Source organism: Bombina bombina, chromosome 2 (genome assembly GCF_027579735.1).
Source record: "Bombina bombina isolate aBomBom1 chromosome 2, aBomBom1.pri, whole genome shotgun sequence".
Taxonomy (NCBI): domain Eukaryota; kingdom Metazoa; phylum Chordata; class Amphibia; order Anura; family Bombinatoridae; genus Bombina; species Bombina bombina.
The window spans coordinates 834,008,083-834,080,171 of NC_069500.1; positions in this window are offsets into that span (position 1 = coordinate 834,008,083).

The window sequence follows — 72,089 nt, forward strand, 5'->3', positions numbered from 1 at the left end:
TGTTTGTTAAAAGTCCAAAAAGGCTTTTTGTGTGTGAAGTATTTGTTCTTAAAATAGAAACTGGAGGGTCACCTAAAACTAAGATACAATAGCCCTGTTTAGATAGAAAATTTGAATTTACTCAAAAGTGTCAATTCTTTTGATGCTGTGTTGTTGTGAAGATTAATATCAAAATCATGTCTTTGGCAGTCCTTGCCAGGAGAGAAAGCCTCATGGATTCAATCCTGGTCTGCTGATATGGTGTAAAAATCCAGATTATGTTCTCTTTCCTTTTAGGGAAAGAAGTTGATTGGTTCTGATATAGATTTTATAATGTCTACTCTTACTGGAGATAAAGGGGCTTTTTCTTTTTTAGAACAAGGAACAAAAGGTTGACTCCTCTGCTCATAAGCAAGGCACCTCTTGTTCAGTCTGTAGACCTTCTGCTGACTGGAACAAGTCAAAGCAGGTTAAGAAATCTATCCCTACTATAAAAACTGCATGGAGGTGCAGCCCCGATCCAGAGGTTCTGGTAGGGGGAAGGTTAAGCCTCTTTCAGGAGGCTTGGTTTCAGTCTGTTCCAAATCCCTGGGTTCTGAAAATAGTATCTCAGGGATATCAAATAGGATTCAGAACAATATCTCCCAGAAGAAAGTTTTTTTTATGTCAAGTATTCCAAGGAATCATGTAAAAGCTCAAGCTTTTTTCCACTTTGTCTCAGATCTAGAAGTGATGGGGTGATTGTTCCAGTCCATTTGCAAGCACAGGGAATGGGATTCTATTCAAATATCTTCATTGTTCCAAAGAAGGAAGGTACATTTAGACAAGTTCTGGATCTAAAAGGTATGAACAAGTTTTTAAGGAATCCATCGTACAAAACAGAAACTATTCATACTATTATATCTTTTGTTCAGCAAAGTCAGTTTATGTCCACAATAGATTTAAAGGATGCTTACCTTCATGTTCCAATTCACAGAGAACATTTCCAGTTTATGTGCTTTGCCTTTCTGGAAAAGCATTTTTAGTTTGTTGCTCTACCATTAAGTTTGGCTACACAAAGGTTCACAATATTTAGAAAGGTTTTGGGTGCTCTTTTGTCTGTGATTAAAACTCAGGGTATTGCAGTGTTTCCATACCTGGATGACATTTTGGTTCAAGCTCCATCTTTTCCTTTAGTAGAATCTCACACCAACCGAATCTTAATGTTTCTTCAACAACATGGCTGGGGGAACAATTTTCAAAAAAGTTCTTTGATTCCTCAAACAACATTTTTGGGATTTCAAGTAGATTCAGTTTCCATGAGTTTTTCTCTAACAGAGCAAAGAAGGTTAAGATTGGTGTCAGCCTGTCTGAATCTTCAGTCTCTCTTTTTTCCCCTTGGTTGCTCTTTGTATGGAAGTTCTAGGTCATTATGATTGCAGCTTCAGATGCAATGCTCGTTTTCACATGAGACCTCTACAGCTTGTATGCTTCGTCAATGGTGCAGAGATTATACTCAGCTTTCTCAAAATATATTTTTGGATCCTAATACAAGTCAGTCTCTGACTTGTTGGCTGCATCATCAGTTTATTATTTAGCGGGCTTCTTTTGCTCATCTAAACTGGACTGTGATTACTACAGATAAAAGTCTCTCAGGTTAGGGAGCTGTTTGGGGGTCTTTAAGAGCACAGGGAGTTTGAGATCCTAGGGAGGCGAGGATACCTATAAATGTTCTATAACTCACAATTTTCAGGGCTCTTCAAGCTTGGCCACTGTTGAAAAGAGAGTCTCATTTCCATTTTCAGTCATACAATGTCACAGCAGTGGCTTATGTCAACCATCAGGGGGACTCAGTTATTTAGCTATGGGGGAGATGTCTCAAATTCTTTCTTGGACAGAAATAAATTCCTGTCTAGTGCCTGTGATTTATATTCCAGGGGTAAACAACTGGGAAGCAAACTTTATCAGTCGTCAATCTCTACATCCAGGGTAGCGGTCTCTTCACCAGGATGTGTTCAATCAGATTATGGATCTTTGTCGTCTCCCAGAGTTAGATCTGATGGCCTCTCAGGTACTTTGTGAGGTCCAGGGATCCTCAAGAAGAGTTATTGAATGCTCAAGTAGCTCTTTGGTCATTTCAGCTACCTGGCTCACTCCTTTTTACACTAGTTTTGGCCTTTTCAGGGTTTATTGGATCTCCCAAACTCTTCCTGTTTTCTGTTTGCTGTTTGTGACTCCTCACAGAAGAGCTGATCACTGACCGCCTACCCCCTTTCCGGCTGGCCGGGCTCCTGGAACTACCGGCCGGCTGGACCATCCCAGACCCCTGCTGATCTTTACCCCAGGTCGCTCCAGTAGCCCTTTGTTCCAGAGCTCCAGTCTTTTAGGGATTTGTACCCCCTATGGAGGGCAAGAGGTGGGGTGATTGCCAGAGGGGAGCTCCATCAGGAACCGGGGGTTTCACACACCCCCTACAACCAATACCACCCGGCTTACCCAGTGTACCTTTGACCCACTGCGGCCCCAGGCGACGGATCATGCTTTTTGGACTGAAACACCTTGGGGCCCGGAGCTTTTCATTGATACCCTGGAATAGCAAATTTGATAATAGAAGTAAATTTGGAAAGTATTAAAATCATGAAAGAAAAACATTCACCTAGATTACGAGTTTTGCGTTAGAGGCTATGCGGTGCTAACGAGCAGTTTTCACTCACCGCTCACTTACCTGCAGCGCTGATATTACGAGTTTTCAGAAACCCGTCGTTAAAAGACAAGAAGTGACCGTTGAGCAACATTTTGCTCATTACCGCACTCCAATACCAGTGCTGCTTAAGTCAGTGGTTAGCTGGTGTAACGTGCTCGTGCACAATTTCCCCATAAGAATCAATGGGGAGAGCCGGCTGAAAAAAAACACTAAAGCAGCGTAAAACTCCTTACCGCAGCCCCATTGATTCCTATGGGGAAATAAAATTTATGTCTACACCTAACACCCTAACATAAACCCAGAGTCTAAACACCCCTAATCTTACACTTATTAACCCCTAATCTGCCGCCCCGACATCGCCGATACCTACATTATGTTATTAACCCCTAATCAGTTGCTCTGGACACCGCCGCCACCTACATTATACTTATGTTATACTTATGAACCCCTAATCTGCTGCCCCCAACATCGCCGACACCTACATTATATTTATTAACCCCTAATCTGCCGCCCCCAATGTCACCGCCACCTACCTACACTTATTAACCCCTACTCTGCCGCCCCCAATGTCGCTGCCACTATAATAAACATATTAATCCCTAAACCGCCGCACTCCCGCCTTGCAAACATTAGTTAAATATTATTAACCCCTAATCTGCCGGCCCTAACATCGCCGCCACCTACCTACATTTATTAACCCCTAATCTGCCGCCCCCAATGTCGCCGCCACTATATTAAAGTTAATAACCCCTAAACCTAAGTCTAACCCTAAACCTAACACCCCCTAACTTAAATATAATTTAAATAAATCTAAATAAAATAACTATCATTAACTAAATTATTCCTATTTAAAACTAAATACTTACCTATAAAATAAACCCTAAGATAGCTACAATATAACTAATAGTTACATTGTAGCTATCTTAGGGTTTATTTTTATTTTACAGGCAAGTTTGTATTTATTTTAACTAGGTAGAATAGTTATTAAATAGTTATTAACTATTTAATAACTACCTAGTTAAAATAAAGACAAATTTACCTGTAAAATAAAACCTAACCTAAGTTACACTAACTAGTGTTGCATTGAAGATATCACTAAAACACTTATAAGATGCGCCAAGGATAAGTATTGCAAAAAGATATAAAAAGATATATGTAAAATATGAGCAGTAAGAATCAGAATAATAAATATAAAATAAATAATTATATATATGTATATAGTAGCAATGGCAGTGTTAAATATTGGTATTGGTATCAGAACATTACTTGTAATGACACTCAAAATAATAATAATAGAAAATAATAATAAAAATAAAAATAAAAATGAAAATAACAATAAAACCTGTAAAGTTCAATGTATGTATTCTGATACAAAGTCCAAGAATGTATAGTGGCAATTCCAGAAGCTGATAGACAGGTGAAGGTATTCCAAGATGGTATAGGCTGCTCCTCCAGGGTGTTGTGCCGCAACACAGAAGATATATCTAGGAAGGAAAGGATAGAGGGCGCCACATGGTGCAGATCATAAAATAAATAAAAACAACAGCAAATGGATCAAAAGAATCCTACTCACACAGTATAGAGCACTAATGTGCAGTATCCGCAGTCCGGAACCACACGTCGTCCGGTAGACCTCTTTCGAGGGATGTCGTCAAGTGGGATTCCTCGTCTCACCAGGGAGAGTCCAGGGAAATCAAAATTGGTCTTTATTCTTTTTGCAGGGTCCCAGGGCACAAACAATGTACAAACAATGTTTCAAGCAGTCGTTGCAGCAGTCAGTCTCAGCAACAGCAGTATATATCACTGTACCGTGATAGCAAACAGCTTGTTCAAGACGCACACACCCGGCTCCGTGTAAGTTACACTAACACCTAACCTTACACTATAATTAAATAAATTAACTAAATTAAATACAATTACCTACATTAAATTAACTAAAGTACAAAAAAACCCCCCCACAAAATTACAGAAAATAATAAACAAATTACAGAAATTTAATCTAATTACACCTAATCTAATCGCCCTATTAAAATAAAAAAGCCCCCCCAAAATAAAAAAAAACCTTAGCCTAAACTAAACTACCAATAGCCTTTAAAAGGGCCTTTTGCGGGGCATTGCCCCAAAGTAATCAGCTCTTTTACCTGAAAAAAAAATATACAAACAACCCCCCCAACAGTAAAACCCACCACCCACACAACCAACCCCCCAAATAAAATACTATCTAAAAAACCCTAAAATTTTTATTATAGTGTTTGCGATGCGGGAGGGCCTCGGTTTAGGGGTTAATAGGTAGTTTATGGGTGTTAGTGTACTTTTTAGCACTTTAGTTATGAGTTTTATGCTACGGCATAGTACTACTGACTTTTAAATGCGTTAGGACTCTTGACGGGGTAGGGTGTACCGCTCACTTTTTGGCCTCCCAGGACAGACTCGTAATATCAGCGCTATGGAAGTCCCATAAAAAAAGACTTTGCGAAGTTTACGTAAGTCATTTTGCGGTAAGGCCAAAGATGTGTGCGGTGCCCCTAAACCTTCAAGGTTCGTAATAGCAGCGGGCGTAAAAAAGCAGAGTTAGGACCTCTTAACGCTGCTTTTTTACCCTAACGCACAACTCGTAATCTAGCTGATTGTCTTGAGGTGTTGAAAAGTCCCTTGAAAATGGATTGTGATTGCTGAGAACTTTTTGGCCCCATAGTAAAAATATGGCTTTTATTGGGGATCCAAAAACGTGATTGAGGGTGCAGGAAAGAGCCAAAAACGTGTTGTGATCTTGTTGAATCGAAAAGTCCTTAGATTATAGATTGTAATCGACACCAAAGTTATATACAATAAATAGTGCAATAGTAAAATGCTCTGGCATATTAGAATATTTTATTGTTATGTCACTATAACATTTCCTGCATTAGGTGGGGGGTTTATCTTTGTCTTCTATTTGTTTTCATTAGAAAAAAAGCTAATTCTTGTTAATCTGTTTACTTAGTGCTTCCCCTTGAAAAATATGTTTGACCACTTCCTATAAATTAGATAAACAATGAGTTGTTTTCTTGGAAATAATTTTCTAGAACTTTTATTAGTGTATATGGTGACTTCCAGATCACATAAAAATTACTATCTATTTTTACTTTGTTCCATTTAAACACCATCGGCTAGATTTAGAGTTTGGCGGTAGCCGTCAAAACCAGCGTTAGGAGGTCCTAACGCTGGTTTTTACCGCCCGCTGGTATTTGTAGTCAGTCATTAAAGGGTCTAACGCTCACTTTGCAGCCGCGACTTTTCCATACCGCAGATCCCCCTACGCCAATTGCGTATCCTATCTTTTCAATGGGATCTTTCTAACGCTGGTATTTAGAGTCGTGGCTGAAGTGAGCGTTAGAAATCTAACGACAAAACTCCAGCCGCAGAAAAAAAACAGGAGTTAAGAGCTTTTTGGGCTAACGCCGGTTCATAAAGCTCTTAACTACTGTGCTCTAAAGTACACTAACACCCATAAACTACCTATGTACCCCTAAACCGAGGTCCCCCCACATCGACGCCACTATAAATTTTTTAACCCCTAATCTGCCGACCGCACACCGCCGCCACCTACGTTATACTTATGTACCCCTAATCTGCTGCCCCTAACACCGCCGACCCCTATATTATATTTATTAACCCCTAATCTGCCCCCTCAACGTCGCCGACACCTACCTACACTTATTAACCCCTAATCTGCCAACCGGACCTCACCGCTACTATAATAAATGTATTAACCCCTAAAGCTAAGTCTAACCCTAACCCTAACACCCCCCTAAGTTAAATATAATTTAAATCTAACAAAATAAATTAACTCTTATTAAATAAATTATTCCTATTTAAAGCTAAATACTTACCTGTAAAATAAACCCTAATATAGCTACAATAGAACTAATAGTTACATTGTAGCTATTTTAGGTTTTATTTTTATTTTACAGGCAACTTTGTATTTATTTTAACCAGGTACAATAGCTATTAAATAGTTAATAACTATTTAATACCTACCTAGTTAAAATAATTACAAAATTACCTGTAAAATAAATCCTAACCTAAGTTACAATTAAACCTAACACTACACTATCAATAAATTAATTAAATACAATACCTACAATTATCTACAATTAAACCTAACACTACACTATCAATAAATTATTTAAATAAAATACCTACAAATAAATACAAATAAATAAACTAACTAAAGTACAAAAAATAAAAAAGAACTAAGTTACAAAAAATAAAAAAATATTTACAAACATTAGAAAAATATTACAACAATTTTAAACTAATTACACCTACTCTAAGCCCCCTAATAAAATAACAAAGCCCCCCAAAATAAAAAAATGCCCTACCCTATTCTAAAATGAAAATAGAAAAGCTCTTTTACCTTACCAGCCCTGAAAAGGGCCCTTTGCGGGGCATGCCCCAAAGAATTCAGCTCTTTTGCCTGTAAAAAAAAAACATACAATACCCCCCCAACATTACAACCCACCACCCACATACCCCTAATCTAACCCAAACCCCCCTTAAATAAACCTAACACTAAGCCCCTGAAGATCTCCCTACCTTGTCTTCACCACGCCGGGTTCACAGATCGATCCAGAAGAGCCTCCGATGTCTTGATTCAAGTCCAAGCGAGGGGCTGAAGATGTCCATGATCCGGCTGAAGTCTTCATTCAAGCGGGAGCTGAAGAGGTCCATGATCCGGCTGAAGTCTTCTATCAAGCGGCATCTTCAATCTTCTTTCTTCCGGATCCATGTAGTTCATCCCGCCAACGCGGAACATCCATCTTCACCGACGACTTCCCGACGAATGACGGTTCCTTTAAGGGACGTCATCCAAGATGGCGTCCCTCGAATTCCGATTGGCTGATAGGATTCTATCAGCCAATCGGAATTAAGGTAGGAAAAATCTGATTGGCTGATGGAATCAGCCAATCAGATTCAAGTTCAATCCGATTGGCTGATCCAATCAGCCAATCAGATTGAGCTCGCATTCTATTGGCTGTTCCGATCAGCCAATAGAATTAGAGGTTAATAAGTGTAAGGTTAGGGGTGTTTAGACTTGGGGTACATGTGGTACACAGTGTTAGGTGCAGACTTAGGAAGTGTTTCCCCATAGGAAACAATGGGGCTGCGTTAGGAGCTGAACGCTGCTTTTTTGCAGGTGTTAGATTTTTTTTCAGCTCAAACGGCCCCATTGTTTCCTATGGGGGTATCGTGCACGAGCACGTTTTTGAAGCTGGCCGCGTCCGTAAGCACCGCTGGCATAGAGAGTTGCAGTGGCGGTTAATATGCTCTACGCTCCCTTTTTTGGAGCCTAACGCAGCCATTCTGTGAACTCTAAATACCAGCGGTATTTAAAAGGTGCGGGGGGAAAAAAGCATGCGTAGCTAACGCACCCCTTTGGCCGCAGAACTCTAAATCTAGCCGGGGGTGTTAAAATTGTATTATATAATATTTTATTATAATTATTTTATCAATGAATATTACTGTACTTACTGCCCAATTATACTGTAGCGAGAGATCAATGGGACATACACATTTCCAGATAATTTAAATTTATGCTTGAACAGCTTTTATCTAATAATATTTGTATATGAAAACATTTAGGTCCAGATTATAAGTGGAGCTAAAGCGATATTTTGCACTCCACTTTGTTATAGCAGCCCACGCAAATGTGCGCTGGTATTGCGAGTTAGGTGCAATGCGAACATGAACTTGCGTTCGCATTGCACGGAGGCATGCTTCCATAGACTCCAATGGGAGCCTCGTTCTGATGCCGTCATTACACGGCACAGAACCTAAGCACAGAGAAGTGAGTAAGTAGCACAGCGATGAGCAGCAATTTTAAATATACAGTATACTGTATGTATATGACTATATACATATATAGATATGTGTTATTATGTGTATATACAGATATTAACACATAAATATATATGTATATAAGCATATACATTTACAAGGAACACACAGTTCCCATAGATTGCAATGTAAAGGCACTTTACGCCCCCACACTCGCCAACTTTTAACCCCTTAAAGCTGCCTAATGCAGTATTTTTTTATGGAAAAAAATATGCTACATTTTTTGTTTCTTAAAAAAATAAAAGACCCTCTATGTTGGGGCACTTTTAGAAAACTAAACAGAGATCGGATTGCTAATTGCTAGCGCAAGCTTTCAGCAGCAATAACCAGCTGGTTATTTATCACGCATCCGCAAACGAGCAAATTTACTCCACTTGTAATCTAGCCCTTAATATGTTTAATTACCGCACTCTTGTATGCCCTCATATGTATATTTTGACCTATAATGCTTCTTTCCATAGCTGTCAGTGGAAGTCTCACCTGTGCAGAGATTTTATGTGATTTCCAGGTTCCCATTAACATAAAGGATCAGGTGAGTTTCAATGTGTAGTCTGGGACACCTGTCTATATGCTTGTATTTTGCTCTCACACTGTATTTCTCTTCCCTGTACCTGCAGGATGGCTCTTGTGCACTGTCAATGGCTGCCCAGATGTGTCATCCTGAAATGTGCCAGTTACTTTTGCAGCGAGGAGCTAATGTCAATTGCAGGGACATGCAAGGACGGTGAGTTAAGAGAGTGGAATGATGGGTAGGGGTCAATGACCCAAATTGAAGGGCCATTATAGTCAAAACATTATATGCTTTAATCCGTTAGAGCATGTCAATTTAAGACTATCAACCCTAGACTACTTTGTGTTCAATCCCCACAAAGGGGTTAAAAGGGTATGAAACCCATTCATTTTCTTTTGCGATTCAGACAGAACATACCATTTTAAACACGTTTCCAATTTACTTCTATTATCAAATGGGCTTTGTTCAAATGATATTCTTTTGTTTAAGAGATGCCCAGGTAGATGTCTAGAGCACTACATGGCAGGATAAAGTGCTGCCATCTAGTGCTCTTGTAAATGGATAACATTCTAGCAAAACTGCTGCCATAAAGTGCCCCAGACACGTACACGTTCCAAAGCTTACGTCCCTGCTATTCAACAAAAGATAGCAAGAGAATAAAACAAACTTGATAATTGTAATAATGTCTAATTGTAAAAGTAAATTAGAAAGAAAATTTTGGGTTTTATGTCCATTTAAACATACAGTAGAACTACCGCTTTGGACTTGCAGAGCACTACTGGTCCAGAGCGGAAAATGCCAATGATCCATTCAGCAAACTTTTTGCACTCGGAACCAGTAGTGCTCTGCGAGTCCTAAATGGTATTTCTACTGTGTGGTTAACCCTTTTGCAGGGGGGTAAACACACAGAGGTCTGGGTTCGATAGTTTTAAAAGTATATGCTCTAACGGATAAAAGCTTGTCTTTTTTTTTTTTTTACTATAATAGCCCTTTAAACATGCATAGGGTTCCACAGGGAACAAAATGACTGAGTTCCAGAATGAGAAACACCTTTGTGTATAGTGTTTTACTTCCCCTGATACAGCACTCCACTGATGTTATGCTGTGAGGGAGACAGCACACCTACTGCCCATCTTCTCCTCATGGCTGGGGCGCAGGTCAGCCTTGTGGACTCCATGGGGCATAATGCCCTACACTACAGCCGAGCTACAGGAAACAGCAATGTACAGAGTGTCCTGCAGAGTGTTGCAATGATGGGGGAAGAAGGACGTCGAAGTGTTCTACAGATGGAGGAACAAGCAGGACAAATAGGTGCACAGGGGCAGACAGCAGTTCAGATGGAGGAAAACTGTAGCCAGTCACAGTGTAAAGATAAAAGCTCCACTCCAAGGAAAAGGAAGGCTCCAGCACCCCCTGCACCTCAAAAACAAGTGAGATAACAATCATTTATCTCTTACGTTCTCCTTAAAACGCTTCATAATCCCCATAAACCGCTCTTAGTTCATACTTCTAGTACCTCATTACAACTGTTTATACCGATAATACACTCAGTGGCAACTTTATTGTTTCACCTGATATCTCATCAGCTAATCATGTGGCAGCAACTTAATGCAACAAGCATACCAACATGGTCAATAGGTTTAGTTGTTGTTTAAACCAAACATCAGAAACTGTAAGAAATGTGATATAAGTGACTTGAAACTGCTGATCGTTTTCACACCTAACATTCTATGGACTTTGGAGAAAATGGTGTGAACCAAAAGACATCCAGTTCTTTTTGTTAATGAGACAGATCAGAGGAGAGTGGCCAGACTGTTTCAAGCTAAATAGGGGTAAATGAATAGCCATGCGTTACAGTGATATGCAGAAGAGCATCTCTTACGTTTAGATGGCTACAGCAGCAGAAGACCACACCAGGTTACACTCCTGTTAGTCAAGTGAGGCTAGAATGGACACAAGCTCACAGTTGCCAGTTGAAGAATAGAAAAATGTTGCCTGGTCTGACAAATCTCAATTTCTGCTGCGATAGATGGTAGGGTTAGAATTCAGTGTAAACAGCATGAATCCATGGGTCCATCTGGCTTTGTGTGAACAGTGAAGACTCATGATGGTGGTGTAATGGTGTGGGGAATAATTTTGGCACTGATTAGGCCCCTTAATATGAAATGAGCATTGCTTAAATGCCACAGCGTATTGTTGCTGACTATATGCCTCTTTTTATGGCCACAGTCTACTACTAATGGTTACTTCTAGCAGAATAACACACCATGTCACAAATCAAATATCGGGGTCAATTTATTAAAACCTGGGCGGACATGATTCGTTAAATGCTTGTGCAATGCCGCCCCCTGCAGATTTGCGACCCGATAGCAGGGAGTGTCAATCATCCCGATCGTATGCTTTAATTTTAACTTATGTTTCCGGCGAGTTGGAAACATCGGACGGAGAAAGCAGCATTCGCTGCTTAATAAATCTCCTCCATCATCTCAAGCATTACAAGATACTCCACAAATCTTAATCTTAAATCCAGAGCCTTTGGTAGGTGGTGGAAGAGGAGAATCGTGGCGTGCATATGCTATTATGTCAGCATCTACCAGAACCTCTAATGAAGGCCTCCAGCATCTTTTTGAACCCATGCCATGAAAATTGAGGCAGTTCTAGAGGTAAAGGCAAGTCCTACCCAATATTAAACAGGTATACCAAATAAAGTGGCCATTGAGTGCATATTCCTTCATATATAACATTCTCTACATTTCCTACTAATACTGGATCTCATTGTAACTCTAATTCTCTATATATACGCTCTCACTACATTGTTCCTAATGCTCTATATTACTCCATAACTCCTCTTATTGTTTTGTACATTCTCTATATAACCACTCCTATGACTCCATGTGACTCCTTCCTATATCTCCACTATTGACCCTTCCCTATAATTGCTCCTAATGCTACAAACAACTTCATATTCATTTTCTGACCTACAACACAGTATAGTTTCCAATCCATACACATTTGTGCTTCATATAGTGTTTCCCATCATTCCTTATTTTTTTAAAAATTGCTATAGTTTTTTTGTTCCATTTTTCTTCTCTTCGTCAGTCTGAACCAAAGCCTGTGACTTCAGTTACCAAGGAGAAGAAGAGTGACAGGGGACGTGAACGGAGTAAAACCAAACCAGAAAGAAAGGTCAGTTACTACAATTATATTTAGCTATGCGCATTTTTGACTTAGCTTCTATTTTGTCTACTTCTAGTCTTTCTGTTGCAGTACACATCATTAAAGGGGCATAAAACTCAAAATGTTTCTTTCATGATTCAGATTCTAGTATCGTTCACTTTGTTTTCTTGCTGTCCTTTGGTGAAGCGCATACCTAGGTAGGCTCAAGAGCATGCACATAACTGTAGCACTATATGGAAGCAGATTTGCAACAATGTTATAAACTTTCAAGTAGTAGATGACAGCAGTGTTTGCACAATTTATAAAAAACATTAATTATTATTCTTAAAAAAACGTTGCAACATTTCACTCCTTTGAGTGATAATAGAATTAAATTGGAAAGTTTCTTTAAATTATATGCTCCACCTGATTCAAGAAAGAACGTTTTTGACTTCAAGTACCTTTAACTTGTTGGCTTTCACAGTTCCCAAAACAACAAAAAGTATTGGTGCACATCCAACCACTAAAGTCCACTCTTTCATGGCATATTTGTATATGCTTCTGTCTGTCAAATATACTTACATAGCTTCTAATAAGATTGGGATAAACATCTCACAATAATATTGGCTTATATTTGAGCTGCAAAAACAAATATACTTCTATCTGTTAAATATACTTACATAGTTCAAATAAAATTGGGATTAACATCTTGCAATAATATTGACTTATATTTATGCTGCAAAAACTTGCCTGTTAAATAGGCTTTTAAATTTAAATAAAAACTCTTGTCTGCTAAATATACTTACATAGTTCAAATAAGATTGGGATAAACATCTCACAATAATATTGACTTATATTTATGCTGCAAAAAATTGCCTGTTTAAATTTAAATTGAAATAGGGATCTTAGTCACACAATATGATCATATTCTGCTAAGCCAGTCACCACTTACAAGGTGTCCCAAAGTAGACTGGTCCTAACACTAACCAGTTTCCACACTGCAGCAAGTCATGTCTACACAGTGTGAAGCTTTCTAGCTTATTAAGTATATCACAATTACATTATATGGAACACACCTGGGCTGGGTGGCGTGCATTAACCAAAGGGGAGGTATTTGGTCAGCTCCCTATTTAAAGATACAACAAAGGGTTTTTTTGGTTAAAGACACCACAAAAGGACTGTTTAATCTAAGCACACATATTGTGGGAGTGCTACCAAAGTGACCAAAATAATTACAAAACAACAAAAAGTATTGGTGCACATCCAACCACTAAAGTCCACTCTTTCATGGCATATTTGTATATGCTTCTGTCTGTCAAATATACTTACATAGCTTCTAATAAGATTGGGATAAACATCTCACAATAATATTGGCTTATATTTGAGCTGCAAAAACAAATATACTTCTATCTGTTAAATATACTTACATAGTTCAAATAAAGTTGGGATTAACATCTTGCAATAATATTGACTTATATTTATGCTGCAAAAACTTGCCTGTTAAATAGGCTTTTAAATTTAAATAAAAACTCTTGTCTGCTAAATATACTTACATAGTTCAAATAAGATTGGGATAAACATCTCACAATAATATTGACTTTCACAGTTCCCAACCATGGGTAAAGGTAGCCAGCAAGAATGGTTAGACTGAGTGCTCTTCTGGGGAATGTCCCTAAATTACTTTGTTCTGTAGCTCAGAATGTTCAAGGCTGCTTCTGTCAGAAGTTAAATTACAGACATATTTTATAGTTTAGTCATGTGATCAGGGGGCTGTCAGAAGATGCTTAGATACAAGGTAATCACAGAGGTAAAACATATATTAATATAACTGTGTTGGTTGTGCAAAACGGGGGAATGGGTAATAAAGGGATTATCTATCTTTTAAAACAATAAAAATTCTATTGTAGACTGTCCCTTTAAAGGGGTATAAAACAGTCTGTTTCACTGGTGAAATAAAACAGCAGTACTTAATATAAATCATTGCAATATGTATTATTAATCATTTTAAAAGGATTTTACATTTTTATGTTTTTGTAACTTAATTTGTGCTGGGTCCATTGCTTCCTGTCACAGCCCCATAGGGGGCTGTAGTCTCTACAGGAAGGCAAAGGAGCAGCTTTCCCTTTAAAGTGGTTACGAGGAGACACATGCTCTAGCTTGAGCCAGTTTCTTACCCATGCTTAGTACCAGTGAGAGGAGCAGCAAGTGAAGGGGAGGACCAGTGGCTTTTAAGGCCCATTATACCTCAAACACCTTCAAATGGTTTTGCCTCAGGGAAACATATGTAAAGTGAACATATTGAAATTGTATTGACTTACTTATTCAAGTGTTGTTGCCATCTATTAGCTGTTCAGGAATGACTTGCAGGGAATACTTTAGGTTATACCAGGCTGTACCTAGGTAAGTAAGGATGTGCAAATTTCTCGTCTCTGTCAGTTATCAATCATCCAAGGCACATGTCAGCAGGCTCAGCCCACTTTTCTATTATAAAGAGATCTTTCATGACAGCTTTAAAGGTACACTGCTAGAGGTGCATTTCATCTATCTCTACCCCACAGTGTGAAGATTGTTTTTTTATGCAGGGGAAGAAATCTTCAACCATAGATTGCACTCACAAATGCTTCCACTCAATCATTGTGTAAAATGGTTTATAACTTACTATTCCATGAATAAAGGTTTAAGCAGCAAGTCTGGAAGCACTCATGACTCATATACTGTACATGAGTCTTCTCTGTTAGAAAGGTTTGAGGAGGACAAATTCCCTCAAGAATGTTTGATGGCTAAGTGTCATGCTTCTCCCTTTCTTCCAATTGCATCATTTTGTTTTGTGTGTGTGACTTATTTTTTTACTACACACCATTTTTTAGCTGCAAATTAGGTTTGTGGCAATGACATATTTGTTTGCCCTTTCGTTGTTTCACTCCTGGGTATGTAGAATTCAGCTTGGTCCTTTGGCTTGATTTCTGATTTGGATCCTGATTTGGCTTTGCTTAAACTTGTTGCTGACCCGGTTTTGCCTAAGTCCTCATTAAACTTGGCTTTTCCTGACTACTCTCTTGGATTATCCCTGTTATCTTTATGCCCAACTAGTTCTGCACTTGGCTTCTCCTGGTTACTCTCTTGGACTCCCTGGGCCTTTTTGAGCTGTATCATTCTTCAGGTTCCTCAGCTCCTTCCATGGGTACTCCAGATATTACCATTGTTATTAACTTTTTATATAGACTTCTTACTCACCCTAATGAGTTGCTCTAAACTACTGTATATAAATTGTGATAGTAAGTGCTTGAGTCACTCATGTCCTACTTTGTGTGAGTGTGTGAATGTGCCCTTGGTGGCTAAGCAAAGTATTGCATAAGTTAGGCTGTTATTACCATACATGGCTAAATCCAATTTGTACACTATGATACAATTTGTATATTAACACAGCATCAGTATTGTCATGTGCTTAGCAGACATTGGCTTTTAAACAGCACCAAATATATGTGAACAGAAAATAGAATCCATATTATTTTTTGATAAATAATGGCTAGTTTTAACAGCATGGCCTACTTAGGTTCTCATCTAAACACTGATGTCATGCTATTTATTCTTACTTAAAAGTTGTAGTATTTTAAAGTTGTAAATTATATCTTCAATTAAAACAAAGGCAGATTTACAAACACAAGCGATCTGTGGCCTTTAGAACAGCCTTTCAAAATCCTAAGCACTGGCTTACAGGTTTTGTACCATTGCAAGTAGAAATTATTGCTTGTGTTAACCTGTGGCTAAAATAAACCAGACATAACTATTTGGCCCAGTGCAATCAGTGGCACCTTAGTTGTCTGCCCTTAATCACTTGGACTAAATGGTTTCCTAAAAAGTATATTTCTTTCCTAAGATATGGTGAGTCCACGGCTTGAGTAATTACTGTTGGGAATATCATTCCTGGCCAGCAGGAAGAGGCAAACTGTTAAACTGTTAAGTATCACTCCCTTACCCACAACCTCCAGTCATTCTCTTTGCCTTCGGTGCATGGAGGAGGTGAAGTTTAGGTGTCTGAAGAAATATTTTGATTTAATCTCCAAGCAAGTTTTGGGGTATAGCCGTATTCCACGTCATTCCTTGCAGTTGGGTAGAGGTGGCTTTAAAGCAGTTAGGAACTTGTAAAGAGGTACTTACTTCGTTTCCCTAACAATTGCTGCCCTAGTTTAGAAAGCCAGAGTTGGCTACGCTGTTCTTTCTTTTTCAAAGGTCTCTGTGAAGAACTGTGTCTTCTCATACCTTGTAACTGTCTACATGCCGGACAGCAGAGCAGGTAAGTGCTTTTTCTTCCAGTTGGGGAGATCATGCACTTAAATTAAAAGACACTGCTTTTTTATTGGGACATAGATAATCCTGTTGTATGGGTTACACTGGGGCATGAAGCAGGCACTGTAGCATGTGTGAGACTAACATTTAAACTCTTTTAAAAAGAAAGGGTAAAATGTTTTTATTAGGCTTTATTTTCTGACACATTTACTTGATAAAACAAAACAAGTTTAAACTGAAAGTAAGGCTGAATTTTCTATTGCAGCAGTTTATTCATTTCCCCTTTGCTTTAAAATAAAACGATGCAACATGTTAAACTGTCAGGTTTGAAAAAAATGGGTACTCAGTGTACCAGGAAGCTATTTTTAGTGCCTCTCTGTGTCGCAGCAGTAATTTGAGCTTGGCAGTTGCGGTCACATGATCGGCTTTACTTCATAACGTTTCTGAGAAAAAAGCTGATTTTCTCCATTTCTGGGTGATCCGGTCTTGGTAGCAGTAAGGCACCTCAGTAATTGAGGTGTGGGGTTGCCTGAGGTTTTTTTCCGAAGTTTATTTGATATTTATTAAATGTTTTTTCTTAACTTTTCTCACATAATTTTAGCTGGGGATCGAACCTAATTTGGGCTAAAATTTAAAGTGTATTACTTTCCTTGGCTTATGTTAATTGAATATTAAAATCTTTTAAACTTATCTGTACAAGTTTATTTACTGTTTCACAACATGTCTGATATGGAGCAAGAGCCTGTTCTCATAAATTAATGCTTATTATGTTTAGATGCAAAAATATGCAATTTTGTTCTTAATGTGTCAAGAAAACCTTGCAAAATAAAGGTAAAATTGTTTTAGCATAATGTCTCTCTGGAGACAAGCCTCAATGGCATCACATGCAGTGCCCTGCAGTTCCTCTCTAACACTTAGTGGAGTTTATTTAAAAGTAGAAATTGCTGCCCAGGTATCTTCAGCGGTATCCATGGCATTAGCTGCCATTCCCAGAAAACAGGGAAAATGAACATTCCACTTCTGAGGTTTTTCCTGTGACGGACCTTGCTAGGGAGATTATCCCTACCATACAACCATAGACCTAAAGGATGTGCATCTTCATGTTCCTAGAGTCTATGTTCCTAGAGTTCTGAGACTCTTTGAGCAGAAGAGATAGCAACAAGAAACAAAAACTTCCAAGATAACAACTTAATGTCTATGGAATGCAACGGCTCAAACGGAGCCAGCTGTAAAACTTTAAGAACAAGGTTAAGGCTCCCAGGAGGAGCAACATACTTAAAGACAGGCCTGATTTTGACCAAGGCATGACAAAAAGATTGCACATCTGGCACATCCGCCAAACGTTTATGTAGTAAAACAGATAAAGCTGACCCTTCAGGGTACTGACTGACAATCCCTTTTGCAGGCCTTCCTGAAGAAAATTCTAGGAATTCTAATTCTACTCCAAGATTAGCCCTTGGATTCACACCAATAAAGATATTTACGCCATATCTTCTGCTAAATCTTTCTAGTAACAGGCTTGCGAGCCTGAATCATGGTCTCAATGACCAACTCAGAAAAAACGTTTTTGTGGAACCGGAAAGGTTCTAAGAAGCAGGTGTAGATCAGCTCCTCTCGTCGGCAGCTCCTCCGTACTGGATCTGTTACAAGTAAGACATCTCCCAGGTGTGTTAGCAAACAATTCGTACTGGTGTGTCAATGAACTTTCAGACCTTCAGGCTATGGAAGCCGTATAGGGACAAACGTTAGAGCAACACGTTTCAGCCCGTCCAGGGCCTTTGTCAAGCTCCAGATGATGGTGCACGGAAAGGCTTAAATGACCAAACCTGTAATTTAATTGGTTCTCTACATAGAAAACCTTACTGTGCATAATGGGAGACAAATACAACGCTAATCATAGCGTAGCAGTCATTATCATAATAAGAAGTCAAAACCTTTAAAAGGTGAATCATTCATTTAAAAACATATATAATATATAATCGTAAGCATCGTATCTGTATAATTCATTATCGATAATATTTAGACGTTAAGAATTTTAAATATATCAGATATACTAAACAAAATCATTAGGTATGTAAAAAGCAAACATTTTGAAAATATAAAAAGTTAAAAAATGACAAAATTAAAAAATGAATGAAGAATTGATATAAATACACAGATTCCATATAGGCAAATTTAATAAATAATAATAAATAAAAATAATAAATAATAATAAATTCTATAAAAAATATATACAAAAAGAGATGAATCTTAAATATTAATCAGACTTTAATACTACTCAAATTATTCAAAAGAATTATAATAAAAAAATATTTAGAAATTATTCAAATATATATATATATATATATATATATATATATATATATATATATATATATATATATATATATATATACTGGTAACAAACTTATTAGATCTAATTTCACATAATCCATCTCTGGCATAATCCTAACAGTAGCATATGTGGACCTAAGTCTGTAATGGAACATCCTCATACTAGAAAGTACATATAAAGAAGGTATAAATAAAGAAATAACAATTGCAGTAGTTTCATTTATTTATACTTTCATTGTTATTCAAATAATATATGTTTAATCATTAAGGCCTAGATTTGGAGTTCGGCGGTAGCCGTCAAAACCAGCGTTAGAGGCTCCTAACGCTGGTTTTGGGCGCCCGCTGGTATTTGGAGTCAGTGATTAAAGGGTCTAACGCTCACTTTTCAGCCGCGACTTTTCCATACCGCAGATCCCCCTACGCCATTTGCGTAGCCTATATTTTCAATGGGATCTTTCTAACGCTGGTATTTAGAGTCGTTTCTGAAGTGAGCGTTAGAGCTCTAACGACAAAACTCCAGCCGCCTGAAAATAGCAGGAGTTAAGAGCTTTCTGGCTAACGCCGGTTTATAAAGCTCTTAACTACTGTACCCTAAAGTACACTAACACCCATAAACTACCTATGTACCCCTAAACCGAGGTCCCCCCACATCGCCGCCACTCGATTAAAATTTTTAACCCCTAATCTGCCGACCGCCACCTACGTTATATTTATGTACCCCTAATCTGCTGCCCCTAACCCCGCCGACCCCTGTATTATATTTATTAACCCCTAACCTGCCCCCCACAACGTCGCCGCCAGCTACTTACAATAATTAACCCCTAATCTTCCGACCGCAAATCGCCGCCACCTACGTTATCCCTATGTACCCCTAATCTGCTGCCCCTAACATCGCCGACCCCTATATTATATTTATTAACCCCTAATCTGCCCCCCTCAACGTCGCCGACACCTGCCTACACTTATTAACCCCTAATCTGCCGAGCGGACCTGAGCGCTACTATAATAAAGTTATGAACCCCTAACCCGCCTCACTAACCCTATAATAAATAGTATTAACCCCTAATCTGCCCTCCCTAACATCGCCGACACCTACCTTCAATTATTAACCCCTAATCTGCCGACCGGAGCTCACCGCTATTCTAATAAATGTATTAACCCCTAAAGCTAAGTCTAACCCTAACACTAACACCCCCCTAAGTTAAATATAATTTTTATCTAACAAAATAAATTAACTCTTATTAAATAACTTATTCCTATTTAAAGCTAAATACTTACCTGTAAAATACATCCTAATATAGCTACAATATAAATTATAATTATATTATAGCTATTTTAGGATTTATATTTATTTTACAGGTAACTTTGTAATTATTTTAACCAGGTACAATAGCTATTAAATAGTTAAGAACTATTTAATAGTTACCTAGTTAAAATAATAACAAATTTACCTGGTAAGTATTTAGCTTTAAATAGGAATAATTTATTTAATAAGAGTTAATTTATTTCGTTAGATAAAAATTATATTTAAGTTAGGGGGGTGTTAGTGTTAGGGTTAGACTTAGCTTTAGGGGTTAATCCATTTATTAGAATAGCGGTGAGCTCCGATCGGAAGTTTAGGGGTTAATAATTGAAGGTAGGTGTCGGCGATGTTAGGGAGGGCAGATTAGGGGTTAATACTATTTATGATAGGGTTAGTGAGGCGGATTAGGGGTTAATAACTTTATTATAGTAGCGCTCAGGTCCGCTCGGCAGATTAGGGGTTAATAAGTGTAGGTAGGTGTCGGCGACGTTGTGGGGGGCAGATTAGGGGTTAATAAATATAACATAGGGGTCGGCGATGTTAGGGCAGCAGATTAGGGGTACATAGGGATAACGTAGGTGGCGGCGTTTTACGGAGCGGCAGATTAGGGGTTAAAAGTGTAATGCAGGGGTCAGCGATAGCGGGGGCGGCAGATTAGGGGTTAATAAGTGTAAGGGTAGGAGTGTTTAGACTCGGGGTACATGTTAGGGTGTTAGGTGCAGACGTAGGAAGTGTTTCCCCATAGGAAACAATGGGGCTGCGTTAGGAGCTGAACGCTGCTTTTTTGCAGGTGTTAGGTTTTTTTTCAGCTCAAACAGTCCCATTGTTTCCTATGGGAGAATCGTGCACGAGCACGTTTTTGAGGCCGGTCGCGTCCGTAAGCAACTCTGGTATCGAGAGTTGCATTTGCGGTAAAAATGCTCTACGCTCCTTTTTTGGAGCCTAACGCAGCATTTGTTTTAACTCTCGATACCAGAGTTAAATTTATGGTGCGGCCAGAAAAAAGCCCGCGGAGCGTTAACAGCCCTTTTACCGCCGAACTCCAAATCTAGGCCTATGATAGCAGCGCATAAATTCAGATTTAAACCCCCTGTTTGTAGAGTTTTGAGATCAAAAATCAATTTTGTTTCTTTCTTAAGAAGCTCCCTCTGAGAGTTTTCACCTCTCCAATTCCTTTTGGGTCTATCAATGCCCACAAATGAGAAATGATTCAAATCTGCTTTATTACATAATGCAAAATAGATCTAGGTAAATCTTTGTTCCTTTTTAGATTAAAGTTTTCAATTGACCAAATATGTTCCCTAATCCTATCACGCAGGGGTCCTTCTGACTCGCCAACGTATTGTTTGCCACACCTACATTGTATAACATAAATCACATATTTATCAGAACATCTGATCACATTCTTAATTTTATATACCTTGCCTGTTACATTTGACCTAAATTCTCTTAGTTTTTTTGAGTGCTTAAATTATTTACATGTCAAGCAGGTAAAGAAAACCTTGTTGCTTCCAATCAGCCAATAGAATGCGAGCTCAATCCTATTGGCTGATTGGATCAGCCAATAGGATGAAAGCTCAATCCTATTGGCTGATTTCAACAGCCAATAGGATTTTTTCAACCATAATTCCGTTTGGCTGATAGAATTCTATCAGCCAATCAGAATCTAAGGGACGCCATCTTGGATGACGTCATTTAAAGGAACCTTCATTCGTCGGTAGTCGTCGTCAGAAGAGGATGCTCCGCGTCGGATGTCTTGAAGATGGAGCCGCTCCGGATGGATGAAGAGAGAAGATGCCATCTGGGTGAAGACTTCTGTGGGCTTGGATGAAGACTTCGGCCGCTTCGTTGAGGACTTCTCCCGGCTTCTTGGAGGATGGATGTCGGATCTTCAAAACTGTAAGTACATTTTCTGGGGTTAGTGTTAGGATTTTTTAAGGGTTTATTGGGTGGGTTTTAGATTAGGTCTTGGGCTGCAATAGAGCTAAATGCCCTTTTAAGGGCAATGCCCATCCAAATGCCCTTTTCAGGGCAATGGGGAGCTTAGGTTTTTTAGTTAGCTTTTTATTTGGGGGGTTGGTTGTGTGGGTGGTGGGTTTTACTGTTGGGGGGGTATTTGTATTTTTTTTTTACAGGTAAAAGAGCTGATTACTTTGGGGCAATGCCCCGCAAAAGGCCCTTTTAAGGGCTATTTGTAGTTTATTATAGGCTAGGGTTTTTTTATTTTGGGGGGGCTTTTTTATTTTCATAGGGCCCTTAGATTAGGTGTAATTAGTTTAAAGCTTTGATAATTTCTTTTTTATTTTTTGTAACTTAGTGTTAATTTTTTTGTGTTATTTTTTGTTTGTTATTTTTTGTAACTTAGTTAGTTTTTTGTAACTTTGTAATTTTTTACTGTAGATTTAAATTATTTGAGTAGGGTTAGGTGTTTAAATATATAATATATTTAATTTGTAGTTTTATGTAATTTTAATATAAAATTTAGGGTAGATTAATTTTTCTTTTAATATAGTTTAATGTAATTTTAGTTTAAAAGTTAGGTTCGATTAATCATTAATTCAATATAGTTTAATGTAATTTTATTATAATAGTTAGGGTAGGTTAATTATTCATTTAATATAGTTTAATGTAATTTTATTATAATAGTTAGAATAGGTTAATTAATAGTTTAATATAGCTTAAATTAAATCTAAAGGTAAGTTTAAATTTATTATAAGATAGGGATTAGTTAATATTTAATATAAAGTTAGCGGGTTGTTAGGTTTAGGGGTTAATAGGTTAATTTAGTTTATGGCGATGTGGGGGGCTGGCAGTTTAGGGGTTAATACATTTATTTAGTTGCGATGGACACCGGGAGCGGCGGTTTAGGGGTTAATAACTTTTAGTTGCGGCAGGGTCCGGGAGCAGTGGTATAGGGGTTAAACATTTTAGTATAGTCTGGGTACTTAGTGACAGTATACAAATAAAGCTGGGAAAAAGCCAAAGAGCAGCGAGATCAATGACTGTTAGTTAACAACAATCCGCTGCTCATCCCCCCGTATTTGGTGCGTGGCTTTTTGTCAGCTTTTTTGTTAAATATGGAGAACTTATTCAGGTCCGCGGCAGCAAAGTTAGGCGATGTTAGGCGAGCGTATTGGTGCCGGCGAATGCAGCACAGTTGACGGCTTGATAAGTAGGCCCCAATAAGTTTGTTACCAGTATATATACTGTATATTTTTTTTTAATAATTTCTAAATAATTTTTATTAGATTTTTTTTTATAATTTTTGAGTAGTATTAAAGTCTGATCAATATTTAAGATTTATCTTGTTTTGTATATATTTTATATAGAATGTATTATTTTTTATTCTTTATTAAATTTTGCCTATATGGAATCTGTGTATTTAAATCAATTCTTCATTCATTTTTTAATTTTGTCATTTTTTAAATTTTTTTACTTTTTAGATTTTTAAAATGTTTGCTTTTTACATACCTAATGATTTTGCTCAGGTTTGAATTATTGTTTAGTATATCTGCTATATTTAAACCTTTTTGTCGTCTAAATAGTATCGATAATGAATTATACAGATACGATGCTTACTATTATATATTATATATGTTTTTAAATGAATGATGCACCTTTTAAAAGTTTTGACTTATTATTGCGATAATGACTGCTACGCTATGATTAGCCTTGTATTTGTCTCCCATTATGCACAGTAAGGTTTTCTATGTAGAGAGCCAATGAAATTACAGGTTTGGTTATTTAAGCCTTCCGTGCACCATCATCTGGAGCTTGACAAAGGCCCTGGACAGGCTGAAACGCGTTGCTCTAACGTTTGTCCCTGCATGGCTTCCGTAGTCTGAAGGTCTGAAAGTTTATTGACACGACAGTACGAATTGTTTGCTAACACACCTGGGAGATGTCTTACTTGTAACAGATCCAGTACGGAGGAGCTGTTATCCGTCATCATCAGATCATTATATCTGAATTATGTTTTTAATTGTGATTTTTAAAACTGTGTTCTAAAGCTGTGTTCCGATACTGCACTTATCTTGTCTCACATACACCTGATCAACGTATATTGTCTAGATAGTGCTATTATGTACTATATGTTCACTTTTATGTGTTATTAAATGTGTTTTTTATAATTGAAGTATTGTATCTGTCTACTTAGTAACTATTGTAAGCTGTGTATTCAGCGCAGTGGTATTAGGTTCTTCACACTTTGTGTGAGGGGTAACTTTATCTTTTTCTAGTGTACTTTGAGGGGAAAGGGACCCCTTTTTTTATACCATCTGCTTTTTAGTTCTTTTAAGCGCAGAGATTACTATTCTTTTTTTAATTTAGCTTTAAAGGTATACATGCTTGATATGAAAGAACACTGTTGAGGAAGTTGGACACAGTTGAGAAAGATTGATAGTCTTTGCTTTGTGGCACTGCTCAATTTGTACCACATTACAGTTTGTTTTTGAAGAAACAAGTACTTTTGCAATAAATAGTTAGGAATTTTGTATAATTTCTTCATCAAGAGGAGCAACCCCAAAATTGCTCAACAGCTTTCCTGATGAAATTGCTGTTTTAAGTGGCATACGTTTTGTTCCTGTCTATCTTGTTGTATCAGGGCCAGTTAATCTATGTACTTAAGGTATAATAGATAAAAGGATGTTTTCAATAGATAAAAGGATGTTTTCAATAGCAGATGCTAGTGTGTCCTTGATTATCCACAGTTCCTTAGGGCAACTTTTTTGAAAACTCTCTTTAAAGTGTTACAGTGCAAAGACCATGACATCTGTGTAGCAAACTTACACACAGAATCTTCCATCAATTTCAAGCATATACATAGTTACATAGTAACATAGTAGATGAGGTTGAAAAAAAGACTGAAGTCAATTAAGTTCAACCTATACAAATCTAATTTACTTAAAAAAAAGCTCCAGTTGAGCTTAAATTAATCCCACTAAAAGGTGACCAATTTAATACAAGCAATCATATCCATGAATTTTGTTTCTAGCCAGAAATGTATCCAAACAATTTTTAAATGTATCTACGGTATTGGCATTCACTACCTCCTTTGGTAATGAGTTCCACAATTTTATTGCTCTTACAGTGAAAAAACGTTTGGGTTATGTTTGTGGCCTCCTCTCAAATACAAAGGTTTTCTGCTGTTTTCCTGATTTACAATCTAGTCAATGAATAGTTCCTGAAAACGGGTTTTGTTCTGGCTTGAACCAGTTGTTCAAAGTTGTTGTTCAAACAACTAAAAAATTACCTTAAACAGAAAACACAAGAATTAATTATTTTTTAACGTTTGCAAAACTTGAAGGTTCTGTACTACCAATTATTAACTTTTTTCTCACAGATTTTTATGAATTTCACACTTCTATCACTTTTAACAATTTCTTATGATTTAATTGAACTCAGTATTACCTGAAAACATAAAAAATGATTTGTAACAACCTTATATTAAACACCAATAATTTTTTAAGGCAAAATCAGGGGAGGGGGGAATCAAGATGAGGACAATTTAGCATTGCACGGTTAATACAGAGGCTAAACTATTGTTTATATTATCTAGACACATTGGGGGCTACTTATCAAGCCGTCTACTTTTCTGGCTTCGCCGGTCCAATACGTCCGCCTAAGCTCGCCTACCTTCGCCGCCGCGGACCTTGAATACGTTCGCCTAAGTTATCAAATAAAGCTGTCAAAAAGCCGCGGGGCGATGAGCAGCGGACTGTGACAGTTATCACTCATCCGATCTCGCTGCCCTTCGGCTTTTTCCCAGCTTTATTGCTAGCCTGTCACTAAGCACTCACACTAAACTACACTGTTCTACCCCCTATACCGGCGCCCCCGGAGGCCCCCGCAACTAAATAAAGTTACTAACCCCTAAACCGCCGCTCCTAGACCCCGCCGCAAGTCTTATAAATGTATTAACCCCTAAACCGCCGCTCCCGGACACCGCTGCCACCTACATTATACCTAGTAACCCCTATCCTGCCCCCCCTACACCGTCGCCCTCTATTATAAAATTATTAACCCCTATCCTGCTGATCCCGCACCTCTCCGCAACTAAATAAATAGTTTAACCCCTAAACCGCCGCTCCATGAACCCGCCGCAACCTATAATAAATTTATTAACCCCTATCCTGCCCCCCACTACGCCGCCGCCACTGTAATAAAATGATTAACCCCTAAACCTAAGTCTAACCCTAACGCCCCCCTAACTTAAATATTAATTAAATAAATCTAAATAAATTAACTCTTATTAACTAAATGAATCCTATTTAAAACTAAATACTTACCTTTAAAATAAACCCTAATATAGCTACAATATAAATAATAATTATATTCTAGCTATCTTAGGATTTATATTTATTTTACAGGTACCTTTCAATTTATTTTAACCATGTACAATAGCTATTAAATAGTTATTAACTATTTAATAGCTTACCTAGCTAAAATAAAGAGAAATGTACCTGTGAAATAAATCCTAACCTAAGTTACAATTACACCTAACACTACACTATACTTTAATAAATTATTCCTATTTAAAAATAAATACTTACCTGTAAAATAAACCCTAAGATAGCTACAATGTAATTAATAATTATATTATAGCTATCTTAGGATTTATATTTATTTTACAGGTAACTTTGTATTTATTTTAGCTAGTTAGAATAGTTATTAAATAGTTATTAACTATTTAATAACTACCTAGCTAAAAGAAATACAAAATTACCTGTAAAATAAATCCTAGCTTAAGTTACAATTAAACCTAATACTACACTATCATTACATTAATTAAATAAATTAACTACAAATAACTACAATGAAATACAATTACATAAACTAACTAAAGTACAAAAAATAAAAAAAGCTAAGTTACAAAAAATAAAAAATTAAGTTACAAACATGTTAAAAATATTACAACAATTTTAAGCTACTTACACCTAATCTAAGCCCCCTAATAAAATAACAAACCCCCCCAAAATAAAAAAAATCCCTACCCTATTCTAAATTACATAAATTTCAAAGCTCTTTTACCTTACCAGCCCTTAAAAGGGCCATTTGTGGGGGCATGCCCCAAAAAGTTCAGCTCTTTTGCCTGTAAAATAAAAATACAACCCCCCCCCCAACATTAAAACCCACCACCCACATACCCCTAATCTAACCCAAACCCCCCTTACAAAAACCTAACACTAATCCCCTGAAGATCATCCTACCTTGAGTCGTCTTCACTCAGCCGAGCCACCGATGGAACTGAAGAGGACATCCGGAGCGGAAGAAGTTAATCCTCCAAGCGGCGCTGAAGAAATCTTCCATCCGATGAAGTCATCATCCAGGCGGCGCTGAAGAAGTCTTCGATCCGGCCGATGTCATCTTCAAAGAGGCGCTGAAGAGGTCTTCTATCCGGGCGAAGTCATCTTCCAAGCCGGGTCTTCAATCTTCCTTCCGCCGACGCGGAACCACCTTCTTCACCGACGGACTACGACGAATGACGGCTCCTTTAAGGGACGTCATCCAAGATGGCGTCCCCTCAATTCCGATTGGCTGATAGGATTCTATCAGCCAATCGGAATTAAGGTAGGAAAATCTGATTGGCTGATGGAATCAGCCAATCAGATTCAAGTTCAATCCGATTGGCTGATCCAATCAGCCAATCAGATTGAGCTCGCATTCTATTGGCTGTTCCGATCAGCCAATAGAATGCGAGCTCAATCTGATTGGCTGATTGGATCAGCCAATCGGATTGAACTTGAATCTGATTGGCTGATTCCATCAGCCAATCAGATTTTCCTACCTTAATTCCGATTGGCTGATAGAATCCTATCAGCCAATCGGAATTGAGGGGACGCCATCTTGGATGACGTCCCTTAAAGGAGCCGTCATTCGTCGTAGTCCGTCGGTGAAGAAGGTGGTTCCGCGTCGGCGGAAGGAAGATTGAAGACCCGGCTTGGAAGATGACTTCGCCCGGATAGAAGACCTCTTCAGCGCCTCTTTGAAGATGACATCGGCCGGATCGAAGACTTCTTCAGCGCCGCCTGGATGATGACTTCATCGGATGGAAGATTTCTTCAGCGCCGCTTGGAGGATTAACTTCTTCCGCTCCGGATGTCCTCTTCAGTTCCATCGGTGGCTCGGCTGAGTGAAGACGACTCAAGGTAGGATGATCTTCAGGGGATTAGTGTTAGGTTTTTGTAAGGGGGGTTTGGGTTAGATTAGGGGTATGTGGGTGGTGGGTTTTAATGTTGGGGGGGGGGTTGTATTTTTATTTTACAGGCAAAAGAGCTGAACTTTTTGGGGCATGCCCCCACAAATGGCCCTTTTAAGGGCTGGTAAGGTAAAAGAGCTTTGAAATTTATGTAATTTAGAATAGGGTAGGGATTTTTTTTATTTTGGGGGGGTTTGTTATTTTATTAGGGGGCTTAGATTAGGTGTAAGTAGCTTAAAATTGTTGTAATATTTTTAACATGTTTGTAACTTAATTTTTTATTTTTTGTAACTTAGCTTTTTTTATTTTTTGTACTTTAGTTAGTTTATGTAATTGTATTTCATTGTAGTTATTTGTAGTTAATTTATTTAATTAATGTAATGATAGTGTAGTATTAGGTTTAATTGTAACTTAAGCTAGGATTTATTTTACAGGTAATTTTGTATTTCTTTTAGCTAGGTAGTTATTAAATAGTTAATAACTATTTAATAACTATTCTAACTAGCTAAAATAAATACAAAGTTACCTGTAAAATAAATATAAATCCTAAGATAGCTATAATATAATTATTAATTACATTGTAGCTATCTTAGGGTTTATTTTACAGGTAAGTATTTATTTTTAAATAGGAATAATTTATTAAAGTATAGTGTAGTGTTAGGTGTAATTGTAACTTAGGTTAGGATTTATTTCACAGGTACATTTCTCTTTATTTTAGCTAGGTAAGCTATTAAATAGTTAATAACTATTTAATAGCTATTGTACATGGTTAAAATAAATTGAAAGGTACCTGTAAAATAAATATAAATCCTAAGATAGCTAGAATATAATTATTATTTATATTGTAGCTATATTAGGGTTTATTTTAAAGGTAAGTATTTAGTTTTAAATAGGATTCATTTAGTTAATAAGAGTTAATTTATTTAGATTTATTTAATTAATATTTAAGTTAGGGGGCGTTAGGGTTAGGGTTAGGTTTAGGGGTTAATCATTTTATTACAGTGGCGGCGGCATAGTGGGGGGCAGGATAGGGGTTAATAAATTTATTATAGGTGGCGACGGTGTAGGGGGGGCAGGATAGGGGTTAATAAATTTATTATAGGTGGCGACGGTGTAGGGGGGGCAGGATAGGGGTTAATAAATGTATTATAGGTGGCGACGGTGTAGGGGGGGCAGGATAGGGGTTAATACATTTAATATAGGTTGCGGCGGGTTCAGGGAGCGGCGGGTTAGGGGTTAATACATTTATTATAGTTGCGGTGGGCTCCGGGAGCGGCGGTTTAGGGGGTAATAACTTTATTTAGTTGCGGCGGTGTAGGGGGGGTCAGATTAGTGGTGTTTAGACTCGGGGTACATGTTAGGGTGTTAGGTGTAGACAGCTCCCATAGGAATCAATGGGATGTCTGTCAGCAGCGAACTTGTACTTTCGCTATGGTCAGACTCCCATTGATTCCTATGGGATCCGCCGCCTCCAGGCTGGCGCTTTGAAAACCAGGTACGCTGGGCCGTAAAACTGCTGATCGTACCTGCTAGTTTTTTGATAGCTAGCAAAAGTAGTGAGAATGTGCCGCACTTGTGTGCGGAACATCTGGAGTGACGTAAGAATCGATCTGTGTCGGACTGAGTCCGGCGGATCGAAGCTGACGTCACAAAATTCTACTTTTGCCGGTCTCGAGCCTTTGATAACTAAGGCGTATCAGCCTCGCCACAAATACGCTGCGGAATACGCAGCGTATTTGAGGTTGACGGCTTGATAACTACCCCCCATAAGTGCTTGTTTAAATGGACAGTATACTGTAAAATAGTTGTTCCCTTAATGTGTTTACAATTGCTTTTTTTTACCAACTGCAGAGTAAAAATGTATGAAAATTAGCTTTTTAAGGTTTATTTGTGTATATTAATGCTCTGATTTTGTGTTTTGAAGCCACAACCTAATAAAATGGGTTGAGCTTGTAGGTATAATCTGATCTTATTACTGTATCACATTGTGTACATATACCTGCTTCTTTATCTTATATCTGTCCATAAACCAATCACCAGTACTTGGAGAGAACAATGGAAAATCAAAATTTTATTACCTTATCTCTGCTATATCCCACTGGGAGTGTAATCTCTTCTGCTGGCTGTGTTTTCAAAGCTTATCTATAGCTTGGACCTGCGGCCACAAACTTTTAGAATAGGTGGGGATAGCACTGGCTAAATCAACTATTTCAAATGCCAATATAAGGGTAAAGGAGCTACTTGTAAACAATTTAATACACTCCAGCAGGTAAAGTGGATCATTGGGAACAAATTAAAGGGGAGAACATTTTTGAGTAAACTGTCCCTTTAAGGAATATAATACAAGATAACTCAATACATATATAGAGGTTATGCATTTCTCATACTTATAATTATAAAAATGTCACATAAACATGGAAGGGGTTTTTGAAAACACATTTTAGTCTAAGAATAATTGTTATGGCACATACGACTCAACATATTTTTACTATGCATATTAAAGGACACAGTTTTAACATATAAATATTTTTTATTTCGATTTTGAAACAGAAAATTAATGTCTATCCGCTGGATAGAAGAATGCTGACTGTTGACAACTCCTACATCTTTATATGTAGACAGTGATACTCCTCACAAGCATAAAATAAAAAAGGTTGTTTTTTTTTTTTAAAGGGACACTGAACACAAATTTTTTCTTTCGTGATTCAGAAAGAAAAAAATTGGGTTCAGTGTCCCTTTAAGCACAAGAGCAAAAAATACTTTTTTTTTTTAATGCAATCTTTTAGTTATAAGAAGGACAAATTACTATCTCTCTAAATGATATAATTGTAAAATGAATAAATGCAATGAATTCAATTATCTTTGTGCAGCACTTTGCATGATCGTATAATTATATTATTTTACACTCAAGTCACAATACCAACAGTTAATTAACATTTTTTTAACAAAAAATATGTACATTAGATGATTTTATTAAATTGCAAGGTGTTATGATGCAACTGCATCTTTGTAAATCATCCATTTACATGTTTTTGTTATTTTTACTCCTACACCATGCACTTTTTAACATCATGTTCTTCTCTATAGGTGATGTGGGGTATGGGTGTAGAACCTTGCACTTATCACTCTACACCAGTCAGATGTAGAGAGCATAGAAACTATCCCATAGGAAGATGAGACCAGTGTTTGATTATGCTTTTTGTATATTGAAATCATGGTTTCAGCTTCTGAAGTACTAAACTCCAAAAGGTCATTGATATAATTCAAGCACAATGCAGTTAACTTCTGTGTTGGCTTCCACTTGATACTAATTATCAGGATGAGGAAACACATTAAACAAAAAAATGTAGTATAATATATATATATTTTTTATCTTTTGTAAATATTTTTTTTCTTTTAGGACGTTTAATTCACATTCTTTCCATTTTTTAAAACATGTCTGTTTCTTCACTTATATGTAAATCACCAAAACAACAGAATCACAAGTTAACAATAATAAGTACAATGGCACTTATATGATGTACATTGTGTTTTATGTCGCATTTTACATTCTTAGTTTGCATATATCCTGACAGAGGGCTAGATTACAAGTGGCACAATTTTAATATTTTAGAATGTGTTTTACTGTGTATTTACAGTAAATATTTTACATTCCATAGAAGAAAGTGTTCTTTGTATTTTTAAATATATATATTCCTATATATCTGTACATATCTATGCTTGTATATATTCATATACATATATTAGGTATAGATATTAGAGATGTGCATTTGTTTGGACAAATGTACTTCCCTAATGGACATATATATATATATATATATATATATATATATATATATATATATATATATAACAACATTTTAAATTAGGGGGAGATAAAAGGTGAGTTTAAAATCCTCCACTACGCACAAAATATAGAAAAAAATAACTCATTGTTTAGTTCATTAACAAATCTAGACAGGCCCAGAGGCTTGTTTTCCCACAGAAAACCTCTGAATTACACTGTTTCCAATGCAGCAAAGGATTCTGGGTAAGATATGCAAATTAAGTACACAATGACACACCTTTTTACTTCAGTCTGCTTTTCAGCAGGTTCCCTTTACGCCAAAGTATCCCTGTTCACACAGCTTATAAACTTAGCTAGGGTTAGTGCAGTGATTCATAACCATCCCAGGACAGACTGTTTCGTGGTTTTTGCCACTCATCAGCTGGGAGAAGGTTAGAATCACTGCTGGGTGAAGTTAATTGGCGTAAAGGGAACCTGCTGAAAAGCAGACTGAAGTAAAAAGGTGTGTCATTGTGTACTTAATTTGCATATCTTACCCAGAATCCTTTGCTGCATTGGAAACAATGTAATTCAGAGGTTTTCTGTGTGAAAACAAGCCTCTGGGCCTGTCTAGATTTGTAAATGAACTACACAATGAGTTATTTTTTTTTATATATAAATATATATATATATATATATATATATATATATATATATATATATATAATGGTAGCAAAAACTTGCACTCACTGGACTTTTTCAAACACCAAAAAAATTCTTTTTAATGTGACGTTTCGGAGACAAAGTATCCCCTTCCTCAGACAGGTGAAATGGCAAAACAAGCAGTATACAAAGACAAACAAAGTGTTAACCCCTCCCCCCAATTAAGACAAAAAAACCGCCAAAATGGTAGTCATGACACCCACTCCAAACACAGTGTCAGTATTGCTTTAAACAACTAGTTTGCAACATACAATGATGAAGTGATAAAATACAATGATCAAGTGTTGGAAATAAAAATAAAAAGTGAAGCACTATATAAATGTGAAACCATAATAAAATCAATATATATACACACACACATATCCAACTTATATAGAATAATGAATTCAAAGTATTGATAGATATGATATTCACACGCATATCACATTCAAAAACAGTTGGTGAGGAAACAGCGTGGTAAATGAATAGATAAATACATAAATGGGAAGCCCATACTCGCAAACAAACATACATATCACACTATATGTTCGTTCACATATCAAGGACTGTATGCATGCACAACATAATGGGATGAGTGTTTACTATAACTAATCACATACCGCCTATTTCAAATGTACACTTACTGTGTTGAACAGAACAGGTTACTTTGCGCTGTAATCCATCATCCAAGTCCGGTACTACCGAATACCGGAAGGACAGGGGCGTGCAATGACGTCACGTTGCCAAGACAATGGCAAAAGCGTGGTGCGCACACTGCGCATGCTCAGACCCCAAAAGAGAATAAACAATAAACGAACAACCAAGAACAAAAATGTGAAGCTAACCTATGTGGGTTAAAAGCCCAAACACACAAGTTGTACCACAATACACCCCCATTCTAGCTAGAGAGTACCATCGCAAATCTCACACTAGTATGCAAAACAACGCCATCATCAAGGGGGGAGAAACAAGAGGTCCTGATTGACCATATGAACCGATGGGACAGTGCAGGCAGATAGTGACAGTAGAGCATTCATTTATAATAATAATAAAGACCATAATCAAAACTAACTCATAACATTACACCACTAACTAGGAAACCGTGGGAAAAATATACTTAGGATAAATTGTTAACAAGTGGATATAAATAAACTAGAAATGAGCACCAATGGGTTTAATTACCTAAGGTGGGCATTATAAGGCTAAAACCATTAAACAATTTCCACAGAGAAGAATAGGGAAAATTTAGTACAGTTATCACCAAAAGTGGTAGGGCACAGACATAAACCATAGGACCAATCCAGGTCAAAAACAACATATATAGGGGACAAAAATAATGAGAAAGGGGAAACTAAACACAAAAAAACATCTGTTGGCATGCATCAAGTCTAGACTGAAAAGATTGTGTGAGTACTAAGACATGAGGGAATCTACAAGCATACACAGACTGAGAGAAGTCCCACATACACAGACTAAGAGAAATCATAGTATAAAAAGGTAACACTCACACACATCCACAAGTCTCAACCTAATTCAAGAATGGGTCTGGACTCTCATTCTATAAGAATGGATGGACTCTCACTTTTATGAAAAATGGATGGACTCCCACTTTTGTGAACTGGAACATGGCTCTCAGGAATCTCCAACTATAGATCCATCGACAATTCTTCTGATGTAGAGGTTCCAAATTACTAATTACAAAAAGCAGTGCCAATCTACCACAGTGTTGAGTCCATTCGGTTGTGATGTCTTCAGGCGATGGATCCATCTCGCTTCAGTTTGCAATAGAATCGTATTGCGGTCACCTCCACGTCTCAGTGGAGGGATGTGATCAATCAGAATGAAACATAAGTCATTCACTGTATGACCAGCTTCAACAAAGTGTCTGGCCACCGGTTGGTCACTTTTCTTGTTTTTCAGTGCTATCCTGATGGCCGACCTGTGGTTAGCAAACCTTGTCCTGGCATCATCAGTCGTTTTACCGACATAAAAACGCCCACAGCAACAGTTCAGAAGATAAACCACATGTGTGGTTGTACACGTGATGAAGTGTCTGATCTTGAATCTCTTGTTGGTATGAGGATGGGCAAATGTTGAACCCTTCAACATGGAGCTGCAAGTTGTGCAACCAGTGCATCTATAACAGCCATTTTTCTTCCTCCGCTGTAACCAGTTGGATGGTGTGTAGCAATGTGCTGGATCCGTGATCATAAGAGCATCTTTCAAGTTCCTATTACGCTTGAATCCCACTCTAGGATGTTCCCACTCCTCAAAAGGGAGGGAAGGATCACTCTTGATGATATGCCAATGTTGGTTGAGGCTTGTACCAATCTCCCTCATGGATGGACTATATGTCGTAGTGAAGTAAGTCTTCTTGTGTCGCTTCGAGGTGTCCTATGCCCGAAGCGACACAAGAAGACTTACCTTCACTACGACATATAGTCCATCCATGAGGGAGATTGGTACAAGCCTCAACCAACATTGGCATATCATCAAGAGTGATCCTTCCCTCCCTTTTGAGGAGTGGGAACATCCTAGAGTGGGATTCAAGCGTAATAGGAACTTGAAAGATGCTCTTATGATCACGGATCCAGCACATTGCTACACACCATCCAACTGGTTACAGCGGAGGAAGAAAAATTGCTGTTATAGATGCACTGGTTGCACAACTTGCAGCTCCATGTTGATGGGTTCAACATTTGCCCATCCTCATACCAACAAGAGATTCAAGATCAGACACTTCATCACGTGTACAACCACACATGTGGTTTATCTTCTGAACTGTTGCTGTGGGCGTTTTTATGTCGGTAAAACGACTGATGACGCCAGGACAAGGCTTGCTAACCACAGGTCGGCCATCAGGATAGCACTGAAAAACAAGAAAAGTGACCAACCGGTGGCCAGACACTTTGTTGAAGCTGGTCATACAGTGAATGACTTACGTTTCATTCTGATTGATCACATCCCTCCACTGAGACGTGGAGGTGACCGCAATACGATTCTATTGCAAACTGAAGCGAGATGGATCCATCGCCTGAAGACATCACAACCGAATGGACTCAACACTGTGGTAGATTGGCACTGCTTTTTGTAATTAGTAATTTGGAACCTCTACATCAGAAGAATTGTCGATGGATCTATAGTTGGAGATTCCTGAGAGCCATGTTCCAGTTCACAAAAGTGGGAGTCCATCCATTTTTCATAAAAGTGAGAGTCCATCCATTCTTATAGAATGAGAGTCCAGACCCATTCTTGAATTAGGTTGAGACTTGTGGATGTGTGTGAGTGTTACCTTTTTATACTATGATTTCTCTTAGTCTGTGTATGTGGGACTTCTCTCAGTCTGTGTATGCTTGTAGATTCCCTCATGTCTTAGTACTCACACAATCTTTTCAGTCTAGACTTGATGCATGCCAACAGATGTTTTTTTGTGTTTAGTTTCCCCTTTCTCATTATTTTTGTCCCCTATATATGTTGTTTTTGACCTGGATTGGTCCTATGGTTTATGTCTGTGCCCTACCACTTTTGGTGATAACTGTACTATATTTTCCCTATTCTTCTCTGTGGAAATTGTTTAATGGTTTTAGCCTTATAATGTCCACCTTAGGTAATTAAACCCATTGGTGCTCATTTCTAGTTTATTTATATCCACTTGTTAACAATTTATCCTAAGTATATTTTTCCCACAGTTTCCTAGTTAGTGGTGCAATGTTATGAGTTAGTTTTGATTATGGTCTTTATTATTATTATAAATGAATGCTCTACTGTCACTATCTGCCTGCACTGTCCCATCGGTTCATATGGTCAATCAGGACCTCTTGATTCTCCCCCCCTTGATGATGGCGCTGTTTTGCATACTAGTGTGAGATTTGAGATGGTACTCTCTAGCTAGAATGGGGGTGTATTGTGGTACAACTTGTGTGTTTGGGCTTTTAACCCACATAGGTTAGCTTCACATTTTTGTTCTTGGTTGTTCGTTTATTGTTTATTCTCTTTTGGGGTCTGAGCATGCGCAATGTGCACACCACGCTTTTGCCATTGTCTTGGCAACGTGACGTCATTGCACGCCCCTGTCCTTCCGGTATTCGGTAGTACCGGACTTGGATGATGGATTACAGCACAAAGTAACCTGTTCTGTTCAACACAGTAAGTGTACATTTGAAATAGGCGGTATGTGATTAGTTATAGTAAACACTCATCCCATTATGTTGTGCATGCATACAGTCCTTGATATGTGAACGAACATATAGTGTGATATGTATGTTTGTTTGCGAGTATGGGCTTCCCATTTATGTATTTATCTATTCATTTACCACGCTGTTTCCTCACCAACTGTTTTTGAATGTGATATGCGTGTGAATATCATATCTATCAATACTTTGAATTCATTATTCTATATAAGTTGGATATGTGTGTGTGTATATATACAGGTGGCCCTCGTTTTACAACGGTTCAATTTACACCATTTCAGAATAACAACCTTTTTTTCCAGTCATGTGACTGCTATTGAAAAGCATTGAGAAGCAGTAGGTGGAGCTGTCCGCTTGTGTTGCAACAAAGCCAAGCAAGCTGAAATTAATCAGTTTAACCAAACCTGAGCTATTGAGCAGATTTCAAAGGAACAAGATCTTCCCGTCTATAAATCAGTCCAGATTGGAATGCATAGAAAGAACTGTTTGCAGAAAAATGCGAGTGAAGTCTGTGTTGTGTGATTATTTTATTAGGTTTATAATGCTGTTTAGCAAATATTTTTGTTCATTTAATATAGTTTAATTATATATTATGTGTTGTGTGATTATTTTATTAGGTTTATAATGATGTTTAGCATTTAAAGTATTCATTTCAAAGCTTTAAAAATAATGTATTAGGTGTTACTTATGACAATTTTGAGAGGGGCCTGGAACCTAACTCCCTCACTTCCCATTGACTTACATTATAAACTGGGTTTCAATTTACAACGGTTTCGATTTACAACCATTCCTTCTGGAACCTAACCCGGCGTAAACTGAGGGCTACCTGTATATATATATCGTATCAAAAAACAGAAATGAACCAGGATTTTTTCAAATGCAATAGTCAAATTTATTGACGTTTCGGGGGATTAACTCCCCTTCTTCAGAACACAAATAGCGCATACAAACAGTGCTTAAATAGAGTGAACACATACAGTGGTACCTCCCTCTTCCTGTGAAAAAAAGCGCCAAACCTACATCATTTCCGGTATACACTTAACATTGTGACCCCGGAAGTTTACAACAACCACTTCCAGGTAGAGTTTATTACACTCATTCTTAACTCATTAATGTGATATCTTCAAATGGTACCGGAAGCAAACTTAACCAACTTCCGGGTAACATCTGCCAAAAACAAATAAACACTGGGTCTAATTTGCCCTTGTTAAATCATATCATCAACTCGATTCAAAAACCATTCCAGTCACAAACCTATTATTTACATATAACCGCTTGTTTACATTAACAAATGTGTGCGGTATGTGGCCATGTAAGTCCGCAAATAACATCAACCGGAAGTTACGTCACTTTTGGTTCCCGGACGTACTGGAAAAATCATCCTCGTGACATCACCTCCAAGTGAAATCCAAGCATTACTGGTGCACACTGGCTTAGACCCAATACACAGGTCTTTCAGAAAAACTATATTGGTACAACCTTTACTTAATGATGTGGCGAGCATATACACATAACAACAGTGACCTCTGTGTAAAAAATACAATGGGCGAGTATATAGTGAAACATAAAAAAATAAAACAACATAAGAGCTATTATGTACCACCAACACGTGGTAGTACCTCTAAGTGGATTTACAACTTATCAAGGCATGATAGCACATGGACACATATATGGTATACGGATCATGTTTGGAGGCTCATATCACAATAACACTGATTATATACTAGATAGCAGTATAGCACTACAGATCTCATCACCACCTGGGAATTACAGCATATTTATGAGGTATATCAAAATACTCTATTTTGCCACCTGGTTATAACTAGAGTGTGTGTGTCTCACAGGGGGGGGGGAAAAGCAATAAAATCTGGGATGGTTGAATTTTCTGGTGGCAATCAGCCCATTGCATGTGGTGCAGTTTGGGCATCTAAAACAGCCCTTTCATGTTCCCCTTGAGTCCTCATTTGTATAGCATCTAATCGGATACGAAATAACCAAAAGATCTCTAAGGTTGATGTTACGTTTAAATCCTACTATAGGACTAGTGTCCTTGGCAAATTTCAATTTGGGATCAGAAAGTAGGCTATGCCAGAATGCTTTAATAGACTGTCCCACCTTAGGGAAGACCTAGGGGACTATTCGAGACTGGATGGCCAACCATCGAATGGCAATAAGACAGGCCATAAAGAAAGGTGAATCGGAGCAACCAGTGGCCCGCCATTGGATGGAAGCGAAGCATCCGGTATCCTCAGTTAGAGTGATCCTAATTGATCATATTCCCAAGCCACCATGAGGCAGTGATAGAAACAAACTGCTTCTAAAAAGAGAGGAGGAGTGGATGTTCAGGCTGGACACTATACACCCCAAGGGACTTAACTCTTTGCCCGATTTTGGCTCTTTAACATAATGAGTGTTGGGAATGTGTGCTATATAATGGATGGGGAATAAGCATGGTTGTGGACGGGGACGGTATTGAGGTAGCCTTCAGCTTATGGACTGGAGGTATACTTTTAATTACTTTCAGAGGTGTTTATATGAGAGCAGGCAGATTACTTGTAGTTTGCATGGTCACATTCATACCCCCTAGACCAGATTGTATTGCTTCCCCACCGTGAAACACACACACTCTAGTTATAACCAGGTGGCAAAATAGAGTTTTTTGATATACCTTATAAATATGTTGTAATTCCCAGATGTTGATAAGATCTGTAGTGCTATACCGCTATCTAATATATAATCAGTGTTATTATGATATGAGCCTCCAAACATGATCCGTATACCATATATGTGTCCATGTGCTATCATTCCTTGATAAGTTGAAAATCCGCTTAGAGGTACTACCACGTGTTGGTGGTACATAATTGCTCTTATGTTGTTTTAATTTTTATGTTTCACTATATACTCATCCATTGTATTTTTTCTACAGAGGTCACTGTTGTTATGTGTATATGCTCGCCACATCATTAAGTAAAGGTGGTACCAATATAGTATTTATGAAAGACCTGGATATTGGGTCTAAGCCAGTGTGCACCCGTAATGCTTGGATTTCACTCGGAGGTGATGTCACGAGGATGATTGTTCCGGTACGTACGGAACCGGAAGTGACGTAACTTCCGGTTGATGTTGTTTGCGGACACACATGGCCACATACCGCACACATTTGTTATTGTAAACAAGCGGTTATACATAAATAATAGGTTTGTGACTGGAATGGTTTTTGAATCTAGTTGATGATATGATTTTACAAGGGCCAATTAGCCCCAGTGTTTATTTGATTTTTGGCAGATGTTACCCTGAAGTTGGTTGAGTTTGCTTCCGGTACCATTTGAAGATATCACATTAATGAGTTAAGAATGAGTGTAATGAACACTGCCTGGAAATGGTTATTGTAAACTTCCGGGGTCACAATGTTAGGTGTATACCGGAAATGATGTAGGTTTGGCGCTTTTATCCACAGGAAGAGGGAGGTACCACTGTATGTGTTCACTCTATTTAAGCACTGTTTGTATGTGTTATTTGTGTTCTGAAGAAGGGGAGATAATTCCCTGAAACGTCAAGAAATTTGACTATTGCATTTTAAAATTCCTGGTTCATTTCTGTTTTTTGATATGATATTCTACTTCCACGGAAGAACCAGGTTTTTGGCCTCAGGAGGGCGGATTCATACTGGGACTGTATATATATATATATATATATATATATATATATATATATATATATATTTTTTTTTTTTTTTTTTTTAAATAATCATATATATATAGAAATATATATTTAAAAATAAAAAGAACATTTTCTTCTATGTTAAGAAAACTGGAATGTAAAATATGAATAACTATCTTCGGGTAGCTGTAGGTCTCATGCGGTGTCGGGTTAGCGCGCGAGCGTTAAGTGTTAATTTTTTTTTCAAGGCACTCTCAATTGAAGTCTACGGGGAGAAGAAGTTAACTTCCTAAGTCCGGAAATTAGTGCACGTCAGGTTTCGCTCACATTTACAGTTTACTTTCAGCTTTGTTTGAGCACAAGCAAAAGCATTAAATAGAGCACCGCTTGTAATCTGGCCCAGAATAACTTACTTGACATCAAGGATATATAAAGTATACAGCATATAACTAACCATAATTCAATGGTGATATTCTTTTTCATACATTCTTCATGAAGATACACAAACTTATTTTTAATTAGTAAATTGATAGAAAATACAATTTCCATTTCGCATTTTTGTAAACAGCATTTTATACATATATTTTGAAATTCCTTTTAATATGATAATAGTTTAATATTATAATATTTATATATTACCAGGAATTTATTTTACAAAACATATTCATATTTTCAAAAGCATAAAAAGTACTGTAACAAGTGTTCTAGATTATCAGCTGTTATGTCACATGTCATAGTTTAGCACTGTTATATTAACTTATATAACTTCATGGCATTATTGAAAGATGAACAAGGTAATTGTGTTATTATCATATCATGGTTAAAAAAAACAAAAAAACACAAAACAAAAGAAACATATAAACTGACTCTACATATGTAATGCATCTATAGCCATTAATTGCACCCAGGGCCGGCTTAACTATGGCACCAACTGGTGGCTCTTGACTTCAGTCAGTGACCATCAAACCGCCGCTCCTGTCTGCTGCACCTGTGACTGTCCTCTGCTCTGGGGGATCCAATTTGGATTGACAGCAGGTCAGGAGAAGCGGCATTGAAGGCAGACTGACGCTCCTAACCTTTGTTCTCTCAATTTCTCTGTCACTGGAGGACTGCGGAAGGCATTGACAGCGTGTCAGGACCGGAGAGCGGCAATGAAAGCAGATTGCTGCTACTTAGCTGTCTGTCTGTCTCTGGGGGGCTGGATGTTCTTCTAACTTTTGTCAGATTCTTCAACCCGTCAGATTGTGCGACCAAACGATCTGTTATTATTATTATTATCAGGTATTTGTAGAGCGCCAACAGATTCCGCAGCACTGTAAACATAGTCGGTATACAGTATAACTTTTGTAGGCATCAAGTGGGTAGAGTTTCACTATTGTAGTCGGCTCTTATGAAGGTGATCTGCAAACAGCTGGGCTCAAAGGCTTACATTCTAAGGGGTTCAAGGGGAAAGCAATGGAGTAGGAAAGGTTAGTGTAGGTTGTATGCATCCCTGAATAGTAGAGTCTTTAGGGAGTGCTTGAAGCTGTTAAAACTAGGGGAGAGTCTTGTGGAGCGAGGGAGTTCCACAAGACGGGGGCCAGTCTGGAGAAGTCCTGTAAACGGGAATGTGAGGAAGTAACAAGAGAGGGGGAGATTGTGAGCAGATCGAAGGGGACGGGAGGGAGAGTATCTGGAGACAAGTTCTGAAATGTAGGGGGGAGCAGTGCAGTTGAGGGCTTTGTATGTCAGAGTGAGGATTTTGTGTTTAATCCTAGAGGCAAGAGGAAGTCAGTGAAGGTATTGGCAGAGAGGTGCAGCAGATGAAGAGCGAAGTGTAAGGAAGATAAGCTTGGCAGAGGCATTCATAATGGAGTGTAAAGGAGCTATGTGGCAGCTAGGTAGACCAGAGGGTGGAGTTGCAGTAGTCGAGGCGGGAAAGGATGAGAGAGTGGATTCAAATCTTAGTTGTGTCTTGTGTAAGGAAATGTCTAATTTTAGGGATGTTTTTAAGGTGGAAGCGGCAGGCTTTAGCCAAGGACTGAGTGTGAGGAGTGAAGGAAAGGTCTGAGTCAAGTGTGACCCCAAGAGATCGGGCATGCGGGGTAGGGGTAATGATAAAATTATCAACAGTTATAGAAAATTTGGGGGTGGAGATATTGGAAGGGGGAAAAATAAGGAGTTCAGTTTTGGAGAGATTTAGCTTAAGGTAGTGAGAGGACATCCAAGATGAGATATGAGAAAGACAGTTAATAAAACCTGACAATGTATGTTTTATTTTATGTATTAAGAAATGGAGGAGAAAAGCAGAATTAGTTGTTTGAAGATGTATGGTTAGGAGGCATATGTTATATATAAGATGTATATGCTATTGTATATGCCATTTTTTTTCTTTTGTTTGCTATTTATCCTCTTGGCTGTTTGTTTGAGTTGTTGGGGAAATAAAGAAATATATATAAAAAAAGAAAAAAAAAAAGAAAGACAGTTAGTGACACGGGTTAGTAAGGAAGGTGGTAGGTCTGGTGCAGAGAGGTAGATTTGGGTGTCATCGGCATACAAATGCTATTGAAACCCATGAGACTTTATTAAGGAACCTAATGATGACGTGTAGATTGAAAAGAGAAGGGGATCGAGGACAGAGCCTTGAGGTACCCCAACAGAGGATGCTCCTATGAAGGCTATACTAAATGTACAGTTAGACAGATAGGAAGAGAACCACAAGAGAGCTGTGTCGCAGATGCCAAAGGATTGGAGGGTTTGGAGCAAAAGAGGGTGGTCAACAGTGTCAAAGGCTGCAGACAGGTCGAGGATAAGCAGAGAGAAGTGGCCTTTTGATTTTGCTGTAAGTAGGTCGTTGGTAACATTAACAATTGCTGTCTCTGTGGAGTGATGGGGACGAAATCCAGATTGCAGTGGGTCAAGAAGAGAGTTTAGTGTAAGGAAATGGGATAGACGTGCATATACTAGCTTTTCAAGGAGCTTTAAGGCAAGAGGGAGTAGGGAAAGAGGGCGGTAGTGGGATGGGGAGGTTGGATCGAGGGAAGGTTTTTTTGTGGATAGATGTGACCGGTGCATGTTTTAGAGATGAGGGAAATATACCAGTGCTGAGGGAGAGGTTGAAAATGTGTGTGAGTATGGGGGGTCAGGGTAGAAGAGAGGGAGGGGAGTAGCTGTGAGGGGATGGGGTCAAGGGGACAGGTAGTGAGGTGGGAGGACAGTATAAGGGCAGAAACTTCATCCTCGTTAACAGGGGCAAAAGAGCTACATTTTTTATATTAGGGTTTTGGATGGTTGTGAGCTTTTGAGGGGGTGGGAGATTGGTAGTATGTTGAGAGCTGATTTTATTTCTGATGGAGTCAATTTTGTTATTGAAGTGGCTGGAAAAATCTTGAGCTGAGAGAGAAGTTGTATTAGGAGGTGGAGGTGGGCGGAGAAGAGTATTGAACGTGGAAAACAGACGTTTTGGGTTAGAGGAAAGAGTAGAGATGAGATTAGAGAAGTATTGTTGCTTATAAAGATTAAGGGCAGAATAGTAGGAGTTCAGGATGAACTTGTAGTGAAGAAAGTCAGCTGAACGCAGAGATTTCCTCAAGTGTCGTTCAGCAGTATGGGAACATCTGTGTAGGTACCGTGTCAGAGGAGTATGCCAGGGCTGAGGATGAGAGTGTGGTTTCTGAGCTATGGTTGGAGGGGTCAGATTGTCAATGACCGATGTAAGAGTAAAGTTAAAATGGCAGATAGATTGGTCAGGGCAGGAAAAGGAGGTGATGGATGAGAGGAGAAGTTTAAGAGAGCTAGCGAGCTGTTGCAGATCTAATGACTTAGTGCTTCTGTGAAGTTTGGTGTGAGGGGTAGAGGGAGGGGGGGTTGTGGGGAGGGAAGTGATGTTGCACGTTAGGAGATGATGGTCAGAAGAGGAAAAGGGGAGTTTGTGAAATTTGAGATAGTGCATCGATAGGTGAAATCAGATCAATGGAGTGACCATCTTTATGAGTGGGAGAGTCAGTCCATTGTGACAGGCAATGAGTTGAAGAAGTTGTTTTGCAGAGAATCTGTGCATGCGCGTAGTTATGTAGTCGCATTCCTGAGAGTACACCATTGCAGAATCTGACAGAAGATAGAACACATAGTCCAGATAGATTTTGCAGGCAGATAACTTGTCATCAGCATACAGAGACAAGGTATCATTTGTTGTTTATACCTTTAAGGAAATGCATTATTTCTAAATAGATGTAGAATTATTTGGCCACTCTTAAATACATTAGTTAGGAAATGGATGATATGGATCATCGTAAGCATTTCTAGGATACCACTTGTTGTCCAGTTTAAACTAAAGCATGTATTAAAATGAATAGTGGAAGATTTAACATGTTTATGACATTGATGCTACAACCAAGTCTCATGAGATATGAAAAGTGAAACCATAATCTGCTGTGAAAATGTATAAATAAATATATTTTAAATGATTTATCTAAAAAAAAGGCAAAAAATTTTGGGTACCAATAAATAATGATTTGACCAAAGAAAAACTGTGCAAAATCTTAAAGGAACATACATTCAGATGTACCGTGGCAATTTAGCCACAACAAAACGTGTGCAGCAGGCTTCCCATGTTGTTGGGGTACAGGTAAGCACATGCACTTTGCCTATTGCATTAATTTCCTTCTTCATATGCAACGTATACCTAAATATAGGTAGCAATTACGCATATTTCACAACTCTCTCAGAGTGTCCCTCCTGCTGCTTCCCTGGTCAGGACAAATGCTCCAGTTTTCAGAGACTGCTCTAGCTTTGAAGTGAAACACAAAACAGAGGGGCGTCTCATGTGTAGATCAACCAAATGTGTAAAACGTGTATAAAACAGAAGCCAAAAAGGTACTCACATTTGGCAATAGCACCCTAGTGTGCTAGTAGTGGCAAGCTGCTATCTCAGGGTGTATCAGATCACCCTCTCTCCTGGTTTTATGACACCGACTGAATCACAGGCAGGATGCAAAGCTCACATCAGTGTGGCACTCCAACATAATGTGCTTTCACTATGCTCAAGTTTAAAATTTGTTTATTAAAAACAACACATTAAAAACAAAAGCAGTGAGTAAAAATAGGGGTGTCTAAGTTTTACCCCCTTGGAGCAACGCGTTTCTCGGCTATCAACAGTCATTTCATCAGGCATCTAGCACCTTACACAGTTCCATGCTATTTAAATCTTAAGTTTAACACACCGACCATTGTGGGCGTATTGGATACACTTATGTTAATAATAAACCAGTAATGATTTGTTCCAGTCTTCCTAATACATTTTCACCTTATTATAAAAAAACAATAATGATTTGTTCCAGTCTTCCTAATATGTCCAAACCTAATATGTTTTTACAAAAGACATAATGCAAAACATATAAAAATAAATATATATGTATATATATATATTTTCAGGCCAATGACCATCTTTATGGCCCATGTCGATCTTACCACGCAGCCTTTAGACCATTCCACACCCAAACTACAAGATACTGCCAATTTATTGTGACAATAGTTCCAAACTTATTTGTATGGTGTGTTAAAACTTTAAGCAATGTTATCACATCTCTTACCTTGATGTTCATTAAATGTTCGTTTGTTATAGTAATAATATGTTGTTTAGATCTATGTTACCAGCTTCCACGAATGTCACTAGAACACATGATCATATAGACCAATGATGTTAAGGCAGTGTAAACACTCTTACCAGGGATCGGTAAATGTATAAAGTATAACCATATCCTATATGTGGTTGTATACCTTATATATATTTGTAGGGGCAACACAATGGCAACCTGCACTTAACTGTTCGATTGTACTTACCAAACTAAAATGTAATTGTTTAGTAGCGTTTGCCATATCGATCTATATTCAGGAAACACCTGACAGTATGGGCCAATGGTTGAGTAGCAGCGTGATACATGTATATAAGAAACAATCTGTTTTTAAAAAAACCTATACATCTCCTATCTCATATGCTTCCTGTATACAGTTATGATGGACGATATGTACATCACTTACACATAACCGCTCAAGTACACTGGAGTAATCTTTACTGGTGACATGTAATTTGCCTAGTTCATCCGCATACGACACTAAATCACGTGATTGTGCTGGACCATTCATGCAATCGTCCTATGTAAAACAATGGAGGGGGTCTATAGTGATATATTCAACCAGGCTCTGTGTGATACAAAGAATGGAAAGACGATCTCCAATATAGAGATGTTATGTATTCTACCCAGCATTTATGTAATATGTACAATTAGCCATCTATAAATAGAGGATAATAGCTGGAAAAATGACTTCATGTATTGTCTATTTATGACTATGTTGGATGCAATGTCTCACTACTCTATGTGAAAATTCTAGTGAAGTGAATGAGTTATTATAATGTTACTCCTGTGAAGTGTAAAAATGTACTATACAGAGTTTACCAATGATATAGTGGAAACGTGTAATAAGTGTAAATACATTAATATGTTGATGGGATTAATAAAACAAACCCTCTTGTGCAATATAAAGTATAGGGATCACTAATCTAAGTGAACATACTAATAAAGTGTATAAATATGTATATACATTATCATATTGGTGGGGTTAATTAAACAATCCCCCTTGTGTAATAAAGAGTCTTGAAATCCATAATCTAAGTGAACGTACTAATAAACACCTGAAAAATTGGCCATTGCGCGTAGAATGGCCGGTAACGCATATTATGAGTTGCGGCGGTATAGGCTGTAGCGCAAGCATTTTAGCCTTAACGCAACCCTCCATTCCGCACTCAAAAAATGACGTTTGCGTGTGGGATTTTCCATAGTGCCGTATTAGAGGTTGTGCGGTCCGGCTAAAATGCTTGCGTTACAGCCTATACCAACATGATCCATTCCGCAATCTGAGACCAGTAGTTATGGATTTTTGCGAATCAAAAATGTTTCACAAAACTCATAACTAAAATTTTACAAAGTTCACTAATAACCATAAAATACCTATTAACCCCTAAACCTCCACCCCCGCATCACAAATACTATATTAAACCTATTGACCCTTAATCTACCGCCCACCCACATCGCCGACACTAAAATAAACCTTTAACCCCTAAATCACCAGCCCCCCACACTGCCAACACTATATAAACCTATTAACCCCTAAACCGCAGCCCCCTACATCGTAACTAATAAACTAAACCGATTAACTCCTAATCCGCCGCTCCCCAACATTGCCGAAACTAAATAAAGCTATTACCCCTAAACCGCCAGCTCCCCAAATCGCAACTAATAAACTAAACCTATTAACCCCTAAACCGCCGGCCCCCACATCACAAAATACTAAATTAAACTATTAACTCCTAAACCTAACACCCCCTAACTTTAAATTAAAAGTTACAATATAACTATCTTAAAATCAATAAAAACTTACCTGTGAAATATAGAAAACCTAAGATTAAACTATGGGGGATATTTATCAAAGCCTTAACTTTGTTGCATTCGCCGGCACCAATACACTCGCCTAACATCGCGGCCGCGGATCTCAATATGCTCTCCATATTTATAAAAAAAGCCGGCAAGAAGACACGCACCAAGTACAGGGCGATGAGCATCAGACTGTTGTTAACTAGCAGTCATCGTTCTCGCGTCTATTCGGCTTTTTATCATCTTTATTTACACCGTCACTAAACCGGCGCCACTATACTAAAATGTTTAACCCCTATCCCGCCGCTCCTCAACCCCACCGCAACATAAATAAAGTTATTAACCCCTATCCCGCCGCTCCCCGACCCTGCCGCAACATAAAGTTATTAACCCCTATCCCCCGCTCACCGACCCTGCCACAACATAAACGTATTAACCCCTATTCTGCCACTCCCCGACCCCGCCACAACCTAAATAAATGTATTAACCACTAAACCTCTGGCCTCCCACATCACTACCACTAACTAAACCTATTAACCCCTAAACCGTCAGCCCCCACATTGCCAAAAAATAAATGAAGCTATTAACCCCTAAACCTAACAACCCACTAACTTTAAATTAAAATTACACCATCCCTATCTTCAAATAAATTTAAACTTACCTGTAGAATTAAATTAAACTATATTAAACTATTAATTAACCTACCCTAACTATCATCCTACAATTAAATTAAACTACCAATTAAATAAAATAAATTACATATTAAAAAACCTAACCCTACTCAAATTATTTAAATATACAATTAAACATTATTAAATGTACTAAATTATAGAAAAAAACAAATACTAAGTTACAAAAAAACAAACACTAAATTACAAAGAAAAACAACCACATTATCAAAAATAAAAAAAGAATTACACCTAATCTAATAGCCCTATCAAAATAAAAAATCCCCCCAAAATAACCCCCCCAACCTACAATAAACTACCAATGGCCCTTAAAAGGGCCTTTTGTGGGGCATTGCCCCAAAGAAGGACCTGTGAATCCCTATACAATTTGATTTATATGGGTGTTTATTTGAATGTATCCTGTTACAACTTTAATTTTAAAAATAAAAAAAATAATTAAAAAAAAATATTAAAAAATTGCGTGGTATTGTTGGTGTTTCCTGTGGAGTGGTGGAGGCAAGTGGTGGAGTGGAATGCCCATAGACTGTAATAGGGTAAATTAAATGTGCAACAGAGAGAAAACTTGCAACCATATAATATAGATATTTAGTACATACACAAGTGCTGATAGTGAAATTGTGTGGAATGACCAAGTGGAATGCCCATAGAATTTAATATGAGAGCAAATTAAAGGTATACAGACACAAAACTTTAATAAATGTAATTCCATAGAAAACAGCTATAATTTCACATAATCTCACTTTCAAAATCTGTACTTTGGGGCTATGCCTAGCAAATTTTTCTGTGATATATTTTCAAGGATTCTTAATTTTAAATCACATTAAATTCTATTGGCATTCTATTTTGTAATTCATTTTGTCATTACATAGAAAGCAGCTATAATCTCACATAATCTTACTTTTAGAATATGATACTGTACCTGGGGAACATATCTGGTAAATATCTATGGGATATTTCTCATAGTTTTCTTGCTATACATTCTTTACATTCTTATTTAAGTCTGTGGGCATTCTACCTTGTCGCTCAACCTTGTTATTCCGTGGAGGGCAACTATAATTCCATGTAATCTTACTTTTAAAATGTGTTACTGTACTTGGGGTATATAGCTTATAAATAGCTATGTGATATGTCTCTTACGGCTAGATTTAGAGTTTTGTCGGTAAAGACCCGCGTAGCTAATGCTGCTTTTTTTCCCAACGCACCCTTAAGACAACGCTGGTATTTAGAGTTGTCTGAGGGGCTGCGTTAGGCTCAAAAAAGGATGCGTTGAGCCTAATTTAGCTCCACTTCAACCCTCAATACCAGCATTGCTTACGGTAGCGGTAAGCAGCTAAAACGTGCTCGTGCACGATATCCCCATCGGAAACAATGGGGCAGTTTGGGCTGAAAAAAAACCTAACACCTGCAAAAAAGCAGCCCCATTGTTTCCTATGGGGAAACACTCTCTAAGTCTGCACCTAACACCCTAACATGAACCCCGAGTCTAAACACCCCTAACCTTACACTTATTAACCCCTAATCTGCCGCCCCCGCTATCGCTGACATCTGCATTATATTATTAACCCCTAATCTGCTGATCCGGACACCGCCGCAACCTACATTATCCCTATGAACCCCTAATCTGCTGCCCCTAACACCGCCGACCCCTATATTATATTTATTAACCCCTAATCTGCCCCCCCAAAGTCGCCGCTACCTTACCTACACTTATTAACCCCTAATCTGCCGACCGGACCTCGCCGCCACTATAATAAATGTATTAACCCCTAAACCGCCGCACTCCCGCCTCGCAAACACTAGAATAAATTTGATTAACCCCTAATCTGCACTCCATAACATCGCCGCCACCTACCTACAATTATTAACCCCTAATCTCCCGCCCGCAACGTCGCCGCTACTATAATAAAGTTATTAACCCCTAAACCTAACTCTAACCCTAACACCCCCCTAACATAAATATAATTTAAATGAAACAAAATAATATTCCTAAAATTAACTAAATTAATCCTATTTAAAACAAAATACTTACCTATAAAATAAACCCTAAGATAGCTACAATATAAATAATAATTACATTGTAGCTATTTTAGGATTTATATTTATTTTACAGGCAAATTTGTATTTAGGTAGGATGATCTTCAGGGGGTTAGCGATAGGTTTATTTAAAGGGGGTTTGGGTGGGTTAGAGTAGGGGTGTGTGGGTGGTGGGTTGTAATGTTGGGGGGGTATTGTATTTTTCTTTTCAGGTAAAAGAGCTGATTACTTTGGGGCAATGCCCCGCAAAAAGCCCTTTTAAGGGCTGGTAAAAGAGCTGATTACTTTTGTATTTTAGAATAGGGTAGGGATTTTTTTATTTTGGGGGGATTTTTTATTTTATTAGGGGGCTTAGAAACATAGAAACATAGATATTGACGGCAGATAAGAGCCATAGGCCCAGCAAGTCTGCCCGACCTTACCTAACAGTATAAACTTATCTAGTTCGTAGAATAGCCTTATGCTTGTCCCATGCATTTTTAAAGTCCCCCACAGTGTTTGTTGCTACTACCACTTGAGGAAGTTTATTCCATAAATCGATAACTCTTTCTGTAAAGAAGTGCTTCCTCAAATTACTCCTGAATCTACTACCCTTTAGCTTGAGCTCATGACCCCTTGTTCTTGAATTTTCCATTTTATGTAAAATACCCACAGCCTCAGTTTTACTAAACCCTTTAATGTACTTGAAAGTTGCTATCATATCACCTCTTTCCCTTCTCTCCTCTAAGCTATACATATTTAGGTCATTGAGCCTATCCTGGCAAGTTTTATTTTTTAGACCATGTACCATTTTGGTAGCCCTCCTTTGCACATATTCAAGTTTGTTAATATCCTTCTGAAGATATGGCCTCCAGAACTGCACACAATACTCAAGATGAGGCCTAACTAATGATCTATAAAGTGGCATAAGAACCTTATTATTTCTGCTGCAAATACCTCTACCAATATATCCAAGCATTCTGCTAGCCTTACTCGCTGCATTACTACATTGTTTACTAAGTTTTAAATCATCTGAAATAATAATTCCCAAGTCCTGTTCCTCATCTGTAACAGTCAGTAAAGTGTCATTGAGTCTGTAATTAACATTTGGATTTTTCTTCCCTAAATGCATTATTTTACACTTTGCTGTGTTAAACTTTAGATCCCAGTTGTTTGTCCAATCCTCCAATTGTTGTATATCACTTCTCATTTTGTCTACCCCCCCTGGAACATCCACTCTGTTACAAATTTTTGTATCATCTGCAAAGAGACATACTTTCCCCTGTAGCCCTTTGCTGATATCGCAGATAAATATGTTAAACAAAACAGGCCCCAGAACTGACCCCTGAGGAACACCACTAGTAACAGCCCCCTCTGCTGAATGAACTCCATTCACTAAGACACTTTTCTGTCCTTAAGCCAGCATTCCGCCCAGTTCACAATTTTTGAATCTAGACCAAGGAGATACAGTTTGTGAATTAGTTTATTGTGTGGGACGGTGTCAAATGCTTTGCTGAAATCTAGATATGCTACATCAACTACTCCACCCTTGTCTAATACTTTTGTTACATAATCAAAGAAGTCAATTAGATTAGTCTGACATGATCTCCCTGAAGTAAAACCATGCTGATTTTGGTCCTCTAAATTGTTTGTCTTTATGTAAGTCATAATTCTTTCTTTTAAGAGGCTTTCCATTAATTTCCCTACTACTGAAGTTAAACTAACTGGCCTGTAGTTGCCAGATTCTTCTCTACTGCCCTTTTTATGAAGAGGTATTACATTTGCTATTCTCCAATCATCTGGGACAGCTCCTGTTAATAGTGACTGATTAAACAGATCAGTTAATGGGACAGTTAGCACTGATCGAAGTTCTTTTAAAACCCTTGGATGAATATTATCAGGACCCACTGCCTTTGTAACATTTATTTTTGATAATGCTAACAAAACCTCATCCTCTGTAAAAAGATTACTGTTAAGCTTGTTTCTATTTTTCGTAGCATCCCTTTATGTAGACATTGTATCTTCACAATCTTTTGTGAAAACAGAACAGAAGTAATCATTGAGACAGTCTGCAATCTGCTTATCTCCTTCTATTATTCTACCATCAACTGATTTCAATTTTACTATTCCTACCTTATTTTTTCTTCTTTCACTGATATATCTAAAGAATGTTTTGTCCCCATGTTTTACTGACTGTGCTATCTTCTCTTCTGCATGAGCTTTAACCTTCCTAATTAACTGCTTAGTCTTTTTTTGTTGGAGTCTCCATTTTTTCATATCATCATCTGCTTGTGTGTGTCTGTAATTTTTATAAGCTATCTTTTTTGTCTTTACAGCATGTGCTACTTCTTTGGAAAACCAAATTGGTTTCCGCTTTCTTTTACTTTTACAGACATGTCTAATACAGTGTGCGGTTGCATCTAAAATGGCACCTTTCACAAATTCCCACTGTTCTTGAACCCCTGTAATAAGAGTTTTCCCTTTTAAATAGTTTTTTAGGTATTCTCCCATTAATGAAAAATCTGCCGTCCTAAAGTCTAAAACTTTTGTTTTAGTCTGGGTGGACCGTTCCTGCACATGAATACTAAACCAAACAGATTAGGTGTAATTAGTTTAAACTGCTTGTAATTCTTTTTTATTTTTTGTAATTTAGTGGGGGGGGGGGGGGTTGTATTATAGTATAGTTTATTTTATTGTATTTTATTTTAGCTAATTGTATGTAATTTATTTAATTAATTTAATGATAGTGTAGTGTTAGGTGTATTTGTAACTTAGGTTAGGATTTATTTTACAGGTAATTTTGTAATTATTTTAACTAGGTAGCTATTAAATAGTTATTAACTATTTAATAGCTATTGTATCTAGTTAAAATAAATACAAAGTTGCCTGTAAAATAAATATAAATCCTAAAATAGCTACAATGTAATTATTATCTATATTGTAGCTATATTAGGGTTTATTTTATAGGTAAGTATTTAGTTTTAAATAGGATTAATTTAGTTAATTTTAGGAATATTATTTTGTTTCATTTAAATTATATTTATGTTAGGGGGTGTTAGGGTTAGAGTTAGGTTTAGGGGTTAATAACTTTATTATAGTAGCGGCGACGTTGCGGGCGGGAGATTAGGGGTTAATAATTGTAGGTAGGTGGCGGCGATGTTAGGGAGGGCAGATTAGGGGTTAATCAAATTTATTCTAGTGTTTGCAAGGCGGGAGTGCGGCGGTTTAGGCGTTAATACATTTATTATAGTGGCGGCGAGGTCCGGTCAGCAGATTAGGGGTTAAGATCCCATTGAAAAGATAGGTGTCACGTTTACATATTGTTTAATAACAACCAGTTACTTGTACTGAGAATATCCCTTTAATTCTCTGATAAATTTACCTGCTATGCTATTTAAGCCTCCTCCCCCCTCTTCACTTTGCTTGTTATTGTTTTCCACTAACCATAGTGTGATTCAAACTGAGCACTAATTTACCTCTTTGGATTTCATCCTAAATTATATCTTCTCGGATTCACCAAACTTTTCTTGCTGAAACCAGCCTACATCTTTTGTTACCGGATTGACATTTTTTCCGAAGCCGTTGCTGTCAGCTTACTTCATTCAGCTCAATCCTCCGCCCTGCATCGTGGAGCTGTGACGTCACACGCCAACATCTTTGGCATCAGCGCTGCAACCGCTTCCCCAATTCAAGCTGTGAGATTTTTCCTTAAACTTTCTAAATACTTTGTTTACCCTCAAGGTACAGTCTGTAACCTCTTACTTATTTTTCATGTTATTATCTTTTTTCTCAATAACTGCTACGCATACTTGCCCATAATTCCTGATATATTGTGGTAAAGCTTTATATTTTCATAGAAGCTATTTTTTGTGTTAACACTGTTTCATTTTTCCTTTGGTTATAGTCATGGTTTTTCTGTTGTTCCTCCAGTAATCATTTACTCGATACAGCTATAGAAATATCTAATGCTATTTATCCATATAACAAAATTGCAAAGTTTACACTCGGATTCTGACATTACTTCTTTTAGTAATCCATGTTATTATCTAGTTTAAACCTTGCTACAAATCCTATTAACTCAGCAGTTGTGATTCATTTATATTTTTTTCATACTACAACATAGTATCTTTAACATTACATAATAACAAGCCATAAAATATGGATCCAGCTGAGATGTCTAATCAGATACAAACTCTATCTCAAAAAGTGGATGCATTAACTGATGGCCTCAATACCCTCAAACAAGAAAACCAGGGACTGAAAACTTATATTAAAGACTTTGTAGATAGTAGAACCCGGTTCCAGGAACCACAAGTTAGTCTCCCAGATGTATTCTCAGGGGATAGAAAACAATTTAGAGATTTTAAAAACTCTTGTCTTCTGTTGTTTGCACTAAAACCATACACATATCCCACTGACAGAGTTAAGGTGATGACTACCATTTCCTATTTAAGAGCAGAACCCAGAAGCTGGGCTAATTCCTTCCTGGAAACAAACGATGATATACTTAACTCTCTAGATTCCTTCTTTTCTACCCTTGGTCAGCTTTATGACGACCCTTACAAACAATTAACCGCTGAAACTGCAATGCGCTCTCTTAAACAGAGAAGAAGAGATGTAGAAGATTATATTGCAGATTTTAAGAGGCTAGCTACTGACACCCAATGGAATAATTTGTCTCTAAAAAACCAGTTTAGACTGGGTTTGTCAGAATCTATTAAAGACGAACTTTCTCGCATTGAAATTCCTCACACTTTGGAGGAACTAATTAATCTCAGTATCAGTATTGACAGAAGGCTTAGGGAGAGACAAAACGAGAAAGGTTATCATGAATCAACACATAAAAAACAAAACCCTTCTTTACCTACACATTCTCATGTTAAAAACACCACTGAACCTATGGAAATTGGGTTTCTTAAAGGCCCATTAAGCAATCAAGAAAAGTTAAGAAGGCGCTCCCAGAATTTATGCATGTACTGTGCATCAGAAGAGCATACTGTCAAGGCCTGTCCCATTCTCCAGAAACAGAATAAGGGTAAGAACTCCCATCCTTTTTATTCCTTAAATGCTGTGTCACACTCTGCAAGCTACTGTAACCTATGCATTCTCTTGCAGTGGGATCAACTTCGAGTGAACGTTTCAGGGATAATTGACTCTGGTGCTTCTGCCTCTTACATTGATGTGTCTTTTGCCACAAAAAATAAAATTCCACTTATAAAAAAAAAGGCTCCTGTACCTTTAAGGGGTATTGATGGGGAGGTTTTGTCCTCTGGACCGGTAATGTATGAAACAATACCATTGCTCCTATCCACACCAGACCACCATAGGGAGTACATTTCCTTTGATGTCATTACATCCCCCGTCTTCCCTCTCATTTTAGGCCTACAATGGTTAAAATTACATAACCCTCTGATTTCATGGTCAGATCTAACTGTAAAGCTTAATTCTGAGTACTGCTTATCCACTTGCTACCCTACTCTGCTTTTACAACCACCTCAAATCTCCACTGATATAGAGATACCTGATGTTTATGCTGACTTTATTGATGTTTTCAGTAAAAAAGAATCTCAAAATCTTCCGCCGCATCGTATTTATGACTGCCCTATTGATTTATTACCAGGTGCAGTCATACCTTGCGGTCATGTGTTCCCGTTGTCCAAACCTGAATTGGAACACTTAAAATCATATATTGAGGAAAATCTACAGAAGGGGTTCATCAGACCATCTACTTCCCCCGCTGCGGCCGGTATGTTTTTTGTAAAAAATAAAGATGGCAGTTTAAGACCCATAGTGGACTACCGGCAGCTGAACAAGGTTACTGTTAAAAATCGGTATCCTTTGCCCCTTATTTCAGAGCTAATTGAGCGTTTGGAAGGTGCCAAGGTCTTCACTAAACTTGACCTTCGAGGTGCATATAATCTCGTTCGTATGAGGGCTGGAGACGAATGGCTGACGGCATTCCGTACTCGTTATGGCTTGTACGAATATACCGTCATGCCATTCGGTCTCTGCAACGCCCCGGCAACCTTCCAACACTTTATTAACGATATTTTCAAAGATATTCTTGACACCTATATTGTAATCTATCTTGATGATATTTTGATCTATTCAAAAACATTAGAAGATCACATAAAACACGTCAGACAGGTATTATCACGCTTACGCTCACATTCTTTATATGCTAAAGCCGAGAAATGTATATTTCATACAAACCAGATCACCTTTCTTGGTTATCAGATTTCGGAATTTGGCATACAGATGGATGACTCAAAAATCACCACCATAAGACAGTGGCCAGAGCCAAGTAATAAGAAACAGGTACAAAGTTTCCTTGGCTTTGCAAATTTTTACCGAAAATTTATAAATAATTTTGCAGCAATTGCCAAACCACTTACCAACCTCACAAAAACAAATACTAAGTTCATCTGGACTGCTGAATCCCAAAAGGCTTTTGATCTCCTAAAACAAAAATTTACCTCTGCACCTATATTACGTTACCCTAACAACCAACTCCAATATGTATTAGAGGTCGATGCCTCCGATTATGCTATTGGAGCCGTTCTTTCACAAAGAGAACACCTAAAGAAACCTCTACATCCCGTAGCTTTTTATTCAAGATGTTTGACGGCTCCTGAGTTGCATTACCCCGTGGGTGACAAAGAGTTACTGGCTATCAAGGTTGCTTTTGAACAGTGGCGTCATCTCCTTGAAGGTGTGACATACCCAACCATAGTGTATACTGATCATAGGAATTTACAGTACCTCAAAAGTACGAAAACCCTCACTGCACGACATGTTCGTTGGAATCTGTATTTCTCCAGATTTGATTTCCTTATCACTTACAGACCGGCTAGTAAGAACAAGAAGGCAGACGCTCTCTCACAACTGCCTACTCCCTCCGATCTCTGTCTTCCAAAAGAATCTGTAATCCCAGAGAATAAATACCTGTTGTTTCTCATTGATTCTATCCCATTCCTAAGAGATGAACAACATAAAGATCAAACTAAGCCTCTTCAACAGTTACAAATGAAACAGGATTCCCTTTATTATTTTGATGAGAAGTTATATGTACCCCCTTCTATCAGAGATTTGATATTACATTCAGCTCATGAATCCTTATTTGCGGGACATACCGGAATCCACAAGACACAAGAGCTTATTAAAAGGAGTTACTGGTGGCCTGATATGAATACCGACATAATGAAGTACATTAACACCTGTTCAGTTTGTGCTACCACTAAAAGATCAAAACATAGGCCCTATGGGTTACTCATGCCTTTACCTACTCCATCACGATCTTGGGCCGACATAGCCTTGGATTATGTCGTTGATCTCCCCAGATCCTCCAATAATACTACTATCCTTGTCGTGGTGGACTTATTCAGTAAGATGATACATCTTATACCGTACCACAAGCTACCTACCGCTGCCGAAACTATACATTTGCTCTTACTACACGTCTTCAGACTTCACGGTCTCCCTCGACGCATTTTAACAGACCGTGGCTCCCAATTTACTAGTTCTCTCTGGACTGAATTTTGCAAGATATTCAATATTGACAAAAGACTTTCAACCTCTTATCATCCTCAGACTAATGGTCAGACTGAAAGGTCTAACCAAAGCATTGAACAATTCCTAAGGTCTTATTGTCATTTCGACCAACACTCTTGGTCTCAACATCTGCCCTATGCTGAATTTACCTTCAACAACACAGTACATTCCACAACCAACCAGACTCCATTCTTCATTAACTATGGATTCCATCCAACATTTCAACTACTACCCCAAATCAGTTCACTACCATATATCTCTGATTTAACAAATTCCATCACTTCTAATTTTGCAAAAGTCAGGACCACTATTGAACAAGCTAAAACCAAACAGAAACTTTATTACGACTTAAGAAGGATGGCTCCACCACGGTACTCCCTTGGAGATTTAGTTTGGCTGTCAACCAAAAACTTACATCTTAATACTCCTAGCAAGAAACTTTCACCTTTATTCATTGGACCTTTTCAGATAATCAAAATCATAAATGAGAATGCAGTTCGGTTACAATTACCTAGCACTCTGAAAATACACCCTACCTTCCATGTTTCCCTACTAAAACCCTACCGTTCTGTACGTGATGCCACTTCACGCCAAAGTATTCCTCCTATCTCCATTGATCCCAACATTGAATATGAGGTTAAATCCATACTTGACTCTAGAATGTATAGGGGTAACTTACAGTATCTGATAAGATGGAAAGGCTACACTTCGGAACATGACTCTTGGGAGCCAGCTGTTAATATATCTGCCCCCAGACTCATCTCGCAATTCCATCAACAGAATCCGGATCGTCCTCATCCCTGATCCACGGAGTGGATCATTTAGGGGAGCATCCTGTCACGTTTACATATTGTTTAATAACAACCAGTTACTTGTACTGAGAATATCCCTTTAATTCTCTGATCAATTTACCTGCTATGCTATTTAAGCCTCCTCCCCCCTCTTCACTTTGCTTGTTATTGTTTTCCACTAACCATAGTGTGATTCAAACTGAGCACTAATTTACCTCTTTGGATTTCATCCTAAATTATATCTTCTCGGATTCACCAAACTTTTCTTGCTGAAACCAGCCTACATCTTTTGTTACCGGATTGACATTTTTTCCGAAGCCGTTGCTGTCAGCTTACTTCATTCAGCTCAATCCTCCGCCCTGCATCGTGGAGCTGTGACGTCACACGCCAACATCTTCGGCATCAGCGCTGCAACCGCTTCCCCAATTCAAGCTGTGAGATTTTTCCTTAAACTTTCTAAATACTTTGTTTACCCTCAAGGTACAGTCTGTAACCTCTTACTTATTTTTCATGTTATTATCTTTTTTCTCAATAACTGCTACGCATACTTGCCCATAATTCCTGATATATTGTGGTAAAGCTTTATATTTTCATAGAAGCTATTTTTTGTGTTAACACTGTTTCATTTTTCCTTTGGTTATAGTCATGGTTTTTCTGTTGTTCCTCCAGTAATCATTTACTCGATACAGCTATAGAAATATCTAATGCTATTTATCCATATAACAAAATTGCAAAGTTTACACTCGGATTCTGACATTACTTCTTTTAGTAATCCATGTTATTATCTAGTTTAAACCTTGCTACAAATCCTATTAACTCAGCAGTTGTGATTCATTTATATTTTTTTCATACTACAACATAGTATCTTTAACATTACAATAGGATACGCAATTGGCGTAAGGGGATCTGCGGTAGCCTGGAATCGCGGTAGGGAAGTGAGCGTTAGACCCTTTCCTGGCTGACTCTAAATACCAGCGGGCGGCCAAAAGCAGCGTTAGGACCCCTTAATGCTGCTTTTGACGGCTAACGCAAAACTCTAAATCTAGCCGTTAGTTTTGTTGCTATAGCATTTCTAACTTTACATTCCATTAAAGGCATTGTGTCATTCACTCTTGTCATTCCATAGAAAGCAGCTATAATGCCATCTAATCTCACTTTTAGATTATGCTTCTGTATTTGGGGAACATATCTGATAAAAATCTACTTGATATGTCTTATAGTTTTGTTGCTATAGCAATTTTAACTTTACTTCCATTAAAGTCTATGGGGTCAATTTATTAAGGTGTGGACGGACATGATACGCTGTATCGTATCATGTCCGCCGCACATCGATAAATGCAGACAGCATACGCTGGTGCAATGCCTCCCTCTGCAGATTCAAGCAGGGGGTGTCAATCAACCCGATCGTATCCGATCGGGCTGATTGCTGTCCGCCACCTCAGAGGTGGCGGACGAGTTAAGGAGCAGCAGTTTTAGGACCGCTGCTTTTTAACTTCCGCTTCAGGCGGACCTGAAGTGGAGTGGGTCAGAAGCAGCATCTGCTGCTTCATAAATCGACCCCTATGGGCATTCCATTTTATCATTCCATAGAAATCAGCTATAATCCCACATAATATCACTTTTAGAATATGCTACTGTATTTGGGGAACAAATCTGGTAAATATATCTTTGATATGCCTCATAATTTTGTTGTTGTGGGACATCCCATTAAAGTCTATGGTCATTCACCCTTGTCATTCCATAGAAATCAGATATAGTCCCATATAATCTCACTTTCAGAATATGCTACTATACCTGGGGAACATATGTGGTAAATATCTTGATATGTCTCATAGTTTTGTTGCTATAGCACTTTTAAATTTACATCCTATTAAAGTATATGGGCATTCAATTTATTCCTTCAACCTTATCATTCTATAGAAAGCAGCTATAATCTTACGTAATCTCACTTTCATAATATGCTACTGTATTTGGGGAACATATCTGCTAAATAACTATTTAACGTCTCAGTTGTGTTGCTACAGCACTGTCCACAATGTGTCAAAACCTCCACAGGTTGCAGGGTAATGATGGCTGCTCTCCTCCTCACAGATGAATCCGGATAAGGCTATGAAGTGAAACACAAAACAGAGGGGCGCCTCATGTGTACATCAACCAAATGTGTAAAAAGTGTATAAAACAGAAGCCAAAAAGGTACTCACATTTGGCAATAGCACCCTAGTGTGCTAGTAGTGGCAAGCTGCTATCTCAGGGTGTATCAGATCACCCTCTCTCCTGGTTTTATGACACCGACTGGATCACAGGCAGGATGCAAAGCTCACATCAGTGTGGCACTCCAACAGAAAGACATAAGGAGCTTTCACTATGCCCAAGTTTAAAATTTGTTTATTCAAAACAACACATTAAAAACAAAAGCAGTGAGTAAAACTAGGGGTGTCTAAGTTTTACCCCCTAGATGCAACACGTTTCTCGGCTATCAACAGCCGTTTCATCAGGAATCTAGCACCTTACACAGTTTCATGCTATTTAAATATTAAGTTAACCAATGAACAAACACACTACCCATTATGGGCGTATTGGATACACATATGTTAATAATAAACCAGTAATGATTTCTTCCAGTCTTCCTAATACATCCTATAAATTTTCACCGTATTATAAAAAAATCAATAATGATTTGTTCCAGTCTTCCTAATACATCCTAATTTTTACTCACTGCTTTTGTTTTTAATGTGTTGTTTTTAATAAACAAATTTTAAACTTGAGCATAGTGAAAGCACATTATGTTGGAGTGCCACACTGATGTGAGCTTTGCATCCTGCCTGTGATTCAGTCGGTGTCATAAAACCAGGAGAGAGGGTGATCTGATACACCCTGAGATAGCAGCTTGCCACTACTAGCACACTAGGGTGCTATTGCCAAATGTGAGTAGCTTTTTGGCTTCTGTTTTATACACTTTTTACACATTTGGTTGATGTACACATGAGGCGCCCCTCTGTTGTGTGTTTCACTTCATAGCCTTATCCGGATTCATCTGTGAGGAGGAGAGCAGCCATCATTACCCTGCAACCTGTGGAGGTTTTGACAAATTGTGAACAGTGCATTGCATTGACCCTATTTTGGGACAATCGTATATCTTTATATTGTTACAGACAGAAGTATTTGTAAATATCTCTTTACTTAAAGGGACATGAAACCCAAATATTTTCTTTCATGATTCAGATAGAGAATATAATTTTAAAAAAACTTTTCAATTTACTTATATTATTTAATTTGCTTCCTTCCTGCTGAAATGTTTATCTAGACAAGCTCATGAGCAGCAGAGAGCCTAGGTTCTAGCTGCTGATTGGTGGCTGCATATATATTTTGATTGGGATTGGCTGACTCATGTGTTCAGTTAGAAACCAGTAGTGCATTGCTGCTCCTTCAACAAATGATACCAAGAGAATGAAACAAATTGGATAATAGAAGTTAATTAGAAAGTTGTTTAAAATTGTATTCTCTATCTGAATCATGAATGAAAAAATGTGGGTTTCATGTCCCTTTAACATATAATTGTCTACTTCACTCTTGTGCGCCCCCTCCCCTAGCAGTCCATTGTACTGCTCTAGCTTTGCCCATGACACACCCAACTCTGACCTAACCGCCTACCCCCCCTGTTGTGGCTCCACCCTTAAAATACTAGCAGGCCACTGCCAACAGAGATTTTTTTTTTTTATTTAAGTGACATGAAACCCAAAAACTTTCTTTCATGATTCAGATAGAGCATGCAATTTTAAACAACTTTCAAAATGTTCCTTGTTCTCTTGAGATCTTTTGTTGAGAAGCAGGGATGTAAGCTCAAGAGCAAGCATGTATCTGGAGCACTATATGGCAGCAATTTTGCAAGAATGTTATACATGAGCAACAGCACTAGATTGCTGCACTAACTATTGCCTGCATTTTAATGCTATAGAGATCTACCTAGGTATCTCTTCAACAAAGAATACCATGGGAATGAAGCAAATTTGATAATAGAAGTAAAGCAGAAACTTTTTTTTTAAATTGTGTGCTCTGTCACTCTTCCCCAAAAGAGCAGTGGGAGATCTGCATATCAGTTAGTGACCAATTCGTCCTTAATATCAGTTAGTGACCAATTCGTCCTTAATATCAGTTAGTGACCAATTCGTCCTTAATATCAGTCAGTGACCAATTCGTCCTTAATATCAGTTAGTGACCAATTTGTCCTTAATATCAGTCAGTGACCAATTCGTCCTTAATATCAGTTAGTGACCAATTCGTCCTTAATATCAGTCAGTGACCAATTCGTCCTTAATATCAGTCAGTGACCAATTCGTCCTTAATATCAGTTAGTGACCAATTCGTCCTTAATATCAGTCAGTGACCAATTCGTCCTTAATATCAGTCAGTGACCAATTCGTCCTTAATATCAGTCAGTGACCAATTCGTCCTTAATATCAGTCAGTGACCAATTCGTCCTTAATATCAGTCAGTGACCAATTCGTCCTTAATATCAGTTAGTGACCAATTCGTCCTTAATATCAGTCAGTGACCAATTCGTCCTTAATATCAGTCAGTGACCAATTCGTCCTTAATATCAGTCAGTGACCAATTCGTCCTTAATATCAGTCAGTGACCAATTCGTCCTTAATATCAGTCAGTGACCAATTCGTCCTTAATATCAGTTAGTGACCAATTTGTCCTTAATATCAGTCAGTGACCAATTCGTCCTTAATATCAGTTAGTGACCAATTCGTCCTTAATATCAGTTAGTGACCAATTCGTCCTTAATATCAGTCAGTGACCAATTCGTCCTTAATATCAGTCAGTGACCAATTCGTCCTTAATATCAGTCAGTGACCAATTCGTCCTTAATATCAGTCAGTGACCAATTCGTCCTTAATATCAGTTAGTGACCAATTCGTCCTTAATATCAGTCAGTGACCAATTCGTCCTTAATATCAGTCAGTGACCAATTCGTCCTTAATATCAGTTAGTGACCAATTCGTCCTTAATATCAGTCAGTGACCAATTCGTCCTTAATATCAGTCAGTGACCAATTCGTCCTTAATATCAGTTAGTGACCAATTCGTCCTTAATATCAGTTAGTGACCAATTCATCCTTAATATCAGTCAGTGACCAATTCGTCCTTAATATCAGTCAGTGACCAATTCGTCCTTAATATCAGTCAGTGACCAATTCGTCCTTAATATCAGTCAGTGACCAATTCGTCCTTAATATCAGTTAGTGACCAATTTGTCCTTAATATCAGTCAGTGACCAATTCGTCCTTAATATCAGTCAGTGACCAATTCGTCCTTAATATCAGTTAGTGACCAATTCGTCCTTAATATCAGTCAGTGACCAATTCGTCCTCAATATCAGTCAGTGACCAATTCGTCCTTAATATCAGTCAGTGACCAATTCGTCCTTAATATCAGTCAGTGACCAATTCGTCCTTAATATCAGTCAGTGACCAATTCGTCCTTAATATCAGTCAGTGACCAATTCGTCCTTAATATCAGTCAGTGACCAATTCGTCCTTAATATCAGTCAGTGACCAATTCGTCCTTAATATCAGTTAGTGACCAATTCGTCCTTAATATCAGTCAGTGACCAATTCGTCCTTAATATCAGTCAGTGACCAATTCGTCCTTAATATCAGTCAGTGACCAATTCGTCCTTAATATCAGTCAGTGACCAATTCGTCCTTAATATCAGTCAGTGACAAATTCGTCCTTAATATCAGTTAGTGACCAATTCGTCCTTAATATCAGTTAGTGACCAATTCGTCCTTAATATCAGTCAGTGACCAATTCGTCCTTAATATCAGTCAGTGACCAATTCGTCCTTAATATCAGTCAGTGACCAATTCGTCCTTAATATCAGTCAGTGACCAATTCGTCCTTAATATCAGTCAGTGACCAATTTGTCCTTATGGCTCAGTTGTATACAAACCCTCACTGCAATATATCAAATACATTTTGCTCCCATAACCTGCTAAATTATTATACTCTCTATTTGGTTTAGAATATGTTGGGGAATTTCAAATAAATGATAGTAATAATTATTATTTTGACCTAGTTTTAGTGGTCAAATTTGTCAATACAGAGTGTCAAGAGAAGTCCCCTACGAAACAGAGTGTGCTTTTATGAAGGAGAGTACACTTAAAGGGACAGTCTAGGCCAAAATAAACTTTCATGATTTAGATAGAGAATGTAATTTTAAACAATTTTCCAATTTACTTTTATCACCAATTTTGCTTTGTTCTCTTGGTATTCTTAGTTGAAAGCTTAACCTAGGAGGTTCATATGCTAATTTCTTAGACCTTGAAGGCCACCTCTTTTCAGATTGCATTTTAACAGTTTTTCACCACTAGAGGGTGTTAGTTCATGTGTTTCATATAGATAACACTGTGCTCGTGCACGTGATGTTATCTGGGAGCAGGCACTAATTGGTTAGACTGCAAGTCTGTCAAAAGAACTGAAATAAAGGGGCAGTTTGCAGAGGCTTAGATACAAGATAATCACAGAGGTTAAAAGTATATTATTATAACTGTGTTGGTTATGCAAAACTGGTGAATGGGTAATAAAGGGATTATCTATCTTTTAAAACAATAACAATTCTGGTGTAGACTATCCCTTTAATTCTCAGGTACTTGATACACAAAGTGGGATGACTGCTAAAGCATCAACATCAGCATCTCAAGTTAATTTGGATGAGCATGTCCACAAAGAAAGCACATTGGTTGCAGGGCATTGTAGACCAACAAGTCTTGAGTGCCTCAGCGTTCGACACATCTTATCTAGAAGATCTGTGGCCAAATATGACAAGTAGCCTCAAGGACTTTTTGGTAAAACATTCCCAAAAGACTCTTCTGAACACAAAATAAATTTCCACCAAATGAATTATTGGAGGCAATTACCCAATGGAGAGAAAATGAAGAAAGAATGGCTTATGTACTCAAAGACAAAGAATGCTGTGTACTGTTTTTGCTGTAAAGTATTCCAACCAACATTTGTTTAATATTCATTGAGTTCTAGTGGTACAAGTGACGGGAAACACCTGCGTAGAAATTTGGCTTTTCACGAGTAATCGGCCGCTCATTTGAAAGCATTTTTTAGCTGGAGAGAACTGGAAATAAGGTTTCAGTTAAAAGCTACCATATATAAGCAGCAGCAGGAAATCATAGATTCAGAGACTAAATACTGGCAAAGTGTGTTAAAACGGCTCATTTCCCTTGTTAGAGTATTTGCTATTCAAAACATAGCATTTTGTGGGTGATCTGATGAACTGTATGTGCCAAATAATGAAAATTTGCTTAAATTTGTTAAAGCAATGGCAGAGTTTGATTCAGTATTAAAGGAACATTTGAGAAGAGTTACTAGTAAGGAAACCCATGTTCATTACCTTGGGGAAAATGTTGAAATGAGATTATCCAGTTATTGGCAGACCAAATCAGACAGAATATTCTTGAACAAATGAAATCTGCAAAATACTACTCTGTTATTCTGTACTGCACACCTGACAATAGCCACACTGAGCAAATTACGTTAATGGTTCGGTTTGTGACAACAAGTGAATCCACTGTTAATATAAGAGAACACTTTTTGGGATTCATTGAAATAGATGACACTACTGGAGCTGGGATGACAAATGTACTGCTTCAGAAACTTGAAGAAAATGGTATTGATGTTGCCCAATATGAGAGGGCAAGGTTATGACAATGGGGCCAATTTATCAATGTCTGTCCGACATGATACGCTGTAGCATATTATGTCCGACAGACATTGCTGAATGCCGACGGCATACGCTGTCAGCATTTAACATTGTACAAGTAGTTCACTAGAACTAGGGTTATCATATTGCCACTTTATAAGGGACACATATTAAAAATACATGTCAGGGTTCTCATACAGATCATTTCTTTAAACAGCCCTGACATATGTATTTTTCATATGTGTTCCTTTTTGAAGCGGCAATATGGTCACTCTAACCAGAACTGCTTGTGCAATGCCGCCCCTGCAGATTCGAGGCCAATCGGCCACTAGCAGGGGGTGTCAGTCATTCCAATCGTATAGGATCGGGTGGATTGCAGACCGCAGCCTCAGAAGCAGCGAGTCAGTTATGGAGCAGCGGTTATAACTGCTGTCCCTGGCGAGCCTGAAGTCTTGCGCAGAAACAAGGGCATCAAGCTGCATTCAGAGCTTGATAATTTGGCCCCAATGGGTCCAACATGACAGGGAAAAACTGTGGTGTAAAAACAAGAATAAGAGAAATAAATCCAAGAGCTTTTTTTTGTACCTTGCAGTTCACATTCATTAAATTTAGTAATTTGTGATACTGCTTCTGCTTCTTCTGAAGTTTCAGAATTTTTTAACATTATTCAAACCATCTTTGTATTATTCTCTGCATCCACTCATCCCTGGCAAATTCTAAAGCGACACCTAGGAGAGACGCATCTTACCCTGAAACCACTAAGTGCCACAAGATGGGAGAGTCGTGTGGAAGCAATAAATGAAATCAGAAATCAAGTTGGAATTATATCTGATGCATTGTTTGCAGCTATGGAAGAAAAGAGCCTTACAAGGACTGCTCATGGCAAAACCATAACTGAAGTAAGAGGAATTCTTAAAAATGTAAGCAATTTTACAAATTGCCCAAATTTCTAACAGATATTCAGTTATTTGGTGCCATCTTGGGCTACAGAATTAATTTGGGAAAATCTGAACTATTGTGGTTAAATAAACCGTTGAGATTTATGATAAATCATCAATTTAAAGAGGTTAGCCATATAAAATATTTATGAATAATACTGTCAAGGAACCCACTAGAGTGGTATGATCTAAATTTTTTTTTAAAATTTTCCGAGAATATAAAAAGAAACTGGAGGACTGGAGAAATTTACCAATATCGCTGACCGCGTGTGTCATGCGTATTATAATGATCTTGTTTCCCAAAGTATTATACTTACTGCAAAATATACCGATCCTCCTAAGGAGGGTTGATGTAATTATGTTTAATCAAGTTCGCTCACACTTTATTTGGAGTAATAAGAAAGCACGGATTGCAATAAGCAAGCTAATGCGTTCTAAGGAGGCAGGAGGACCAGCCCTTCCTAATATCAAACATTATAACTATACCGTTACAAGTGGCAATAGACTGGATTACGGAACAGGAACATATTACATTTTTACAATGTGAGACTAAACTGGTAGCCCCTTATGATTTAAAAGACATTTTGCATTGCTCCAAGACCAAAACTCCAAATAGTATTGGAAAGTTTCTATCCTTCAAAAACATAGTTTTAGCTTGGCAAAAATATTGTACAGAAATAAATATTAACCCATTCTGTACCGAGTTCCTAACGATTTTAGGAAATCTAGAGTTTACGCCTGGGACTTCCTATGTGATTTTTAAACATTGGAAAAGTAAGGGCCTAATATTCTGTATATGAAAAAACTTCTAACACCTGATCTGAGGATCAATTCCTACCAAAATATTGCGATGCAATGCAATTTAAATATAAATGATTTCTTTGCTTATTTACAAATTAGACACTTCATCAGCGAATTTATAAGACAATACAATACAGTACAGATTGGTCTACTAGGGAACTAGGTAGCAGGATTAAGCTATACAAAGCTGGCGTTCTTTCCATCTCTCGTTTCTATGGGGTCAATTTATCAAGCTCCGTACGGAGCTTGATGCCCGTGTTTCCGGCGAGCCTTCATACGATCAGGTTGATTGACACCCCCTGCTAGTGGCTGATTGGCCGGCGAATCTGCTGGGGGCGGTATTGCACCAGCAGTTCCCAAGAACTGCTGGTGCAATGATAAATGCTGACATTGTATCATGTCCGCTCACACATTAATAAATAGACCCATATAAGTTAATTAATACATACCTGGACACAAAACAAATAGAAGCAATTAAAAAAAATTTGCAGAAAGATTTCCCAAATATAGATGATATAAGGATACAAGAGAGCTTAAAACTCATTAATAAAACTTGGGTTCATACTACTTGGCATCTCACTTAAAATGAATAAACAGGAGTTATATAACAGCACATTCTCTGAATAAATGGTATAAAGTGGAGCTAACATATCCTAAATGTAGCTCAGAGATAGCAGATGTGGTACATTATTTTTGGTCCTGTCCCAAAGTATCTCTCGTCACAGATTAATTACTGGCTTAAAGAAATACTATCATTAGAGACAGAGATCGATTAACCCCAAGTACTCAGAACAATGCAGGAATAACAAATTCATTAATACGATTATACTAACAATAAGGAATCTAATTCTGAAAAAATGGAAGTCTAACATCTCCCAAAATTCGCTAATTTTATTTTATTTATCTCAATGCACGATAGAACAATACACCAACCGACCAATACGCAGTTAAGACGTTTCTTTAAGAAATGGATACCAGTAATTAGCTCATTGTCTGAAAATGTACAAATTGAATTAGTAAGACCTTTTAACAAAACAGAATTTGTACTCCAAAACATTAATGCAGGGCACTTTCCAGATTTTTGGCTAGACGTTTAGGGGCAGGGTTCCCCCCCCCCCCCTCTCTTCACCCCCCTCCCTTCCCCTGGACAAAGGTAACAGATGAGACTAAGGAAATTGTATTGTAGTACAGTACTCTATGACATAAATATATTATATAAAGAAGAATTATACTAGGAAGAAGTATGTTTTTTTTCCTCTCCTTGGATGTACAAGGAAAACTTGTTATATGCCTATTTATATCCACCACTAGTATTTGTTATTATTGTATAGATAGAAATTAAGAAGGGAGCTGGTAGATTCAATTGTATTACTGTAGCTCATGATATGTATATACAATGCAAAGAAGCAGTGTATTAGAAAGAATTTTGCTTTTTGATGTAAAAAAGTTATACTTTGGTTGTTTAAGGATGACTTGACAGATGCCTGTCCTTTTTTTTTTAAATTTTCTATATTCAAATAAGATGTATGCTTGAATACTGAAAATCAATAAAAAGATGTTAAAAAAATAAATAAAAAAATATGTAAGCAATTTTAAATTTCTTTGTGGCCTAGTACTATGGCATGATATTCTATTTCATGTCAACATCACAAGCAAAAGACTACAAGGAATTGAAATTGATATTTCAGCAGTTCTCAGACAACTCGAAGCAACAAAGGTTTTTCTCCAGTGCTACTGAAGAGATGAGTTTGATAATGTTATATAAAGTGCACAGAAGTTGGCAGAGGAACTGAATGTAGAAGCAGGTTTTCAACCTATACAAGTTTTCCGGTCTCGTCATGTAAAAAAACATTTTAGCTACGAGGCACAAGATGAACCAATCACAGACCCAAAACAACAGATGAGAGTTAATTTTTGTTATCCAGTTCTTGATTGTGCAATAGAAGTCATTAGAAGAACGCTTTCTACAACTTTGTGACCACTGCAACACCTTTGGAGTGTTATACGATATCAATAAACTTAAAGAAACTTTTAATAAAGTTTTACACCATGGGGGATATTTATCAAAGCGCCAACTGATAATACGCTAGAATTCTGCGTCATATTTGACGCGAGATTGATCCACTGTAGTTAACAAAGCATCAAGATCGTCAAATGTTGAAATGTGTGACAAAATATACGCTCCCACGATCTCAATCCGATGCAGATCGATGCTTGCGTCATTACAGATGTTTCAAAATCACATTCTACTCTATTTGACCCTTTTCCCAATTTATCAAACATTTAACAGGTACGCTCGAGACTATTCCTATACAGTGTACCTAGTTTTCAATCAGCCACCATTGAGGCTGCGGATGCCATAGAAATCAATAGGAGTCTGAAAAAACAGAAAGCTTATGTTTGATGCTGCAAGAGAATGAAGTATATTACATAATAAAAGTAAATTAGAAACTTTATTAAAATTGTATACCCTTTCTAAATCAAACAATATTATTGTTCCACATTTGGTGCACTAGTAGATATAGGGATAAAAATGAAAAATACATTACTACTTATGGTTATGCTACAACTTCGTCTCTCATTACAAAGCAAGGGGACAATATTATTTCTCCAAATTGGTTGCAAAGTTTTTGATGAAAACTTTTTTATTAACGTTTTATAGAGTTTTACAAAACAAGCAAATAAATCAGCACTACATGTATCTTAAGGTAGTTGTACAAACACTTCAACAATGGTCGTTTTAATTTCAAGTCCACAAGAGATCCCATATAACCAACACACCCCAGAACATGATCACAAGTGTAACACTCCATCCATCCCATAATGGGCCCGCGCTCCTATTCAGTCTGTATTCCCCTTCTAACATTACTTCTCATCTCTTCATAATACATTTTGTATGAATCCCAAATCATGATAAACTGATTTGGTCTGTCCAACAAAGTTGCTGTTAAGCTACTCATATGATAATGATATTTGAGTTCGAATGTAATCAAATGATGGGGGTACTGACCTCCTCTAGCAATACTGAGCCTTGTGATTGTACAGATCATTGCAGTTAGTTTGTGCTGGTGGGTGAGTATGTTTTCTGCTGGGAAATGGAGTAGTGCCTGCTCAGGTGTGAGTGTAATATTTTTTGAGAATAGTCGGCTAATGAACCTAGAAGTCTGGTTCCTGAATCTTAGGGCATTGCCACCACATATGGATGTATGTCCCTTGCTCCCCACATCCTCTATAACACAAGGAACTATTTGGATTATCCCTATTACGGAATCTTGTGGGGTAAAAATACCATCCGAATGCCACCTTCATAAAATTTTCTTTTAAGAATGCATTGACTGAAAAGGATGTGCCTTTATATAAATTTGTTTCCCATTCCTCTATTGTCCAGGTTTTGCCCAACTCTCGTTCCCATCTTAGTATAAATGCAGGCTTAGTGTTTCTATTCTCTCCATTAAAAATGGAATATAACTTAGAAATTGTGTTATGTGAGACTTGTTTATCTAAGTAGATTGTTTCAAATTTAATCTTGGATG